Below are 51392 nucleotides of genomic sequence, written 5' to 3'. Positions count from 1 at the left end.
CCAGATCAGTCCGGATCAATCCGTATACGGCTAGATTTAAATAACCCAATAATATAATACTAATTGAACCCTAGTTGGAAGACAACTGGGAAAAATATTAAAGAACACAATATGATTGCATATGAAATACTGAAAGGATGAGATTTGCACTGACTTTGTGTAAAGTACAAACTAAGAGGTATAAATACATAGTGAGAAAAACTAACTAAAGTAAGTTAATGAATATGCATTCAAAAAGTGAACTTTTTATGGAAAAAGAAAAAGAAAAACAAGCTATTAGTAGCAAAGGCTTATATATGTAAATGATTGATCATGTGATATCATCCAATGAAATCATAAATTTTAGTTTTATCAACTGTTTGCATTTCCTAATATTTAATTATTGCTGTTATTATACAAATTAAATGTGAATACTGTATATATTTATAATTGAAGATATTTTAATACTTATTAATCATAATAAACTATTAATGAAGTTAAACAACTAAATATCATCAAGTATTATGATAGTAATATAGAATAATAACAAAATAATTAAAAAAAGTATATTAAAATTATAATTTGGTAAAACAATGATCATAAGTTATCATTAATGATTGATACTGTTGAAATTTAAAGATTTTTTTTGAATCTCTTTAATTCTAATAGATTTTAAAAACTATAAACAAATCTGTTTAGCTGAATAAAGAAATACTAGGTATATTTTATTATATCAAATAAATTATATCAAATAAGAAAAAAGATATTATACTACTAGAATTTATTATATATTTATATATATACTGTATATATTTAGCAATTTCAATTAAAATTTTATTGTTAATTGTTAAAATTTAATTAAATATATAGTGTTTTTAAATTAAATCTTTTATATTATAATTTTATTGAATTAAAATTCAAAATTTTTATTTTTCTTTTTAGTTTGCAAGTATTTACACAATTATTATAACTACTTTAACATAAATATAAAATTTATTTATAAAGAAAATTTTGTTAATTATAAATTATAAATATAAATATTGTACAAATTAATATTAAATAATAATGATTTAAGGTTTAAACTTTAATTATTTTATAGATTTTGTAATAAAGTTATATTATTTTATTTTATTGTTATAATATTTTATGATGAAATGTGATATTAATATAAAAAGAAAAAAATTATTGCAAATTAAAAATAATAACTTATTTTTTGCAATATTAAAAATTAATTAAAAAAAGGAATTTTTGCATTTTAAAATTAATAATTAAGTTAAAAATCTAAATTCTTAATAAACTAATAATAAGAGGGAAATTCTCATAATTTGAAATTAATAATTTGAGAAATTATGAGAAATTAAAGAAATATAAGAATTATAAATTAAATATAAGAATAATATGAATTTATGCAAATGGTTGTGATAAACAATTTAATATATTATTTGCAAATTAGAAATTATTTTTGCATAATTTTCTTTTATTTTATATAGTTAGTTGATTATAAAATTTCACAAAATTTATTGCAAATATATATAAAAGTATATATTTTTTTTTTGTTAATAAATAATATAGCTTAATTTTCCTATTTTCTATTTAATTTGTAAATGTATTAACATTTTTAGTTTTTTTAAAAAGGTTTACTAATTAATACAGATGGTAATTTAAATAATTTGGTCAGTTTATTTGCTAAATAAAATTATACTAATTATTACAGATTGATATAATATAAAAACATATAATTTTTATATTAATAATAGCAATAAATAAATTTTCATACTTTAATTCCTTTATATTATTTTAGAATTTTTTTAGAAATATGGAACTATTTACTGCATGAATTTTTTATAATTTATATAATAAAAAATTTATATAATTAAAAATATTGTAATTTAATCAATATCAATTAGATCATTATAATTTAAAATTGTTTAATAAGATAAATTTAATGAGTTAAAATTTATTATAATAAGATATTATAAAAAATATTTAAATTTAATGTTTAGGCTTTTTAAAATATAATTACATACCAAAAATTGAATTCTATAAATGCAAAATTATTATTATTCTAATTCTTTTAATGAGACTATAATAAATTTAAAATCATAAAAATTTAGTTACTGAATGATTTTAACTTAAATTATATAAACTTGTAAAACTTTAAAAAATTGTATAATAATTAAACCTATAATTATAAAAAATAATAAAACCAGTTTCTTTTTACTTTAACTTATCAACTATCATATTTTTTATTCATCTAACATTAAAAAATCATACTTTTTTTCCTTTTTTTCCCTTATTTATCAATTTTTTTTTTTGATATCATCATTTTTAATAAATTAACTGCAAATTAAATTATTAATTTATTACAAGTAAACACATTTTTTTTGCTAAATAATTTAATAATTTTATTTACAGTCAAATTAAAATCCCACTTATTTTTAATAAAAGTCTTCAGAAAGAATTTCACTAGTAATTTTACCAGTAATTCTATTAGTTAATTGATCTAAAAAAGAAAAAAATTATGATAACTTAGTGTAATATTTCCTTTTTTTAAGTGTAATTTATCTATATATAGTATAATCTGTGAAATTTTCAATCATTATGAATTTTACCTTATAATTTATCTTATAAGTAAATAGGATCCTGTCAAATTCCATTTTACAATTAATAAAAAACTCTCATTATTACTAATATTATATATAGTTAGTGTATAAAATTCAAGTCAAATACTTTTTACACAATGCACAACAAAAAGTTACATGCAATTTGCACAAAAGCAAATCCAATTTGTCCTAATACTGTATCAAGTTTTTAAATATGATAAAATTTTAAAATTATAAGTTGTGCTATGCACAAACTAGAATTATATATAATTTGCGAAAATTAAAAAGTAGGTTGCATTCTGCAAATTTCACAAATAGATTTTATATACTGTATTATAAGATGTACTGATACTTTAGGTTATACTGATATTAATTCGGGCTAACACTGTAACTTTGGCCGGAATTAACATAAAGGTGTTTGCATAATGCTGGCAAGAATTGGATTTTGGCCCGCATTATGATTTACTGATAACCTATAACTCTATAAGTAATGATTGTTTGATATAACGATATTTTCTTTAAAATAACAGTATCAGTACTCTGTGTTATAATCTTAATCAACATTTATGCTAAATGATAATTTTTTTATCAATCTTACAATTTTTTCTCTTTTTAGCAACTGAAATAACACTTAATGACATAAAAACTAAAAAAATGTAATGAGCCTCCTTGACTTTATTTCCAATTTTATGTAATAAACCTCATACAAATTAATGTTGTTCAGATTTCTATTTTTCTTCTTTATATAATTTTTTTATATGATGAGTAGAAACTGGAAGTTCAATTCTGCATCTATGTCACCATATATACGTTTTAGTCTTATCTTTGTTACATGATCTTTAAAACATGATTCCTTCACTTTGTGTTACCTACGCAATTTACAATATTAACTAAAGATCTAACATATGATCCCACCTTTCTGGTGTGTCTTAAAATTTTTTTTGGGATTGTGGAATTTTTTTTTGCTATTTTATAATACTCGTAACAAACCGCAAATATAGTGAATTTTTCCTTATTGTCAAAATATGTCATCAATGTTGATTTTAGTCTTAACATAATCTAAGAAAGATTCAATGTATTCTTTGTCTTCATTCAATTATATCATTCCTAAGTTTGCCCAATATATACCTGAGCTTTTCAGAACAGTACTTCTTTATAGTTAAAGTTAAATTTTCATATCCTCTCTATCATATGTGACATATTCATGATCTTTATAAGCCGAGCACTGTTCTTAGCAATGGAAATTTTCCATGATTTGGATATTTACGTTAATTTTACGTGAATATCCATTTGATAAAACTCTCAAGTTTACTGCAACGACTTCTCTATCTCTCGCTAGTATTGTTGCTAGATTGTAAGAAAATTTGTCCTCTCTCGGCAGATCAATTTCTTTTTCACTTTTTTCGTCAACGGCGGATTTGATACTTCCCCATTGCCTATTTTTTTTCTTTTTATTAACCTGCTTTTTATAAAAAAATATTAACATTTGCGTCATAGGAGTGTCATAGGTATCTCATGCTCATAGCAACGCTAATCTAATTAGTCAAAATCGCAACTAAAATATGTATCAAACAAATATCTCAATATCAGTGTTAACTGGTTCAGTACGAAAAAAAGAACGTGTTAATTATGTGTTATAGTGTAACATCCTTTGGAAGAATGAAATATAACTATACTTACGATATCTCCGTGAATAAGAGTTATCAACTTTCAACAAACCTACGATATCCCCCATGAGTTCATGACACTTGATGAAGTTTTGCATGAATCGGTTCATAGCTGTGATACATAGTTTCGTTTTACAAGTGAAATGGCGTTTCTATACTGATGCCAATAAATCACGTCAGTTTTCGTTCATCTAAATTATCTATATACTAACTCAACATTCCAACATTGACTTTCATTTGTAGATAATCTGTGGAATAAAATAAAACTCGTCAATCATACTTATACGAGAATGCAGTGTCAGAATAAATGAACATTAACTTTAGTAAAGCCCACCGAAATTTTATATTGCTTGTGTTCCGTGAGTGCTAGTAAGGTCTTCAGAAATCTGTATGAGAAAATACCATCCATTTGCAAGCCCTGTAGTATATTTCTTACACTGAAAAAATATATTTCTGACATACTTAATTTGTTATAAGGGAAATTTTCCAATTGAACAAATCGTGTCTCTTCTTTATATAAGAAAAATCTCCTCTTTTATTTTATTATAGAAATAATTTTCCAATTAGAATATTGGCACTCTTAAAGAGTCGCCCCATAAATCTCGTCTGGAACTTTAACAATTCTTTCGTCACCGCTTCTTCCAAACAGCGATACGTCAGTTCTTTCAAACACGGAGAAAATAATAATACGGCTTGGGTAAATAAGTCCAGAGAATGCGCTTTCTTTTTTGGATCGTTCTGTTGCTATGGATGACGCCGCGTTGCGGATTTCGGAGTTGAATTGCGTATAGTGGACCGCAATTCCGCAATTACGTGACATTTCTTAAAGAATTTACGAATTTCCTCTCTAAACCACACATACCGCGACCTGGTCATTCTAAGGCTATTCCCTACAAAAATAAAGAAAAAAGAAACGTTAGAACGTTTCTTTAAGTCAATTTCACAAAAACTCCTTCTATTGAGGTTCTGGTGTTTCCTACAAAAATAAAGAAAAAGAAACGTTGAACGTTTCTTTAATTTCCCACCTCCTCTTTAGAACTTACCCTAGAATCTAGGCATCCGTTTCCTAAAAAAAAAACCAAATAACACTTTTTGGTTTAAAGAGCCGAAATAAATAATTTGAAACTATATTTTTTTTTTAAAAAAAAAATATTCAGTTTAAACAAACCGAAAAAGTTTAATTTTTTAAAGAGAGATTGCGGATCTTCAAAATCCGCTAATTGCGGTGTACGGTGTCATCCTTATCTGTTGCACACAGCTAGATCGACAAAAATTTTATATAAATGGTGAAAAATTTTTGCTACTGCAAACGTGGCATAGTAGCATCGAACTTTGCATCGAACTTTACAAATTATACAAAAATAAAAGATAAAGCTATATAGTCTCCTAAAAAGAAATTATAGTAAAAAATTAATTTCAACAAGAGTTCGGAGGTGAGGAGTTAGATCACAACTTGGGAAATTACTGAATTATTCACAGCTACTCCTCCGAAGGAGCACATACACATAATTGTGCAACTGCCTCAGCCCGCCACCACTGGTAAGTGTCTCCCAATGGTTTACCTCTTGAACAAGAATTTTGATTGTATTGTTTACATCACATTTCTCTGTCTTTATTTTTTTTTAGAATCTTCGAAAAGCAGTAAGCGTGAATATCCTGCAATCCTTAAACTATATACCTATTGTCCTCTCTTAAATGACAAAGGATGCTCCATAGTATCCCTTGTTTACCCAATGAATTAAAAATGCCGTTGCAACAGCGCGATTTTGAACTAGCAATGATTAGGGTTAATTAAAATATAAGAAATAATGTTAAGGATGTAATAGGTAAAACGCCAAGAGGAGAAACGACAAGAAGAGAAACGCCAAAGAGAAACGACAAGAGGAGAAGTGTGACGTCAACCCATTCCGTTACAAGCGACAAGAAGAAAAACGCCAAGAAGAGAAACGACAAGAGGAGAAGCGTGACGCGAATTACCGGTGTCTTGTCAGTGGAGGAGCTCCCGGGATAGGTATTGCTATTGTGCTTGTATGGCTTATATTAGTTTGCTTATCCGTATCTGAAATCTCATAAATAGGCAAAACTCGGTTTGGCCGTGATTTTTTTTTATTATGTCCGAAAATGGTATGAGGCTCATTTTGAATACCTCTGCATGGATTTTGGAACCAGTATCAGACTTGATGAAACAGACTATAATTTAACTGCATCAGAATTGATAGAAAAAATGGTTTTCCTTTAGGAAGCTTCAGGGAATATCGACAACTATCAATTAGTGCAATCTGCTAAATTCGATATAATCTTGGTTAGGAAGAATGGTACAGATGTTCTGTTAATGATCCAATGCAAATGGGATTATAGCTCAAAAAAAATGACAGAGAAAAATGTCAATGATGAAGACATAAAAATTTAAATAGCCTTATTTCCAATATTAAAAGTATGTTTGATAATTACGAACTTATTATAATCATCTTCACTACTCAACCATATGATGGGTTAAAAGAAAAAAAAGGTGTTCTGATTATTTCAAAAGACAATTTTGATAAACACTTTGGCCCTGTTTTTTCATCACGAGCCACATTTTTCCTTACTAGAACGATTAATCCCAATTTTTGGGAAACAAATAGGTTGAAAAATACCCTTGATGGTATCGGTGATGTTTCCATTGCTAATGTTATTGAAAACGTCCATACATTAATGAGGATCATTTTATGAAGAGAAACACATACCAACATTGAAATTATGGGTAAATTTTCGCCATACACAACGTCAACCTGCTTCTTTGCATCAAAATATGTGGCAGATAGATGCTTAGAACAATTACAATTAAATCATAAAATGGAACTATTTAATTTTATCAATAATTCAAAGGACATAACACAATTGGGACCAAGAGCGAAGAAGTAAAAATTGGATTTTTTCCCATTCGATGTACAAGGAATGCACACATCTTATAATATTCTAATCTTTAATAAGAATAATCATATTTTTCCAAAAATAAAGGCTGACATTACTATACTAATATAAAAATAGTTAATTTTACAATGCACTATAATTTAATATAGCGTGCAAAATTTAATATATATATTAGTAATATAATCAATTTTTAATGTTTTAATCGAACTAAATTTTATTAGTTGAATTAATAATATTCTTGTAAATTGTAAATGGTACCATATAATATAATATATTAACATGTACTGTAGAATTTTCTGTCGCAACTTTGCTTAATAGTAAAGAAAAAGCTAAACAGAAAAATTTTTTTACTTTAATACGATGCGGTAATTTCGTGCAGTATTTCACTTTCATTCATAATTATGACAAACAACTATCTAACACGATTTTAGTGAGGATTTCTACGCGTAGAATTTTTTTAGTAAATTATTCGGTATAAACTATTTTTAAAGATATTTTATGTAATGTCAGGTGTTAAAATGACGAAAATAAACGCAATAAAATTAATTATTGCCCTTTTCGGTAGTAGCAAAAAAACAGGTCATGTAAAGTTGCACAGATTTACAAAAAAACGGTCAACGTACCAATATATCTTAATATGGGTAGTCTGTCATATAACTTTAAAATATGTAACAATCAAAGTACGTTATGTTTACCGAGAGGTTCTCAATTTCTCTTAATCTTCTGTGTGGCTTTGAAGTTATTAGAAAAGTAACTGCTAGTCGATCCAAATTTGGTTAATCATTCGGTCTCGACTTTGTTTAAACGTGGTAGAAGACCGGAGGTTTTAACTATTTAAACAAAAAGTAATAAAAATTATTTTTTTTGAAAAAAAAAAATTTTAGAATTTCTTTCTTTTTATCACCTAATTATTTATAATATCTTTTTTCCAGATGATTGATGAAAGTGAAGATCTTAAACAGGATCTTAAGCCTAATCCTCAAGCCATTAAAGTTGCAGCTGCTTGTGAGCAAATTGCTCCACCGAATGTTAATGAAAAAACATTTCGTAATCGTTCAAAATCCGTCTCTTATACGTCTATATGGCCACGCCAAAATTCTCAAGCGTTAAATTTTCCTGTCAAAGTACATTCTTGGGAACCTACTCTGGAAAAAGCTATAAAAGCTATTGTATCTATCAAAGCAAATCATGTAAGAAGTTTTGATACCGAAACATCCGGTTAGTCTAATTTCTTTGTTAAACTAACACGCATATAACATGAAATCTGTCGAACTTTAAAAAGAAAAAAGGTAATAATAATTGATTGGTTATCACATTATAGGCGCGTATTCAGCTACGGGGTTTGTTGTTGATAAGGAGAGAGGAATTATTTTATCGAATCGTCACGTTGTATCGCCAGCACCCATTGTAGCTCAAGCTATCTTTACAAACTATGAAGAAGTAGAATTACATCCAATTTATCGTGATCCAGTTCATGATTTTGGGTTTATGAAATTTGATCCATCCAAAATTAAGTTTATGGATTTAGTTCAAATTCCTCTTAGTCCAGAAAAAGCAAAGGTCGGATTGGAAATAAGAGTTGTCGGAAACGATGCTGGTGAAAAATTGTCAATTTTGGCTGGCACATTAGCAAGACTTGATAGAAGGCAAATTATAAAAAAATTCTTTTTTTTATATTAATATTCATCGAGTACTAATTATTTTAATTATTTAATTAGAGCTCCAGAATATGGTATTGGAGAATATAATGATTTCAATACCTTTTATTTACAAGCAGCATCTGGAACTAGTGGTGGATCATCAGGTAGTCCTGTGCTTGATATTGAAGGTCATGCGGTTGCCCTTAATGCAGGTGGTGCAAGTTCAGCATCATCCAGTTATTATCTTCCCTTGGATAGAGTAAAAAGAGCTCTCAAATATCTTCAAAAAGGGGAAGAAGTTCCACGTGGAACTCTTCAAACGGAATTTGAATATTTACCTTATGATGAACTTCGACGTTTGGGTCTTAAATCAAGCATTGAACAAGAAATTCGTGAAAATTTTCCAGATGATACTGGGTTATTGGTTGTTCGTACTGTTTTACCAAAAGGGCCAGCTGATGGTTTACTTGTACCTGGTGATATTGTCATTCGTGCAAATAAAAAGATGATAACCAATTTCACGCATTTATTCTCAATAATTGATGATTCAATTGGTGAAGATATAGAACTAACCATATGTCGAGGAAAAGTTCAAATGGATGTTAAGATAAAAATTCAAGATCTTCATTCAATAACACCAAATCGTTTTGTCGAAATTGGTGGTGGAATAGTTAACGAGCTTTCATATCAGCTTGCTCATTCTTATTCGCAACCTGTTGGAGGTTCATTTGTTGCTACTAGTGGTCATATGCTTGCTAGCGCGTCAGCTTGGCGTAAATGTGTAATCGTTAGTGTTAACAATATTCCTACTCCAAACTTGGATGCATTTATTGAAGCTATGAAAACTTTGCCTGATGGTGCTAGAGTACCATTGAGATTTTATTCTTTATCCAAAGTTTATAAGGAAAAAGTTATGATTATGCATGTGGATCGACATTGGCACAAATTCCAAGTAGCTACCCGAGATGGTGTGTATTCTGTATTCACTTTTATAGATAGTTTTTTGACTGACAGCTTATTTATTTATGTTATTTAACATTATCGTTATGTAGACATGACTGGATTATGGAATTATGAAGTCATGCCCCCCCCTCCAGCCATTCATTCATACGAACCTGCTACAGCACAAATTCAAATTTTGGATGGATCATTACATCCTGCTGGAAAAATTTGGCCTTCATTTGTTGCACTGGATTTTCATTTACCATATCTTGTTGATGGAATGAAAAGTACACAGGTAAATATTTTTCTTTTATCTAGATGCATATGACTAAAGATTTTACTTAATTTTAATCTTTTTTTTCTTTTCTTTCCTTTTTACTATAATGTGATAGTTTTACGGAGCAGGAGTGGTATTATCTACTGAACCGCCATTGATTATATGTGATCGAGACACAATTCCCATAAATGTTGGAGATATTTTTATTACTTTTGCTAATAGTATTATTATACCTGGAAAATTACTTTATCTTCACCCAATGTATAATTATGCTATTCTCACTTATGAAAAAAGATTATTGGGAGAAACTCCTGTTAAAGCAATTGAGTTGAGCGATAAAGAATTAGTACAAGGTGATTCTGTTTATTTGGTTGGAATTGGAGGAGATCATTCACCCGTAATGAAAAAAACTATTGTTACAAGTATTGGTAATGTTGGTACGAAAGAATGTAGTCCTCCAAGATGGAGAGCTATGAATGTCGAGGGAATTAGGGTGGATGACCCTGTAGGTTCACAAGGTATTTATAAGAATAATGATTAAGAACAATTATATTATGGTAACTAATCATAATATTTATGATGTTATAGGTGGTGTATTATGTGATGCCGATGGAAAGGTGCAAGGACTGTGGTTAAATTACTCTTCTCAAAATGAAAAAAACAAGGACATTACATTCATGAGTGGGCTACCAATATCTTTGGTAAAACCAGTTTTAGAACCACTTAAGCGTGGAGAATTTCCCAAATTACGTGGTCTTGATGTTGAATTTTGGACAATGAGAATTGCAGCAGCAAGAGCCCTTGGTTTATCTGATGAATGGGTTAAAAAAGTTGAATCAACACCAAATTCAAAACACACTTTATTATATATTTTAAATATACTTGATTCAACAAGTTCTGCAGGAAAATTATTAGAAGTAGGAGATCTTGTTTTAATGATGAATGGTCGTATGGTAACAAGGATGTCAGATTTATCTGCAGCTTTTCATTATTCTGAAGAAGTCGATATGGTAAGCATGTTATATTTTTAAAAATAGAGAAATTTTTTTTTTCAATTACCATTTATAATAAATTTATTTGTTATTATATATAGGTAATATTACGCGATGGTAAAGAGATGAATATCAAAGTAGCAACAACACCTTATTATGGAAAAGAAACAGCACGGATTATAGGGTGGTCAGGTGCTCTTGTGCAAGCACCATATAGAGCAGTATTGGAACAAGTTAGAAATGTACCAACAGGTGTATATGTGTCATGTACATTATATGGTTCACCGGCATCAGTTTCATTAAGGCCAGGAATTTGGATTGTTGAAATACAAGGAAGGAAAGTAAGTGATTTAGATTCATTTTTAGAAGCAATACACGCACATGAAAAGGAGATGAAAGAAAAGTCCGATGATGATAGAAGTGATTATGTGCGAATTAAAACCATAAGTCGTACAGAAGTCACGAAAGTTGTAGCAATGAAGTTGGATCCACATTATTGGAGTACTTGGCAATTAATTGAAGATGATAATGCAATAACAGGATGGAAATGTGTTGGAGCCTAATTTTTAGTTATAGAATATTTATTAGACATTTTTTTTTCATTTAATATTAAAATAAATTAGATTTTTTTTATTATTATTATTATTATTATTATTTATAATATTTATAATAATTGTGTTAATTTTAAGATTTGATCCCCCATTTATCTATTATTTAATCATAGATTGTAAATTTACATCTCATTCTTATTATTTATTATAAATATAATATATATACAAATGAAAAATAATTTAGATGCATGACACGTAACACATAACGTAATTGACTAGTATATATTTAGTTGGAACTTTAAAAAAAATTAGAAGTTGAACGATTTAACCAAGGAATTAGGCAATTGGCTAAATTAATTATTTGATTGGTTAGTCACGATCTGGCGCAACTGCATCATTTTTTATTTATGATTTTACCAAAGGCGACGTTTATAATAAACATTGCCAACATCTTTAAAAAGTAATATTTCTTTTCTAGTATTTAAAATCTCAAAAAAATTTTATAAGTATATACAAAAATACGTCCATTCATCTACGGAAAATACGAAACTTTAAAAAGAGAAAATGGAATCTGTATATATATATGTATATATGTATATATGATTGTACGACTAATTAGAAAGAGGATTGATTATACGGAAATCATCGTGGTAAAAAAAAACTGTAAAATTTTGCACTTTTATTTGTGGGGAGACAAATTTATTAAATGAGCTCAATTTAGAAAGAAAAAAATATTTATCACTAACCAATTTTATAATATATATATCATACATTTATTTATATATATTAAGAGGAGAACAAACCGTAAAATGAGATGATTTTTAACATTTCAAATGAATCCCAAATAAATTCAAGCAAAAATACCATATTAGTAATTATTTAAAAGTTAAAAGAGAGAATCACAATGAAAAAAAAAGAAAAAAATTCTTTAGAGAATGAATAAAAAATTTCTTATCAGAAGTAAAATTGTTATCTTTTCCACTTAAAGTTAGAAAAAATCTAAATAAAAAACTTAACGTTTATAACTCGTGTGAAAAATCAATATTATTAAAAAAGATTTACCACAAACATAATTTACGCCCATATGTACATATGTATGAATGAAAAATTTTATAGTTGGCTAATTTTCTTTTTTTTAAAATGTTTCAGATTTTCTTTATATTTTTCTTTTCTTTTCTTTATTACGATCATAATTCGCGCAAAAATATTTTAGATATTGTTTTCCATATGGAACATTATATATCCATATTATATGTCCGCATTTGAGTTTCTTACGTGTCCAACATTTATTGAAATATTTCAATGAGAATATTTTCTAAAAAAAAAAGTAAAAAATAATAAATAAAATTAAAATTTAAATTGATACATCAACGATATCACGTCCGTGAAGAATATATGATAACTTTCTTTTGTTACACGATTAAAAAAGTCAAAATCAACAACAAAGCCTATGCATTAACTATAATATTGATAAACCAAATTCGTAATAATAAATGATAGATTCGGAGAAATAATATTCACCATATTTTTGCAAATAATATAAAAATAAAAACACAACATTATCAGGAACATATGAATTTGTTGAGCACGAAATCCGCAGTATGATATCATTAAATTTTTTTCTCAATGAAAAAAATTTTTTCTTATTACATGCAAAAAGGCGCATTACGCATTATTTTTTTTTTAAGATTTTCAATTTTAGCCTATTGATTTCTTATTTATTATTTAAAGGGTTTATAGAAAATATATTATTAATATAAAATGAAACAGGAAAAAACCGTAAAATTTTATTTTAGTTAAGCATCATAAATATTTGATTTTTGACTGTATTTACTGTATTTTTAATTATTTTATTACATAAACTGAGTAATAATCCTACAAGATAATCTGAGGTTGAACAAATTAGTATCTGAAGCACCAGTTACTTTTTATATATCGGATGTATGAATAAGGAAATGCCCGTTTTTGTTACTATTAAACGTCACATCTATTAAGCTTGTCATTGTCATCACCAATAAAAAAATTCTCTGATATATCTACTTTCTCATTTATATACCGGTCTTTTCGAATTGATCAAAATAACAAATTCCTCTTTTTTTTCAAAAAAAAAAAAAAGTGAAAAAAAAAAATAATAAAAAAAATATTTTTTTTTCAAAAATGTCTAGTAATAGTAGTAATAGTACCGACGCCTCACCTATAAATATCCCAACAATTCGTCAGAGAAGAGGTGGAACAGGAACTAACAATTTAACAAACCTTGCAACTTCTCTAGCTGATACATTACAATCATGGACAGGAAATTATAGCCTCACCGCTAGGTAAAATTCATTTCGGTTCGTTATAACCAATTAACGCGTTTTTTTCAATCTAACTTCTCTTTTTTATTTATAAAATAAATAGTACATATATGAGCAACAATATAGCGGTACCAGCTTCATTCGTAGGAGATAACCTTGAACCAACTGGAACATTCGGACAAGCTAATTTTAGACAAGGAAGATTTAATCAACATCTAGGATCTCTTTCTACAAATCAAAGTTATCATACGGCATACCTTTCACCTATCCCCTCAAACTATGGATCAATTGCACGAAATTCTCATTATTCAAACTTAAACCCAATTAGTGGAAGTATAACGGAAGGTGGTGACTTCTTAGGAACTTCATTTACTAGTAATCGTTATAGTTCTATGTGGAGAAATACTGCTATTGAAGAATATAAGAATCGACCAACGAAAATTCAAGAACATTCTCCTTTAATCCAAACCGATTCAAAGTATATAATTTTGATAAATTTTTTGATTTATTCATTTTTCCGTGAAATTAACGATATTTTATTATTGTTGTTGTTGTTGTCCATAGCAATTCGTATGTTCCATTATCAAAAGTTGCAGAAATTGAAATTCCTGAGCGGATTGGATCAAATTTTCGACAATCAATTTTCAATTCCTGCAATGTTTTAATTGGTAATTGTTGATCGCTTTCTTTGCCGGATTTTATTTCGAATTAATCCACGGTCATTTTAAAAACCATATTTTTTTTTTTAGGTATTGGAATTTTAGCATTGCCACTTGGATTTAAATATGCTGGATGGGTTCTTGGAATTACAATTTTCTTTTTTTGCTTGATAATAACGAACTATACTGCAAAGGTCATTAAAAAATGTCTGGATTACGATGAAGGATTATACACTTATGCAGATATGGGTAATTAACTGTCATGTGATTATTAATTTTTTTTTTTCGCGTAAATTTTAACAAATTATTATTATTATTATTAGGTGCTGTCGCGTTCGGTGAAAAATCACGAATGTATATCGCAGCATTATTTTGCCTTGAACTTATTGCTTCTGGAGTAGCACTTGTCATCTTGATTGGAGACTCTTTACATACAATTTTTCCGGATGTATCGAAAGTTTTATTGAAAGTTATCGCATGGTTGATTATGACTCCATTAACCACGATTGCTATAAGATATCTTTCATACTTCTCATTACTTGGTATAATAAGTGCCATGTGTTTAGTAAATGTTATGGTAATTGATGGATTTGCCAAACGTGAAATGCCTGGCAGTTTAGTTGATCCCATGGAAACTGACTGGTTACCTTTCCAATGGTATAATGTTCCAATGAGTTTCGGTCTAATCATGGCTGGATTCACAGGTAAAGATACAAACTTTGACACATATATAATTTTATTTAAGCGGAAATTTTTTTTAAATAGTTTTTTTTTAATTTATTTAATAGGTCATGCTGTATTTCCAAGTGTATATCGAGACATGCAAAATCCAAAACAATATCCAAAGATGGTCAATTATACTTATATGTTAACAACTGTTATTTATTTCCTTATGGCTGCATGCGGTTATTTGATGTTTGGACGTAGTGTTATGCAAGAGGTAAAGTTTTTTCACTTATAACAAAATTTTAATTCTCGATACATCATATAAATAATTTATTTCTTCATAATCATATTAGATCACACAAAACATAATGGTAACAAAAGGCTATAATCGTATACTTAATCAATTTATGATTTGGCTAGTAGCAGCTTATCCGATACCAAAATATGCATTAATTATGAATCCGATTAATTTAACATGCGAAATTTATTATCATTCGATTCCTCGAATAGAAGATTGGTGTAAAAACGGTAGGGGACGTCGTACGACACTTAAAGTACTTTCTCGCGTGTTGACATCAACTATCGTATTGTTAATTGCATTAAAAGTTCCTGATTTTGATAGAGTTATGGGAATATTAGGAAGTTTTTTCTCATATTTCATTTCAGCTATATTTCCTTGTATTGTTAATTTGAAATTATTCGGTAGAAGAATGAGTTTGAAAGAAAAGACTTTGAACATTTGCATTATTATTAGTTGTTGTATCCTGAGCACGTTGGGTACCATCTGGGCCTTCTTACCTACCAAGATACATCATGAAAGTGTTTAGACGGAAGAGGGGAAAGTTAGTAAAAAGATTAGAATATAGTTAAATATATTACAAACATTGGACGGGTTTCAATTTTCATAAAAAAATATATCATATACTTCATAGACATTGCTAAAAAGGACAATTTCTTTCAAAAAAATTACATATATATACATATACATATTTATTTTCTTAAAACAAAAAAAAAGTAGTAGATTTTTCTTAAAACAAAAAAAAGTAGTAGATTTTCTTTTTTTCAAAAAAAAACAAAAGTAGATTTATTTTTAATAAAAAATCCTGATTGGGCTACACGTTCTTGAACATTAATTTACTCACGTGATAGTCAGTGAATTGCTTGATGTGCTAAATTGTTAAATCGCTTTTCCAATGTTTATTTTTTTTTTGTTTGTAAAAATATTATATAAATTATATAAATTAAAAAATAAACAAAGTTTTAATCTAACTCTAAATAAATATATATATGTAACAAAAGAATAATTATTATGGTTTCATTCTTAAGAGAGGATGAGCTTCAGTGTTAAATACATAATCATCTAGTGAAATTACATCAGGTGTACTAAATAATAAATATAAATATTTTAATGTTTCTGCGAGGAAGAAACTAAATTAAAAAAAAAAAAAGAAATAGTTAGTAATAATAATTTACACGGTAGTAAATGTCAAAAATTAGAAAGTTTGTTGCTATACCTTTCCATATTGTTATTTTGTACAATTTCTTTATTTGATGCCACATTATATAATCCAGAATAAGCAGATTCAGTTTTGCACCATTTTTCAATTGCCTTTTTAAATAATAAAAAAGAAAGAAATTAACAATAAATTTATATATAATCATATAATCTCAATTTTAAATTCTTTTAACTGTTAAAAATAAAAAAAAATTTCGTTATTTGTTTAATTACCTTCCATATTTTCCAACCTTTTTCTTGATATGACTTATCTCCAGTAACTCTATACAATATAAACAGACTTTCAACAGTTTCTATATAATGAAAAGAAAACGTGTGTCAAAATTCATTCTTCCTTTTTCTTAAAACCTTTTTCACTTTAAAAGCTTGCCCCTCCTTTCTTAAAATTTGATACATACCAGGTCTAAGCAAATAATTTCCATTAAGTTTATAAATACCATCAGGCAAAACAGTATCTTTTTGATTTTTTTGCATCCAACGCGTTTTTTCGTCTACTGTAACATTTTTTTGTAGAAAATAAAAATCTTCTGGACCAATTCCTGTTGTAGTAGAATTATATGCCCAATAACATGTTTCTCCCAATTTTATTGCTACTTCTAGATCTTTTGGTCTATTTAATGTTTTTGATCCAATTGCTAACATTCCTGGTACAAAACAACTCTAACAAAAAAAAAAAAAAGTCTTGAGGTGAGATTTTTAATGTGAATTTTTTCTTTTTCTGTAAGAAAAAAACAAAAGATTTACCAAATGTTCCATTCTAGGAAGAAAACCATGATAGATTTCTCCAAGGAATAACAAATCCGGACGATTTTTTACTTGACCTTCTTTTATCAGGTATTCATGCATGCTATCAATTGATTCCTCATCTATTATAGAAAAAATTATTTTTTTTTTGAACTACAAACTTTAATCCTATTTAAAAAAAGATTCTTAACTTAAAATAAACTTACACATTCTTCTATATTGATCAATTGCCCCTCCAACAAATAAATATTGTTTGATCAGGTACTATTTTAACAAAACGGAAAATATTAATAAGTGATTAAGTATGTCAATAATTAATAAATTATTTAAAAATTTTTCTAATATACCTCATAAAAACTGTCAGCATTAGCTCCAAAACTTACTACATCATCTTTTAAAAAAAAAAAGGAAATTATTTATAAGCTAACGATGTTGAACTTTTTACGAAATGAATCAAATATTTACAGTTAAGGAATCTTCCAGTTTCTTGACTAATGAACGTAGGATAAAGGCCGGGAATTTTTTTTACTGCTTTATCAAGAACATCCGTTACATTTTGTACCTACAAATAAGATTATGTCAAATTTAAAAAGCTTCCCAAATAGTAAAATTTTATTAACTTACTTACTTTATAGAAGAAAGTGCTATTTCCAGTTAATTGGGCCAATTTCATATATTCCAAATGCAATGTACCAACTTGAGCTAATATTCCCGTACTATATGGCTTATAAGTACTATCTATAAGTCCTCTAGTGAGATTCCAATTATTATAAGGTAATCCAGTTGGAGAATTAAAACATGGAATCATGGCTTCTCCTAATTGTTTTGCTTTTTCTAATAACATTTCATCACCAGATAATTCATAAGCACTTAACATTCCACCCAAATATCTGATAGTAGTTTCAAATATACTAATTGGTATAACAGAACTATTAAAATTAATATGAGATATATGTTCTGTAGCATTCTTAAACTCTTCTTTGAGATCCATGATCCACATAGTATCTAATGCATCAACTATACTAGCTCCCCATCCATTATAACTATTCCTTGGTAAGTTTGATATAGGTAAAATTTCGTCAGCTCCCCACGCATATTTGACATATCCATTCCAGGCATGTAAAAATCCTTGTTTGATTGATTCTCTACGAGATTCTCGTAACTCTCTTTCTTCTGGTGTTTCAATGAATTCTCTTCTGAAACTTGAATATGGAAAATCATACTGAATTTTTTTGAGTGATGTTACATTTTTTAGAACTACATCATTGCCTAATCTGTTTAAACGAGAAGGATAAGCATGGTTCCACCATTCTTTCGGTTTATTTAATATGTCAGGATATTGGTTTACTATGAAAAATACTTGATAGGTTACTAGTAGGATAACGACAATAAGGAATATTGAAATGAATAATCGATTTAATTTCCATGGAGCTTTACTCAAAGAATTCATACTTTTATAAAAATATAAATATATATGTATATGTGGTAAACGATTCAGTGATGAAACCAAAAAAAAAAATTATAATTTAAAAAATTTGAGGTAAAAGAAAAATAACTCCTTAAATCATTTTTTTTTCTTTTCCTTATTTTTTTTTTTTTTTTGTTTATTTTATATATATATATATATTTTTTTTTTTTGTGTTTCATTTTGGAACTGTTTCACGATATTTATATAAAATTATAAATGTCAGCAATAATATAAATAAACTGTTTATGTAACGTATTTAACGTATTTAACGTTTTTAACGTACTATACTAGGGTAAACGTGTATAATTCGTAGTGTTTACAAATAAATAGTTAAACGCCTCATCGAATTCAGAAATAACCTGTTGTTTTTATTTATGCATTTTTATGCTTTTTTATTAAGCTATTGCATACTGCTGCATATTTATAACAGACTATTTTATTTACAACAGACTTTAGAATCCCCGAAAAAAAAAAATTATTCTAAATAAGTTGTTGATTTAAAACTTTGTTTACTTAAAAAACTTGTACGATGGTTTTATAGATGTCCATGTATCATTAAACCTGTTCTTCGGAGTTCGGTTGATCGCAAAATCCGTTATCCAATCCAAAACATGTGATCTGCTTAACTGCTTTTACTTAAATCGGATGGCTGAACGGGTTACACATTTCCGTCATATCAACTGCAAAAAATCCGAAATACTCTTACTAGAAATTGGGATACCATTTTATATCCGATTTTTCAATTAGATAAATAGTTTTACGACCATCATAAGTGATCATTATTTATATTACTCGTTTACTTGAAACAATATAATATTAAATAAATAATTTATTTTATTTTCTTTATAATTCTAATTTGTATATAAATATACTCTCATTTATAAACACCCAAATCCTTCAAGGATGTAGGTGCTTATAAATGAAAATTCATTATTTAATTAATCTAATTATAATTTGGTAGCATTCTTAAGAAGGGATGAGATTCAGTATTAAATACATAATTATCTAATGAAATTACGTCGGGCTCACTGAATAGTAAATATAAATACTTTAATGTTTCTGCAAAAAAGAAACTATAATGATAATAGTTAGTAATTCGCTTTTTATAATAAAAATATATAACTATATCAATTAAAATAAAATACGTTACCTTTCCATATTATCATTTTGTACAATATTTGGTCCTGCCACATTACGTAATCCAGAATATGCTGTCTGTGTTTTGCACCACGTTTCGATTGCCTTTTAAAGTAAAAAAATGGATCGAGAAATTGATATCATCAATATTAATATGCATAGATGTATGTATATATATATATACTTTATCGTCATTACCTGCCATATTTCCCAACCTTTTTCTTGATACGATTTATCTCCAGTAACTCGATATAATATAAACAGACTTTCAATAGTTTCTAAAAAAATGTCAGCGATAAAGTATTATTTATCACACATTCTTCTTCCTGATCACCCAAATTTGATACATACCAGGTCTGAGTAAATAGTTTCCATTCATTTGATAAACTCCATAAAGTAAAAGTTTATTATTCCATTGTGTAGCGAGCATCTTTAATTTATTTTTGTCTATGGGATCACCTTTTACAAAAAAGCTGAAAGATTCAGGGCCAATTCCCGTTGTAGTTGAATTGTATGCCCAAAAACACGTTTCCGCTAATTCTATTGCCAATTCTAAATCTTTTGGTCGATCCAACGTTTTCGATCCAATTGCTAACATTCCTGGTACGAAACAAGCCTATTAGAGCGAAAGAATGTGAGATAAACAAATTTAATTGTTTCAATAATTTCCAAAACATAAGAATGTTTCAGGTGGAATATTACCAAATGTTCCATTCTAGCAACAAATGAACCATGAGAGTAAGATCCAAGAAATAATAAATCCGGGTAAGCTTTAACCTGACCCTTTTTTATCAAGTATTTACTCATACTATCAATTGATTCCTCGTCTATTATTAAAAAATATATATATATATTTATATATTTTTTTTAGTCAAACTGTCCAATCCTACTTAATAATAATTACTATATACACTTACACATCCTTCTATATTGATCAATTGCACCTCCGATGTATATATATTCTTTGATCAAGTACTATTTAAGTTAAATGTTATTAATGTTAATATGATAACCAGTTGCATAATTGATATAATTAATAAATTTTGCTATACATAAATAAAATACCTCATAAAAACTATCACCCATACCTCCAAAATTTATTTCATCTATAATGCATAATAAATTATAATGATTATTTATATTTTAAAAAATGACTCTAATTGATTTAACTAGAATACCATTAGTGAATTGTCCCGATGTTTGACTAACGAAGAGAGGGTAAAATCCGGGAATCGATTTCTTTGCTTTATCTAGGACATCCGTTACTAGTTGTACCTACAAATAAAAGACAATATTAATTCAAATAATAAAAAAAGGTTCCCTCTATCTTTCGAATAAACTTACTTTATCGAAATAAGAGCTAATTCCAGTTAATTGAGCCAATTTCGTATATTCTAATAATAAAGTTCCAGCTTGAGATAAAATTCCCATACTATAATATGGTTGATAACCATTTGCTGTAAGTCCTTTTGTGAGATTCCAAGTGTTATAAGGTATTCCAGTTGGAGAATTAAAAGCAGGAATCATAGCTTCACCCAAATCTTTAGCTTTTTGTAATAACATTTCATCACCAGACAATTCATAAGCACTCAATAATCCTCCCAAATACCTAATAGTGGTTTCAAATATGCTGATATCATTTTTAGACCAAGTAAAATCAACGTTGGCTATATAATTTGTAGCATTTTTGAACTCATCTTTAAGATCCATGATCCACATAGTATCTAAAGCATCAACCATGGTAGCACCCCAACCATTATAATTATTACTAGAAGAATTAGTTATAGGCAAAAGTTCATCTGATCCCCATGCATAATTGACATAACCATTCCATGCATGTAAAAATCCTTGCTTAACTGACTCTCTACGAGATTCTCGTAATGCTTTTTCTTCAGGGGTTTCAAAAAAATTTATTGGATCAGATTGAATTTTTGGTAAATAAGAAACCTTATTAATTACATCTAAGAAGTCTATTTTATTAGTTGATTGAGTATTATTAAGATCACCAGTATCAACAGCTTTACCGGTTTCAGTAATATCGTTATTAGTTTCTACAATTTTACCTATATAATTATTATTTATAGTGTCAGTAATGTCATTAGTGTCAGTAGTGTCATTAACGTCCGTAAGTTCTGTAAAGTTTGTAATGTCAGTGTCTATAGATTCTAGAGAATTACTGGTGTTACTCCACCATTGTTCTGGTTTATCAAGGTCATCATTATCTACTGTAAATATTTGATAAGTTAATAATAGAAAGATGGATAAGAGAAAAATTGTTATCCTTAAACGCGTATTTAACCTCCATGAAAATTGATTATTATGGCTCATCATGAATTTTTATAAACAAAAATGAGCTTTTTTTTTCAAAAAAAAAAAAAAAAATTTTTAAAGAAAAGGATTTAATTTCGAAATTCAAATCAATTTTTATTATTTTCCAAATAAAATGGACGCACTTATCTAATTAAAGCAATACAAAAAAATTAAACAAACAAATTTAGTAAATATAAGTATGTGTGGTGAAACTCAAATGCATTTGGTGAATGAATCAATTATAGAGAGGAGTTCTGAAAAAAATTTGTGCAACTTTCGCAATTCAAGTAAAACCATAATGACTTTTTTATTCGATGATTTTAAGGTTTAAAAGTTTCAAATGAGCAATCATAATTTAATACAAGCGTGATCATTCCTTTTCAGGTAAGTCATTTATGATATAATTTACAAAATAAGATTAGGAAGTAATCAGATACCAAATTTACTATTATTTAAGCTTAAAACCATTTTTCTTGTGAAAAAATATTTGTAACCATGTTTCTCTAGGGACTTGGGGTATCGTTTTATTAACATTTCTAATTTATGTGACAATTAAATTTGATATGAAATATTACAAATTTTTTATTGACGTGAATATCATAATTCGCTTTTAATTTGGTATCAATATTTATTAATATCTAATTTAGATTTACAAATTCGATTTCATTACTGATTACTGTGATGACTGGATCTATCCGACTATCCCATTCTCATTAGGAACCCTAGCCTCATATATTACTGTATTATTTGAATATCCAGCGAAATTACATCAACCGTGATGTAATGTATTTTTTTCATACATGAATACCAACAGGTAATGATTCAAAACGGATTAATAAAATCTAAAACTTTTTTCCCAACCAGCAAAAATTGATTTTCGTGCAACACTGTTCATATTTCAAGTGGGAAATATATCCCTTTATTGAGGTTCATAATGTAGTATAATAATTAATTTATTGTTTCATTTTTATGTATTGTTCATTACAACAATCTTTTTTTTTTACACCTTTAAACATGCATTTTTTTAGCTAATTCATAATGCCTTTTGACTTTGTCAGTTCCATCGTCCAAACTTTTTCTCTGAATTAAGTTATTGTGGTACGTTAAACAATCTTATTCCTCTGTGTGTGGCGTTTTTTTCTAAAAATCCGGATTGGGAACTATTGCATGTGACATCGTTGTTTTAATATTTATATCATTAAATTTTTTTAAAAAAAAGTGCGATTGCAAATTTCTCCCTTTTTTTTCTTCATGCATTTTTTTTCTCATGGATTCCGCAGCAATGAACGTTCATAGAGAAAGTGGAAAGGAGACTTTTGATTACAAAAAACAATTTAATATTCAAACTCAGTTAATTTATTCTTTGAGAGCCCGTATTGAAGAATTGGAAACGGATTCTTTAATTAAAGACCAAAGTATTAATAAACTCCAACGAGAAATTTTTGATTTAAAAAAAAGTATTCAAACAATTTATGATAATATTAATACCCTTTCCGGAAACTTATTTGGTAATAAATCAAACTAAAAATCATTAATTTGTGATTATTGTTGTTATTAAAGTTTATTAAAATATACTTAAAATTAATTTTAGTTCCAGGAGAACTTCAACCACTCGCTCAATCGTCTGCACAAAAATATGCTTCAATTTCAGAGGAATCAGAAATAAGAAAGTTAAACAATTTGATGGAGGAGTACTTCTCAATATTAAATGTTGAAGTATATAACATAATTTTATTTTTTGATAAATATTTATTATATTTTGCAAGATTTCTTAATATTAATGTGATTGATCATACCATCTTTTTTTTTTCAGGAGGCTATCATAAGCTTTAAGGAGTTTAAATCAGAACATCATGCGAAAGCAATAGAATTATTTGCAAATAAAGCAATCGAATCAAATCAGAAAGATGTGGATGATGTTATGAAATTGTTTAAAAATATTGCATCTTCTAAGATTTGTAATAATAATACTTTTAAAAATGGTTTTGAAGGAACTATAAGTTTTTTGATGGATATTGGCGTAGATAAACCGTTGGCTTATTCTTTTACTGGACAATTATTATTTAGTGCTGAACTTGATTTCCAGGATATTACAAAACTTCTTAAACCTTTGGATGATGACAAGTTAATAGGAAAAATAATAAAAGGATATGCAAATGCTTTAAAAAATGATGTGGTAAATTTGAAAAAGTTCAAATGATTGTTTATGTATCGAATTTTGAATTTTTTTTTTTGACATTTTTTTTTCTTTTTTTCTCGCATATAAATTAGGATGAACCAACATATATACAAAAGTTAAACGAATTTAATTTCAAATCACTATTTTCAATGGCAAATGAAAACGATTTGAATAAATTTCTTCAAAATCTTGTAGGATGAAGAAACAATTTTTTTTTTGTATTTTTTTTTTTCTTGCATTTTTTTTTTATTAATTTTTCAATCTCTTTTTTAACTCAGGGACTCGGATCTTTCTTTAGTCATGAAAGGAATGATAACAGGAGCAGGAACTATAATTATGATAGGAATGAGTACAAGAATATTAACTATAATTATAATAACAAGAGCAATGAGAGTGAGAACAGAAGCCACAACTATGTAAATAAAGATGTGAATAAGGGCTATTCCTATTCATCCTATCTATATAATGGGAACCCATACCCTGATCCTTATAACGGGAGTGAGAATAGAGACAATCTTAATCCAACTTCTTATGTTAAGGAAGGTGCTTATAACGAAAATCCCTATCCCAATGCTTATAACGAGGATAAAGATAAGGGTCTTTATGGTGAAAATCCATATCCTGATCCATATAGTGAACATGAAAGCAAGGATCTTTATAGCGGAATTTCATATTCTGGCGGAAATGAAACTTATGGGAATCCTGAAAATAAAAGTAAAGACCCCTATACAGATTCTTATAATAAGAATCGTCCTTATGGTGGGAATCCTTTCCCCGAATCATTTTCGGGGAATGAAAGCAAGGATAATTCTGGTGGGAATCCTTTCCCCGAATCATATTCGGGGAATGAAAGCAAGGATAATTCTGGTGGGAATCCTTTCCCCGAATCATATTCGGAGAATGAGAGCAAGGATCTGTATGGTGGAAATGATCTTTATAATGAGAAAGAAAGCAAGGATCTTTATAATAGTTCGTATACTATTCCTTATGATAGGGATGGGAATAAAGATTCTTACAACAACAGAAATTTATATTCCAATCCTTATATTGAAAATGAGAGCAAGGGTCCTTATGGTAAAAATCCTTACCCTGATTCTCATAGTAAGAATGATAAAAATTCCTATTCTAATCCTTACAATGAAAATAAGAATAGGATCAACTATGATGGTTCCAATTCTCTCTATAAAGATGAAAGGAAAGAATCTTATAATAAAAATTCCTATTCTGATTTATATAGTAAAAATGATGATAAAAATTTTTATGGTGGAAATTATAAAAATGGTAGTGAGAATGTAAATAAAAACTATTCTAATTCTTATGATGAAGTTAGAAGTAAAGATTCTCATGATGGAAACTCTTATAACAAGAATTTAAATAATAATAAAAATCCATATCCTGATTCATATGGTGAGAATAGGTCTTATAGTGAAAATTATAATAAGAATTATAATGATGATTTTTATAATAATGAAGACAAAACTTATAATGGAAATTCAAAATATAATAAGAATATAAACAATTATAATAATTTTTATGATGAAAATAGAAGTCATAATTCCAGTGAAAATTCATATAGTAGAAATAAGAACAATTATACTTATAATGAAAATAAAAGCAAAAATCCTTATAATAGAAATAATTATAATGAATATAATAATAGAAATTTCAATACTACCAATAATAATAGAACGTATGATGACACATGGTAAAAAAAATATTTGTTTTAGTAAATTTTTTAAAAATTTAAAAATAATATAATTTTTTTTGATAAAAATAGTTTTTATTAAATATTTTTTGTATATCTTGTAATTATAAAATTAAAAACTGATTTTTATTTTCAAAATATTTTAATATTTATAATTATAAAGTAAAGTTTGAAATATATATAAAAGATATAAAAGAAAAATAATTTAAAAAGAAATATTCTAATAAATAAATGTGTATTTTAGTAATTTTACCCATTATATAATGTTTAAATCTCACAAAAATTTGTAAAAAAGAAATTCTTAATATACAAACTTTTTAAAAAATATACAATATATGTATTTTTACCTATATAATTACTTTATAAGTTTATTTAAAATACTTAAAACATCAAAAATAGGTTTGAATATTATTTTTAATTTATTTGATTCATTAAATCATATAATGTATTTAATGTTAAACAGAATTAAATAATTGACATAAAAAGTATTTTTTTTTAAAAAAAAATCAAGATTTAAGTATTATATATAGAGGTAAAATTTAAATTTACCTATTATTTTAATTATTAAAATTAAATTTTAAAATATTAAAAAATATTTTAATTACTAAAATTTATATTATTAAAATTTAAAATAATTTTTTCTATAAAATAAACAATTTATAAATTTACAATATAATTTTAAAATTACATATAATATTATAGAAATAAATTAAATATAATTCATTAATAATATTTTTATATTATCAAAGCAATTATTGGAATTTAGTAATTTATTAAAAAAGAAAAAAAAATGGTATGAAATTTTAAAATATAATATTTGAAATTTCATATTTATTACATATATAATCCAAAAATAACTATTATAAAAATCATTTTTATTTTTATATTTTTATTGAATTAAAAATATTTTATAAATTAATTTAATAAATATATCTACTAAATTAGATTTTTTTTTATTAATTATTAAACAAAATTTTTAAAAAAACTTGCTGCATTTTTTTATATTAAAAAAATTTTTAATAATATTAAATATTATTACAGATTTTAAGTTAAATTTATAATAATATATAAATTATTGGTATAGTATAATCTTAAAATCTATAATATACAGTTAACCCTTGTTATAACGAACCTTAGAATCCAGATCTCAACTTCACTATAAGACTATAATGAAGATTTTAAAAGATTTGATTGGTTAATTCGTTATAGCAAGGGGAAATTTATTATAATTGTCTAAAAAATTCACTATATCAAGAGTTCGCTATATCAAGGTTTGACTGTATATATATAATCTAAAGTTGATCAAAGTTAGTATAAATGGTTATTTTAAAACTACAATTCTGTTCAAATTTTTCTTAATTTCAGCCAAATTATAATGTAAAATTAACATTGCATTTACATAATGTAACATTTTTTTTAATAATTATGAATATATTTACCTAATTTTTAAGAACATACTTATAAATTTTAAACTTCATTTTATTTAGTTTAATCTGGCTAAAAAAAGTTATTTATTATAAATTTTAAAAAAAACTTTTTCAATCTTTTTTCTTTTGCTTATTTATTTTTTTAAAATATTTAAAATGAAGTTATTTTAATAAAATTTTTTTTTGCAAAGAGCTTAAATCATAATTTATATAACAATAATTATTATTTATTAATTTCATTTTATAAGATTAAAGATTAATTATTGGTCAAAAGTTGTATTTTTTAGATGACAAAAAATTTTGAAAAATTTTACAATAGAATATATAGATTTTGCTATGGGCAATATCTTTTATTATTATGATTTTTAATGTTTAAAAGTGGTAATTTAACTTTATATAGAACTCTAAAAAAAGAATTATTTTTGTGAATTTATAAAAAAAATGCATAAAGTTAAATTTAATCATTTTTATTTTGTTCATTAAGATTAGTGAAAAATATTGAACAGATAAGTTAGTAAAAGAGTTAAAATAAAAAAAATAATGTATTTTGAACTATATTCTGAACATTTGTATTTATTTTTTGCATATATCAATAAAAAATTTTTCTTGGCATTTTCCAAAATAGTGAATATTAATAAATTTCACATGAATTTTTTTCATGTGGTCACATGATTTTTATTTTTATTTTTTATTATTTAATATTAGAAAATAAAAAATTTAAGGGCTTTTTTTTTAATATATAATGTTATTATTTAGTACAATAAAATTGTAAAGCAAATCTTACATATACAGAAATTTACTATATATAATAATATTTAGCAAAAAAAATTTTAAAACAATAAAAGGTAAAAAATCATGTAATAATAATTAGAAGAATATGGACTTTGATATAAAAAATCCTGAAGATTATACTAATTAAAAAGACCAATAGCAAAATATATATTTTTTATAGTGAAACGCTTTACTTTTGCTTTTCTTCTGCCAACCTTTTTAACCTTTTTTCTTCTACCAACCTTTTTTTCTTTACCAACCTTTTTTCCCTATTTTTTTCCCTATTTTTTTCCATTAATTTTTCCTTTATCAACTTTTCCTCTGCTCTCTCTTTCTCTATGTGACATACAAGTTCCACTCTAGTTACTAGCTTACCATCATTCATAATGACATATACCTTTTTTGGATGGTAAAGGTAGTTCGCAATACCTTCCATTTTATTAATTCCCCAGATATCCATTTCTCTTGTCATTTCACACCATGCAAATAAAATATCACGATCATCTAAAAAAAAACAACCATTTCAAAATGATCTACAAACAGTGGGTAAATATTGGTAATACCATACTTTTCATTGAAGTGTTTCTTATTTTCTTGATCAATTAGCCATCCATCTGTAGATTCATAAAAATCACGAAACTTATAATCATTCTTTAATGTAGCAACCAATTCTAAATAACTCTGCAATTTTCTCATTGCTTTATTTCTTTCTTAGCTGATCGATATTGTTTGAGTTCCCCGAAGATCTAATTTCTATTGGAATAAAGAAATCCAGACATTTATTTCCATACAGTTTCCAAACTTTTAAATCTCTTATTTTAGGATTACATTTCCATGCTGATTCTAAAGAAGAAGATGATGATTGTTCTTTCTCTAAAGTATATATAAATTTTGTTTGTCTTTCAGATTGCAAGCTGTAACTGATACATCAAATGCAAAATTGATGATCCTTTTCTGATTTGATTTTCAGGAAATGTTGATTGCTACTAATTAACTGTTGTATTTGCATTCTATTACAGTCATCTATCAACAGATTTAGTCTTGGTGCTGATAAAGAAATTTTACCTGTTTCTAATGATATTTTTTGTGATTTTTTTTTGTCTTTTTTTTTGAGTTTTCTTTGAGAAATATAGATTGATCATGTACAAATAATAGATAATATAGGGTTACTATAATAATTGTGGTTTCATTCACTCCTAATATTATTGAGCTCAGTAAAGAAATCTATTGATAAGAAATTAAGTAAAATATAAAAATAAAAATATATTATTTATATTTTATTTAATTTGTTATTAACAATTAATTTAAAAAGATAATATAGGATTCTTATAATAATTGTGGTTTAAATTCATTTCCATAATATTATTGAAATTTCGGTAAAATACATTGATAAGAAATTAAGTAAAAAATATAAAAATAAAAATATATTATTTATATTTTATTTAATTAACTTTATTAAATTAATTCTAAAAATGCAATTTTACTACTATTAGATTTGGCTTGTTGAGATGATTCCAATGAGCTATATGTTATCCTTTTCTGATTACTAGATCAAAAGTAGCAAACTGTCTGATTGGTAATGATATTTAGCAAAAATGCCAATTAGTCACCAATTGATCACCAACCAATTACCTAATTAATGACCGATTGGTGATTGATTGATATCTGATTTTTCACTTTTTAACCTGTACAGTCAACTTTGTTATAACGAACCCTAAGGTCCAAACCTCAACTTCATTATAAAACTATAGTGAAGATTTTAAGAGATTTGATTGGTTAATTCGTTATAATGAGGGGAAATTTATTATAATTGTCGGAAAAATTCATTATATTAAGGGTTCGCTATATCAATGTTTGACTGTATAAAGTAGTGAGAAATGAATTTTTGTTATTTTAAATTTAAGAAATAAATTAATGTTTCTTTTTATTATTTTTTTTTATAGTATATGTACTAGAAGAATATCAATTTAAATATTATAAAACTGGACTTAAAGGTAATAAAAAATAAGAAAAAGAAAGATTTTTTATTATTTTAAATTTAAGAAATGAATTAACATTTCTTTTTATTATTTGTTTTGTAAGACACGTACTAGAAGGATACTAACTTAAATATGAAACTATACTCTAAGGTAAGAAATAAGGAAAAGGAAAATTTTTTTTATTTTAAATATAAAAAATGAACTAATATTTCTTTTTATATTTTTTTGTAAAGTATAGCTTGAACTATAAAGAAGGAAATTCAGTACTAAAGTTTATAAAAAAAAAGTTTGGCTGAGGGAATTTTTGACTTTTTATTTGTAAATAATTCTTTTAACGAAATATATAATATTTTATTTTTTTTATAGGTTGCTGATTCTTTAGAATCTTTTTTATTTTTTTTAATTTGATTTTTCTTTTTTTTTTGTAGATATCAGTTCTTTTGGCTTTAGAATTTTGATCTGGTAAATTTTGATTTTGATTCAAAACTTATATTTTTTTTAATTTATTTTTTTTTTCAATTTTTCTTGTTTTTTTATAAATGTCAGTTTCTTCAACTTTAGAATTTGAGTCTAGTAAATTTCAATTTGAAAATTTGAAATATGTTTTTTTTCAATTTATTTTTTTTAATTTTTCTCCTTTTTTTTGCAGATATTGATTCTTTTAACTAAAATTAACTAATATTTCGTTCACATAATTTTGAACATAGATTTCAATATTCTTTTTTTTATTTCTTTTAACAATACCTTCATTGGACATATATGGATTTCAGTCAGTAAGTAGATTTTTTTTTTTAACATTATTTATTTAATAAAATATTACTAACTACTTCAGTTTCATTTTTTTCTTTTTTATAGACAACTGGTTTTTTAGTTATTAGATATAAGTTGTTAGATATATTGGAGTTCTATATAGGATTTTTTTTGAATTATTTCTTTAATAAAATAATTACTTCTATTTCATTTTTGCAGAGCAATTTTTATCATTAAAAACTTTAGTAGTGATTAAATAAAAAATGTAAGCTTTTTTATATTAGTAAAATAGCGTGATAATAGATCATCAGGAAGTTACGAAAAAAATATACATTACATATACATTTATGCAAATCATGTACATTGCAATATTCATTCTTTTTAATGTACAAGTAATATTTAACATTAATGAACATCATCAATGAAATTTTTATCATGATGTGCAGCATTTAATAATAAATATTCAATGTACATATCTTTGCTATAATAAAAATATAATTACTAACTAGTAAATTTCAGTTAGTATTGATCGGTATCATGTGATCAGTTTGCCGATCGATCTTTTTTTTCGATAAAAAAAAGTCTAATAAAAAACTTTAAACTTTTTTTTTCCCTTTTTTTCACTTCCCTTCGTCCCCTTGTCCTTTCGTCCTTCTCCTATATCCTTCCCTTTTCTTTCGTCCTTCACTTCCCTTTCGTTCTCTTCTTTTTCTCACACCTGTAAGTTTCGTTACTTTTTTTTAATTTATTTTTTTTTTATTTTTTTTTAATTTTATCTTTTTTTTCATTTCTTTTCATTATTTTATTTTTTGTAGGACGTTTACTAGGGGGACGCCAGCTTGAATACTATGAAACCGGACTTTAAGGTAGTAAGAAACTGAAAAGGGGAAGATTTTTTGTTATTTTTAATTTAAGAAACGAACTAACGTTTCTCTTTATTATTTTATTTTTTGTAGGACATTTACTAGGGGGACGCTGGCTTGAATACTATGAAACCGGACTTTAAGGTAGTAAGAAACTGGAAAGTAGAAGATTTTTTGTTATTTTTAATTTAAGAAACGATCTAACGTTTCTTTTTCATTGTTTTTTTTTGTAGGACGCCAGCTTGTTCACGAAACCAGACTTTAAGGTAAAAAACTGGGAAAGGGGAATGGTGGAAAGGGATTTCGCAAAGAGGAACCAAGATTCGTAAGAATCTTGGTTTTTTTTTATTTTTTTTATTATTATGAAACGGTTTACTAACTGTTCCTTTCTTTTTTTTATAGGTTCGGTGTCTCAGAGGGCTTCCGAAGAATGGAAAATGGAGAACTAAGGTTCGTAAGTATTATATTCAGTTACGAACCTTAGATTTATTTCTTTAATACTATGGACGGTTCTAACCATTCTTTTTATTTTATTTTTTATAGGTTCTGTCGGGTGATCTTCCGAAGAACGGAAAACGGAGAACTAAGGTTCATAAGTATTATATTACGAACCTTAGATTTATTTTTTTTAATACTATGAACGGTTCTAACCGTTCTTTTTATTTTATTTTTTATAGGTTCCGTCGGGTGGTCTTTCGAAGAACGGAAAATAGAGAACTAAGGTTCGTAAGTATTATATTATGAACCTTAGATTTATTTTTTTTAATACTATGAACGGTTCTAACCGTTCTTTTTATTTTATTTTTTATAGGTTCCGTCGGGTGGTCTTCCGAAGAACAGAAAACAAAAAACTAAAGTTCGTAAGTATTATATTACGAACCTTAGATTTATTTTTTTTAATACTATGAACGGTTCTAACTGTTCTTTTTATTTTATTTTTTATAGGTTCCGTCGGGTGGTCTTCCGAAGAACGGAAAATGGAGAACTAAGGTTCGTAAGTATTATATTACGAACCTTAGATTTATTTTTTTAATACTATGAATGGTTCTAACCGTTCTTTTTATTTTATTTTTAGGTTTTGGGTTTCTCGGGTGTCTTCTGAAAAATGGAAAAAACCAAAATTCGTAAGTACGAATCTTTGGTTTATTTTTATTTATTTTATTATTATGAACGGTTTCTAACCGTTCTTTTCTTTGATTTTTAGGTTTTGGGTGGGCTTCTGAAGAACAGAAAACCCAAAGATTCGTAAGGACAATACGAATCTTTAATTTTTTTAATTTTTTTTGTTATTTCTAATTCTTTTTCCTTTTAGATCTTGGGTGGGTTTCTGAAGAACGGAAAAAGAAGACGAATCTTAACGGATTGGTAAGTTTCGAAGATTTCAATTCACTTCGAAACTTGGATTTTTTTATTTTTCTTTTAGAAACGTAAACTAATGTTTCTTGTTTGCTTTTTTTTGTAGGATCTGGGATCACTCAGTTATATGGAATTTCGAAGGTATATACAGTACCTTCAAATTTTTATTTTTTCTAACGAAACGTTTTTACTAACGGTTTCATTTTTTTTCTTTTGTAGGTCCAAGACGCGACTGGATCCTATTTCGAAGGTATATATATCCCTTCGAATTTTACTTTTTTTTATTTTTAACGAAAAGTTTTATTAACATTTTCATTTTTTTCTTTATAGGTTTATTTTGGAAATCAATTTTTATCTAGTATTTAACATATTATATAGATTTAAAATAGCCATAGATATTATATTAATTAGTTAATAATACATTTGTATAGTATAATGATAGTATAATAATAAATAACGCATGTATTTTAATATCATTAATAAATGTGTTAATTAATCGTAATGTACAGGTGATGAACATCTTTAATTTGGCGATGAACATCAAATGTTGTGACATCAGTAATACATTGCAGGGTCCGATGTTCAGCGTTTCTTTATGATGTACATCAAGTGACCGATGTACATTTGATGAATATTTTTCCCGTGACTTCCTGATGATATATTTTTTTATATATTTTAATTAATATATAAATGAAAATACTATTATCAGTTATTATAATAATAATAAATAAATATTAGTATAATGTTTATTAAATTTAAAATAATATACATCGTAATGTATAAGCAATAAACATTTTGATTTTGGTAATAAACATCAAATGTTGTGATATCAGTAATACTTCTTTATAATGTACATCAAGTAACCGATGTACATTTGATGACCATTTTTCCTGTAACTTTCTGATGTACATCATTCTGGAATCATGTGATCGGTCATTTTATCACCTGCATAATTTTTGCTACAAATTATTTGCTATCCCATTGGTATTATCCTATAAATAAGCAGAATCTTAAATTTCACTTTTATTCTAAAAAAGGATATTTTGTATGCTAATTATTTAATTCTAATTAGAATTAATACATCATGTGATTTAATGAAAAAAATTTTGAAAAAAAAGTTTTGTTAAAATTATTTTTGGTATTTTAAGTAAATTTGCAGAGTAGGGAAAAATACATATAATAAATATTTTTTAAAAAGTTTGTATATTAAAAATTTCTTTTTTTGTTACAAAATGTGAGATTTTAACATCATACAGGAAGGATAATATATACATTTTTCCATATTTAAATTTTGTAATAGTTTCTATATAGTAAAAATTTCTAACAATTTATTTAAATTATAAAATATATGAAATCAATCCTAAATATATATTTTGAAGTTATATTTAAAAAGTATAATAAAGTTTATAAACTAAACTGAAAGTAAATGCAAAAAATATAATTTTATTTATAATAAAATTTTAAAACTAAAAAAAAATATATAATAAATTTTATATTAATTTATACTATATTATATATATGAGTTATTTTATATGATACTTTTAATGGGATTATTATAATAATATAGTTAATTTAAAAGGGGTTATTACAAAATTCTACCAGAATAAATCTTAATACTTTAATGTTGATTAAATAAATTATACTATGATTCTGTATAATTCTGCATAATATAAGCCATTTGTTAGAATTTTAACATATATATTAAATTATTGATTAAATAAAAATAATAAATAATAGCAAAAATAAGTAAATATAATGAATGAAGAATAAATGCAATTAAAAACTAATAAAATAACTAAACAAGTACTAAAACCTTAATTTAAACCTTAATTTTAGCTTTTAACATGAATTTTAAACTCAGTATATTTTAAAATAATAAAGAGCCTGTAATAATCACTAGCTATTAATATTGTCAAATTTAAAGATATTATAGTATTTTATAAAAGAAGTTGTAATAATACCTATCGATATAGCAAAAATAAAAGATTAAAAATAAATATTTAAAATCTGTATTATTTAAAATGCTAAAATATAGTTATAATAAGAACATAAAAAAAATAAAAAGTTTTTTATTATCTGATTATCTACACGTGATTACTTGATTCTACATATTTTAGTTTGTATCCGCTTTATCTTTTTTTCCTTTAAATATAAAATATATTCATGTAATTTGATAATTAAAAAAATCATAGCATGAAGAATTTCAGAAATTCGGCTTAATTTCAAATTTCGTTAGTTTGTGGAATTTCAGATTTCAGATTTAACTAAATCAATTTGGGCTGGGATTACAAATTTTCAAACTAATAAAATGATTTAGCAAATCAAAGCAAAAATCAGACTCATCAACTTTATTATTTGCGAATATATTATGCAAAAAATTTTTTTGATATATAATATAGACTTACATGCACTAATATCATCTATAATTGTTTTTTAAACCGATTTGTTGTAATCTATATAAATCAATATCAAATTAATAGCGGTAACTGTACCAGGGAGTGTCACAGTATACCCAGTTAAATTTGGATCTCCTGCAACGATAGGAGGATCCCAGAAGACGTCTGACGCTGGAATAGTAACCACGTAGTTAGCATATCCATCCGGCGAACTATTTATATACATACCTCTTTAATAATTTACTAAAGAGTCTGCCTGCAGTATTACAAACTGTAGGTAGTTGACTATTAAGTTGTAAAGTTCCGAAATCCCACTACAATATTGCAAGTCATTTTAAAACTCCAAGATGCTTAATCACAGGAAATACTAACAGTAGATAAACCTTACTTTTAGATAGAGACTCCTGCCAAGTTTGGGTTTGAATTTTTCTGGAAAAGTTTGGATCGCTTTTGTGACTTATGTCTTATGAAGGGTTTTGGAAAATTTTAATGCCCTACTATTCCATACTGAATGGAGTACATACAGAATTTATTGTATAGTTGAAATTGGGCTAGGCGGGTTAGAAGGGTAGGAATTATAAAATGGGAATTCCTTTTTGGAGAGCGTTTTTGAGGTAGGAGAGTATCCAGTACCTAATACGAATTTGCAAATAAGTACGGTACGGATGATCAAAAATTCCAAAAATTCCGTACTTGTCCCCTCGATATATCGGAATTCTAAATATAACGGATTTTTGACAAATTTTACTAATAACTAATGGAACGGATGATTCCATTATTCCGAATTTCACTGTGTAACTATTATATTAAACGTGGTAATTTGGACATCACATAAAAAAAAAAATTACCTTACTGACAAATCACAAAATCTAATAAAAATTATACTAGTGCGTACAAAAGTTTAAAAACAACTTTAAATTTTGTACAACTTTGAATTTTTGTACCACAACATCATGCTTTTAGAAGGCTGCTCAGTTAATTGTTCATTTGTCTCTTGATTAGTCGAATTGGCAAAAGTTATTTCTTCCATGAGGAATTATTTTTTTGAAGACTTATAAAAAACAGTGGAGCTTGCTTTATGTTTATATACATAATTCGTCTTTTTTAAAGTTTACAATCATAAATTATTAAATTATTAATGATAATAGATATCGAAGTTTTCATCATTTTCAGATAAAGTTTTATTAAATTTGGCGTTAAACTCTAACTGTAATATTAGTCATTTTTAAATTTTGTAATACTGTATGTTCTGGATATAGAAAATATTTATCGGCTATTTTAAAATTTACTGTTTTTTTTACTTATAACTCGTTTGTATACTTGTTAAACCTGATAAAATTGGATGTTATTAAACTTTAAATCTTTAATCATACCTGTTTTTAGCTTCAGTCGAAAGACCATAGTGCAAGCTACAATTCTATTTGTACAATGAGTTTAACAACTCATTGTTCGTTAATGGTGCGATCATCATTTTATATATAAACATATTTGGATGCTTCATTTACATCAATAAAAAAAGCGATTACGCGTTCAAGTTCCTTTTGTTTCCATTAATGGTAATTAATTGTAAAACTTTATTATAAAAAAATTTAAAGTTGACAAATAAAAATTATATCTACGCCGTAATGGCCAATTTTAGGAGTTACAAAGGAACTTTCCGTTTATTTTTTCACATGACCAATGATAATAAATAGTGTTTATGAGAAAAAGAATATAACACTTAAATAAAAAATGTCTGAATTAGCACTTGTTGCCGCAGCTCTTTCTTCCATAATTAATTGTCCTGTAAAAACATATTATGAATGTGTAGCTAATGAGCTAGAGATTTTACCTAACCAAATTTTAGACCTTGATTTAGTTCATAAATATTCCTTTGTCAAAGAAGGTGATGATAAAGCTGTTCCAAAACCCTCTTTCAGACAAGACGATGAAAAAGATGAAAAAGAAAAAATTGTTAATAGACGTTCCAGACAAGGTGATAAAAAAGATGAAAAAAAAGTAATTCATAGACGTTCCAGACAAGGTAATGAAAAAGATGAAAAAGTTGTTCAAAGACGTTCCATTGTTAGACAAGAAAATTTAGCCCAAGTTAACCCTGATACCAGTAATTTACCTTTACCTCCACAACCTATTCAAATTTTTTTCAAAACTTCTTTTGGGAGAAGTCATTCAATATTTGTACTTCCGAATAGCAGTGTCCTCGAATTAAAACAAGCAATTCAAAAAAAGCTTTACATTGATAGACCGATACGTCTTGGATTTTCTAGCAAATTATTGAATGATCGTAGAACTCTAGAATCTTACAATATCAAACGAGGTGATACTATACATATTTTATTTCGAATGCTCGGAGGTTCTGAATACTATGTTATAAATGATGATTTTATAAGCCCCCAATATAATTTCGACTTTACGAATTTAAGAGATGATGGAGTAGTTTATACCCGTGGAAAGGAATTATACAAACGACCTTATGGATGGAGAAGAATAGCTCTTAATATTAATAAGTATGGTGACAATGAGTGGTTGGGTTCCGCTGGTAATAGTTCCAGCGAATGGCCAGTCACTTATCATGGCACCAAGAAAGAATTTGCTAATAACATTTCTGAAAAAGGTTATCTGCTTGGTGAATGTAAAAGATTTGCTTATGGGAGAGGAATTTATTCAACTCCTGAAGTTGATATAGCTGAAGAATATGCTACTAAATTTACTCACGAAAATGTTAATTATAAGGTGGTTTTTCAGAATAGGGTTAACCCTGTAGGCTTGAAAAAGGCTGATATTGGTGATGGTAAATATTCGTATTGGATTACACCGGAAGAAGATGATATTAGACCATATGGATTGTGCATAAAAGTAGTTTAATAAGTGATAATAATTGTATCTAAGAGAACAGAAGCCACTAAATTCATAGCTTTGTTTATTGAAATTTAATTTAATAATACGTTAAGCTCCGGATGTATTTCTTATTTTTCAAAAATTCGATTCTCATTATAATCATGAAAAAAGACATCCGTATTGAATAGTTATATTGTATGACTATTTATTAAATAAACATAAACAATAATTTTTTAAAATTTTATGATGGACCTTTAGCATTTATATTCTAGGGATACTAAAGAAACGATGGTAAAAAGCAATACGTATGTTAATTTATTTCAAAAAAAATGACATGAATATCAGAAATTTACATTCTCTTATTACTTTGCACTCCTTTAATAACTAGCTCATTTAAGAAGCTACCACTTGAAAAAATGTTTGTTTCTTCTACATTTTTGGGGATTGTATTAGTTACATGTTAATCATTAAGATTCGCATGCATTAAAAAATATGTATCCCGCAATAACTTAGCCTTCAAATGCTTAAACATACATTAAAATAAAATATATTTAAAATGCATAGAGAATTCTAGAAAATTTCGTTCTACATTACAAGAGATCGATAATCTAATAAAATAAAAGGGTAAATATTTAACCATTATTTTCTAATGCTCGTAAAACACTGCGATATATTTTGTCTTGCTACCGAAATAAACGAAAGGTTCATTTTTGACAGTTCGATTCATTCAATTTTCGCCAAAAAAATTTCACTTGCAGGTCAATCAATTATGGATATGGAGTTTGAGGACGCGAAACCTCAAATCAAATGACTACATCACAAAACGCCAATCAAAATTATCCAGTATACAGGATGAAAATAAGATTTTCTTATCATTATTACTTACATTGTGTTTACCACGGTTGACGGTCAAAAAGTAAATAATAAAACACCTTGGTCTCATTTGAGAAAACAGGATTGAATCATGCTGCTAAATGCTAATCTGCTATATCAACTTTACATTATCCTATTTTATATCAATTACCAACCCATTTATCCTGTAGTCCCGTATATTGGGCATAAATATCGATCATAATTTCTACTGCTACTGTAAAAATGTGCCGGAATGGCTTAAATCAAATGTATAATAGTATCAGAAAAATCCATTTATATTCTTAAATCTTATTTCTGCAATTTTAAATTACGAAAATATTTGATATTTTCAATAATGGAAATTTCTATTTGTATACGGGTGTTCAAGCACGGCATGATATGTGTAATATATAATTGGTGACAGTAATGGCATTTGCTAGCCAAAAATTGACCAAAATATATATATATTTAATAAAGTAACCAATTTATAATATATAATCATTTTAAGTATTTATTGATTTTTAATTAATTTGTTAAAACTCGTATTTTTTAACATCAAATAAAAAATTTTTAGCTGCGGCCAATTCCATATAGCGCTAATTTTGGCCGTGGCCGATCGGCCAAATTGTATTATATACCACGTGACCGTACTTGTTATCTAGTTTTTTTATTTTTTTGGGTTATTTTCCAAGTGATAAATATGTTTGACAAAAAAAACCTCCACCTGAATATGTTTTAAATAACATTTTTAATAATTATAATTAATTATTAATTGTTAATAGTTATAACATAACAGAATTTCCACTATAATTATTTTTCAAAATACTTTTTATATTAAATAAAAAAATAATGCTTCTTATTAATTAAAAAAAAATTATATAATTTAATAATTTATTACTAAATTTAAAAAAGTTTGAAAAGTTCAAAATCTAAAATTCTAATTTTTTTTTTCAAAAATAATAATAATAATAATAATTATGATATCTTAAAATCAAGGTTTTATTCAATGTATTGATCCTATGATAATAATAATTATTGAATATTGGAAAATTCTTTCATTTTTTTCAGAAACAAATGTTATTTTTTTGAATATTTACTAAAAAACTAATAGTTCAGTATTAAGATAAAAGTGTTCTTTTATAAAAAAGACATACTTTTTATTATTATTCTTTTAAGGTTTAACAAAAATTGTATAAAACTTTTGCTTCTTTACAGAAGTTTTTGCAGGACTTTTTTCTCATAAAAAAGTAAAAATATGATGACCAATTAAATATAAGATGTTTTAAAAAGAAAATCATTACTAATTATACATTTTTTTAGACAAGAAATATAAAATAACATTCAGAAGCTAATATGTTACACTTTATCAGAAAAGAAAATTTATGTATTTTTTTTCATATAGACTTATTGCAAAAAAAAAAGATATACTGATAGTTTTCACCAATAATGATTATATTACTAAAAAATATGATAACAAACTCTTTATAATCAATTCAGATAGAATTTTGATAAATATTAAATACAGAATTTTAAAATATCTTATTAGTATATTTTGTAGGTTACCAATAAATTTAAAAATTAAAAGTAAATATTATTTTAAAATTCATTAACTTTTATTAAGCAAACTGGTAGTAATAAAATCAAAACTTAAGAAATAAGAAAAAAGCAGATAGATTACAATATATATTAAATTTTAATTATAAAAAAAGCTATAGTATTTAAGCTTTTATATTTTGTATTCATACTGTAGTGAATATTTGTACTTTATATAATGTTATATTATTATTTATTATAAAATATATTAGAATTATTAATTAAAAATGATAGATATATATTAGCATCTCTATTAATAAATAAGGATAAAGATTACAATAATAAAAAATTAATTATAGTAAATGTATTGGAATTATTTATACTAAAATAGGTTTAATTAATTATAAAGATAATTATATAATTACAATATGGAAATTAGAATATACTAGACAATTCAAATTACTGAAGAAATAAAAAAAGTATAAAAAAAAGATCCTTTTATAGTTTAAAAAATAATAGATATAAATAAAATGAAGCAGGTAATAATACCGTAATATATTTAAAGTAAAAGAAATAATATCAATATACTGCAAGTTAATAAAAAATTAATACTAAAGAAAGAATATATATCAAAAAGAAAAATAGAATTTTTAATAAATCAAGTTTTAAAAGATTTTTATAAAACATTATTTTGATAAAATACACTTTCTTTAATATAGTAAAATAAAGAAAAGGAATTAAAAATTTAGATAAATGAAAAGATGTAAATGTAATTTAAATGTAAAATATTACAGTTATAAATATATTGAACAAAAATTGGAAAATATGCAGATATAAGATTTAATAAAAAACTTCCATCTATGAAAAAAGTTTTTAATAAATAAATCAGTTGTCTTATATATAGGGATTTTTTCAAAAAAAACTTCAAAGTATTAATAATTTACAGATATTATAATATTATCAAATTGAAAATAATATGTAATTATTTAATAAAAAAACTTCTTTCTTTACTATTTGATAATTTGTTTTTCTAAAACTAGTTATATTATAAAAAAAAAACAAAAATAATTAGTTAACTAATTATTTATCTATTTTTCAGTTACTTTTTAATTATATTTTAATTTATACTTTTTTTTCTATTTGATAAATCTATTAGGAAATATCTTATTTTTTCTTATCTATTTATAGTATATATCGATATATAAGACTATTTAGTTAAAAAAAAAAATATAGATGATTTATCTAATTGAATTATTTTATTAATTTATACTATTTTATATTTAATAATATTTACATAGCATTTTTTAAAAAAATATATATAAACTTCATTTTATGTACCATATATATAATAAGTTATAATATCCTTCTATATAGTATTCCTTAAAAAAATTACTTTTTTTATTGATTTTATTATTTAGAGAATTAAAATTTACCCAGAAATTATATATAAATAATTTTCTAATTATTATAAAAAATTTTTAATTAAATAATTAAAAAATTTATATTATTCTTTTATAAAAAGATTAATTTATTATTATTATTATTAACAAAAATACTATTAAAATTAAAATACAAAAATTATATTTTACATTATAGCATTTAATATTACAGTTATAAAATTTATATAATTTTTTTTATTTATTACTTTAACTTTTATTTTATATTATTAATAATTTAACTAAACTAATTTATTAATTTAATAATTATATTTTACATTAAAGTATTTAATATTACAAGTATTATTCAAATTTTTTTTCTAATCATTTTCAAAAGTGCTAAGCAATTTTAATTAATACAACTTGTTTAATTTAAGCTATAATTTTTATAAAATTATATACAGTATTATGATGTTAAATACTATCATTAAAATAACCATTATTATAAATTTATTTTAATAGGAAAAGTTTAAAATATATTTTTTTTTAATTAAAATTTATTTTATTAAATATTTTTAATATAAATTTTTTTTATTAGTAACTTTATATTTTAAATTTTAAAAACAATTTTTTTATATTAATATATTAATTTTTAATTTATAAGAAAAATATTTTTTAAACTACTTTTTTAAAAATCAATTAATTATCAAAGTTAATTTTTTGGTTAATTTACAATTTTAATTAATTAAAATTTTAAAGTTTATTTTAAATAATTTAATTAAAATTAATAAATTTTACTATATAATTTACATTTCAATTTACTAATTATTTTTTATTTAAATAGTAAATTAATAATTAATAAAAGGGTTACTATACCAATTTTTCTTTTTAATCCAACTATATTTATATTTTTTGTATTAGTTAACCAATAGAACTAAAAAATAATAAAAAAATTATTACTGATTATTAAAATACTATTTTTTAATTTATTAATAAATAATTTATTAATTAATTTTATTAAAAAAAAATTTCAAAAAAATAATTATATATTATAAGATTAAAAAGTAACTATTGGTTAGAAGAGTGTCAAAAGTTGTATTTTTTAAATAACAAAAAATTTCAAAAAATTTTGCATTTAACTTTAATGATTTCATTGGGATTTTGATTATGATTATATTAAAATTTAAAAGAATATGTAGAATTTACTATAAAAATCAACTTTTATTATTGTAATTTTTAATGTTTAGAAGTAGTATTTTGATTTTTACATAGAACCTAAAAAAATATTATTTTTATAAATCTGTAAAAAATGCAAAAATTAAATTTTATTAAAACTTTACATTTTAATGAACAAAAATATTATTTTTTAAAAATTAATTTATATCTACTAAAAATATAGACTAATATAGCTGCAAAATTATAGGATAATTTAAATCACATTGACAAATTTTATATTTAGATATAATTTATTTTAAAAAATTGTAGGCAAATTTATCTGTAAAACTATTTAGGAATAAATTTTAATATTAAAAATTTAATTTAAAAAAAGTAAAAAATATAATATTAATTATTAATAACTATTTTGGTATACTATTAAAAAATTTATCCCTTAAATCATATTACAGTCGCAATTTTATTTTTTAAAGATACTTTTAATATTTTATTAAAAAGTCAGTTCCGAAATTAAGTCCGAAATTAACACTTAATTCTGGCCAAAATTAAAGTTTGGCCGAAATTACGATTAAATGTTACGAAATATCACGTGACTCAACACCAATTTCCTAAAAAGGAAATTTTATTTCCCAGTAAAATTGGCGAAGTCCGTTACACAAAGATTACACAAATATCCAAATAAGGAAGGAAATTTTTTAATGTTGATCATTTTCCGGCCAGAATTACGTCCAATAATTTCGGTCAAATTTCGAACTTTCGGGCAATAATCGGCATTATAAATTTCGGCAAATTTATTTTTAATTACCTAAACTTTCGGCCTAAATTACTTAATTTCGGCAAGCAACCTTAATTTGATTAATGATTTTTTAAAAGTAAATGATTAACAAATTATAGCTAAATTTTTTAAATTAAAATATATCTCTTAATTTATTAACCATTATTTAATAATCTGATAAAATGAAAATTATCCTTTTATAAACATTGTGTAATAGGATATCTTTTTAAAAATTTAAAAATTAATATAATTTTTAATTTCAGAGATATTATTTACTATTGTTAGATGCGCCTTGATGATTTCATCTTTTTATGATCACCAGATCTTAAGATTTCAAAAATTTTTAAAATTAATTTTAATCCTTACAGTTTAAGGTATACCTTAATAACAATTATAAGATATAAGATATGCATTTTATGTGTTTATTTTTGATTTTTTTTTTGTACTTATATTATTATTATACAATTTATATAAAGTATTAAAAAAACTGATTATTATTACTTTATTAAAGTTTAAACTAATAATTTTTACTAAATATTATAATATAATTGAATATATTTTATACTTCAATTATAGTTTATATAATTATAACCAAATAAAAAAATTTGATTACATGATTAACGTTTTTTATTCGCCATTGCATTCTACTGCGGGCTAAAATTCACGTGATCATGAAATTTTTTTGTTGATGCTTCTCCTTTTAATTCATGAAAAAAAGGACGCGCAAAAAGAAAAACTTTTTCTTCTCAAAAAAAAAAAAATTGTATAAAGCTTTTCACTTTTTATATAAATTAATATAATGTATAGATAAATATTATATGCTACAATAATAAATGATTATGAAAAAATAATGTGATAAAATTTACAATATAATTTATGAATCTCATTAAAAATAATTTTTTTAAAAATACTTAATACGTAAAAAGAACACAATCACAAGTATTGCATAATTTCGTAAATCTCAGCTGCTATTTCAGTATTATCAGCTTGTATCGCTTCATATTTAGCATTATAAGCTTCAGTTTCAGCAGTTAAATATTCTTGTAAAGCTAAATGCTCCCTTGCATGATACGTTCTGGTAAATATTATAGTTGGTTCCTGTAAACTCTCAAATTTTAAGTAACGACTTTTAAAAGCCGCTTCAGAATGAACATTTTCACCAATATTATTAAATGAAGAGTAAGTAGTAGGAGAGTGGACTGGTGATTCAATTTGTTCTGGAGTAGATGAAGATTTTGTTCCTTGTTTAATAGATTCTAATCTACGTTGTTCAGCTTCCGAAAACTGCATCGCAATTTCTGAATTTGGTACATTATGAGCTTTACATAGCCAATCGCCTAAAATACCATATAATTTTTCAGCAGAAGGCCTCATAAAAGGATCCGAATCCCAACAACTCTTCATTAATTTTAAATAACATTCGGGTATTTCTTCAATAATTTCAGGACGTAATCCATTAATAATATCTGTCGCTAATTCTAAATTATGAGCTCTGTCGTTAAACGGTTTACGTCCGAAAGCCAATTCCCACATTATTGTACCAAAACTATATATGTCAGCAGCTGTAGTTAATGGTTTCCCTCTCAATAATTCTGGAGAAACATAAGGTAAAACACCAAAAGTTCCATCCATTTCATGATTATCAGCTCTATTATATATACCTAAATCACTTATTAATGTCATATATGAATTTATTAAGACATTTCCACTATGTAAATTTCGATGTACAATATTTTCACGATGTATACGATATAAAGCTGTCGCTGCACCAAATAAAATGTCTAATTTACGTTTCCATATTATTCCTGTTGGATTTTTCTTCATATATTTTCTTAAATTACCGTTACGTGCGTATTGTACGACGATCATATAGTCTTTTGTTTCGGTGTCTTGTGTTATCCCATAATATCGAATAATATAATTTCCGCTATTATTTTCGCAACAAAGATGAGCTTTTAACTAAATAGAAGAAAAAATAAAAGTTAAAAATCGGTTAAATAACTAAATAAAATGAATGAATAAAACAAATAAAAAATATATATATACTTCATCAAAGAAGCCCAAAGCGACATTTTCAGAATTATCTATACTTCTTAGAGCAACCCTCCATTCACCGCAACGTATATATTGTCTAGATTTATTATCCCATTTTTCCCTAGGACCATCTAACCAAATTGCTTGATAAACACTACCTATACCACCCGAACCTATTAATTGAACATCTTTAAATCTATTAAAAGGTATCCATTCTAAATAATCAAAACGACTTTTAGCGCCCAATTGACTTTCTAAAATTAAAGTATCAATAACATCACTTCCACTTGTCCAAGTTCCAAATTTTCTTTCAAATTTTCGACTTTCACAAGGTTGACACCATTGTGTACAATAACCTCCTTCAGCGATTTTTCCTCTACATGTTAAACAAGTTCCAGGAACTTTGCTTTCTCGAAATCTTGAAGATGATTTTTTAGGAAGAGGAGGTTTATTAGAAATAGAAATTAAAGAAGAAGTATCAGTTTCTTCATGTTCTGGTGTTGAGGGTAATATATTTTGAAAACGTTCGACATTTGTTTCTTGATGAGAAGCCCTGCTATCTCTTCTAAAAGATTGTTGACTTTCTCGGCGAGAAGTTCTGTTATCTTGTATTACAGGTTGTTGACTTTCATGAAGACTATCTTGTCTCATGGATTGTAGACTTTCACGACGAGAAGTTCTACTATCTTGTCTCATGGATTGTAGACTTTCTCGGCGAGACCTTATGATTCCTTTATTAGTAGTTTCACCAACTGAATCGGTAGAATTAGTAGAATTAACACTTTTAATACTACTATCGACTGATTCTCTTTGTTTCCTCTTTTCTTCTTCTTTTTGTATTTCTTGAGCGAAATAAGAAGCAAAATCCAAAGCACTATTATCCATTGTAAAATTTTTACCAGAAAAAGTAAAAGGATCGACCATACCAAATCTTCTTGGATCCACTACAATTTCCCTTTGTCTTGGTTTTTCTTCAACTTTTTTCTTAGAAGGTACAGGTAAACTATGATGCTTTTTATTAGAATCATTATAACTATCTTTACGATGTCTTGCTGATTGATAATTTTTTCCAAGTGTATTATTCTTCCATAATTCTCTTGAAACCGTTTCATGTGGTTTTTGCCATTGTATTTTATATGGACGACCATCCGTACTTTTCACATAATAATCTTCTTGGTCTTCACCATTCTTTAGAAATTCAAGTTTAAATTTTTTCATTGTTAAAAAAAAAAAAAAAAAAAAAAAGAAAGAAAAATTAACGAATGAAAAGGGAAAAAAAGGGAAAAAGGAAAAAGAAGAGGGAAAAAAAAAATTTAAATACCTTTCCGTTAAACCATCGCAATACTTTTTTTTGAGCCATGATAATGATGAATAATTTTTTTATCTAAAAAAAATTATCTTGTAATAAAAAAAAAAAGGTTTCATAAATAGAATAAATTTATCTATTTTGAATAATATTTATAAAATATTTGGATTAATTTCGGAAAAAGTATTGGAATTTCCACTATTTCATTATTTTTTTTTTAAAAAAAAAAGAATCCTGAACATTAATAATTCGAAATATTTAGGGGTTTTTGTTTGAGAATGAATTTTTTTTTTGAAACGAGATTATTTTTGAAACTAAACGTCTATTTATAATTTTAAAAGAATTGAATTTTAAAAAAGAATGCGCCAATCTAACATATTTACTCTCCGTGGAATAGCCGAAAATAATTTGTTATGTTTATCTTTTATTAGTGTAAGGTTTTTTGATGCAAGTTTTATGTAAAACGAAGCATTACAAGTGTCACTATTCTTAATTTTGTTACACTCTTCGAAAATCATTTCCGTGATATTTTGTGATTGATCCCAAAAAGATTCGATAGTTATGCAGCGGAACAAAGCTAAATCAAGTAAAGAATTTTCATAATGTATATTGTATTTTCAATCAAACATATTCCCTTTTTATCCAAATTTAGAAGAAACACAATTCTCTGCGAAAGTTGCATATTATTAATCTCATTTAAAATGCTCTGTATATTTTTTCGCACGTGTTAACATACAATAAAGAAAAAATTTGTAAGATTTAAGAGTGAAAAAATTACAAAATTTTTTTTACCATAGAAACATTTCAATTATCGATTAGATTATAGTTGAAATAATTAGATTGATAAAGATGACTGATAAAAGAAAATATATATATACATGTATACTGTATATACTGTATATGCGCTTGAACTCGGTAATTATACATAGAAGGCGTATAATCATAAATTATTGATAATGAACGATACGTATATGTATTAAGGCTGTGTAACCATTTAATTACTCACTTAATGTTTATCAAAAGCAATAATCTTATTTAACCTCCAATCGCTAAGGTCTCGATTATGAATTCTGACCTATGACATAATATCCTGTGATATTTTAGATTAATTTAGTATTATGAATAAATTTTCCATTTTCCTAATATAATTTTGGAGTTCATTTCTTTGAGAAGAAATTTCCTAAAACTTGATTTTTTTATTTACACAAAAAAAAATATTTTTATAAAACTAAATTCGTAGAACAGTTCCGGATTAAGAATCAAGAATAATATTCCCTTTTAATATACAAATCATCTATTGTGCACACAAAAATGTTTAGTTGGCTTGTTGCCTGTGATACAATTATAAAATTAAATAATACGCCTTTTTTTATTAAAAATATATTTTTCAAACATATTATTAAAATTATCTTTTTAAACGACCAATCCAAATTCATTATAGAATAAAATTCTAAATTAAAAATAAAATATTATTGATGTAGTGTAAAATATTTAATTATAGGATTTGGCAACACAAAAAAAAATTTGGAACATCGGAAATTTCATTGGTTTTTTAACCATTATACCATTTTATTTTTTTCCCAGGATTCCCGGCAAGTAAAATATTACGTAAAATATGCCAACTCCGCAAAAAAAAACAAGGTTCCTTAATTGCATAAAACGAATTTGAACTAAAACTTTTGATCGTTTTCTGCTTACAAAATCATTTACTCCTGCAAGATGGCATATGCTGTGTTCTATTTTTTTTCTAATTTAGATAATATTATGCTGACTTTATACTTTTTGTACTTCCAAAATAACATAATTGTTATGGCGTAGCATTCTTTTAATACTGCAAAATATCAAAATAGTGACATAATTCTTCTCTTACATACTTTCCTTTTTTGATGAATTTTTATTCATATTTGTGAGTCAGATGTCAATTAGAAATTCACATACACATACATTCACATACCAATCATAAGCATCGAAATTTTTTTTTTTTGGGTATTTTAACGGACAAAAAAAAACTTAAACATTATTTAACTATTTAAAGTAATTAAGACCATAATTCATTCCTTTATATATTAATTCTACTAAAACCCGAAAATCGCTGCGCTGATCATATAATATAAAATATGCCAAGCAACAATTTAAACTACTTCTTTGTTTACTAATTTTTTTCATGTTTTCATAATTGATCAAGTTTGAATTCATCTCTTATAACATAATATCGTAATTATTATTTTTGAATATTCCATTGAAATTTAGTTTTCGATCGAACCATTTCTTGTATAGATTAAGGCAAACAAAAATAAATTTTAATAATAATAAAATCTAAACAAATGTAATCTTTAATAATTTTTTCACGTGTAATCATTTTTTATCCCCAAAGTAAATAAAATAAATGCCATTTATTATTGTTACCCTTTTTTTTTATATAAATTCGCAAAGAGTTGACAAAATTTTTACGATTCAAACCAAATAAAGATCCACATGCTTTTTTTTAAAAAAGGAAGTTACATTGTTTAAAGGCTTTTTTATGTAATACATAATTTATAGATTCTAGATTCTTTTAATTTCGTATTACATATATGTTATTATATGTTATTAGTTTTTAAATGATTTTTAACCAATCAACCTTTGGAAATTTTTATTAATCACGTTATATATTTACACTTCAGTTCGTTTCATAATAAAAAAAAATAAATAAATAAAAATTCTTTTTACTCTAATTTGTTTTGAATATCGTTCATATATAATAAATTCTTGTGAATGTAAAGTTCAGAAATCAAATAAACATTAATTTATGTGGCGTAAATCGGATAAATATTCATTTCTTCGGCGCTTACAAAAATAGATGCCGCGGCTTATATATAAAAATTGCAACATATAAATAAATAAATAATTTTCTATTTATATCATATATATTGTGTCTCCTTGAGTATATGAACCAATAATGTTGATTATTAAACTGTGCATGCTCAACACTCAACGTTCCCCAACAGGATCCATTAGAGCCGGAAATGGTGAAAGTTACAGCGATCCAATGATGATGGACTCTGGTCTCGGCTGGTCCCATTATGGCAGAACAAGAAGAATAAACCAAATTGCAACCATAATCGTTACGGTCAATATGATTGTGACTCGTATGTTTGTTTACTGTGTCACAATTAATAATGTGGCCAAAAGTCAGATTACCTTGCGAACGAATGTCACCGGTATTTATGAAAAAAAAAATTAATTTCTACGCAAAAAGGTTTTAATTATAAATTAGCAACTACCATTATCACAATCACAGTAAGTCACCCAAATTATCATTAAACCTTTCCTGAGAAATCAGTGAGATCCATTGATCGATAATACACTGCAAAATGTATCGGTCATAATAATATGATATGTACTCAAAGCAAAGTATTCAGAAACGCACTAGGATTGTAAATTTAAATATCTGATTTTACAGATTTTAAATACTACAATAATTAGAGTCACATGATTTATAGTGCCATCAGTTACTAATTATAATTCTGCCCAGCATTATGTTTTTTCTGGCGCGGATCTTAACACTCTTAACAAAAATTACTTGTTCTGTGACAATAAACTAATATAAAGTTTAGAATATACAGTCAACCCCCTATATAGTAGTCACACTGAAAAAAATGGGATGATTATAAAAATACTATATGGTGTAGCTAAAGAAGTGTTTTTTAATAAGTTTATTAGTAGTTTGGACCAATGT

General features: G+C 25.4%; 10 protein-coding genes across 10 annotated transcripts; 5 read left to right on the top strand and 5 right to left on the bottom strand.

Annotated features, from left to right (window-relative positions):
- Nucleotides 1-5532: 5532 nt before the first annotated feature.
- OCT59_010471 (uncharacterized protein) lies at nt 5533-6659 on the top strand (the record flags this gene model as incomplete). Its single annotated transcript, XM_066133032.1, has 6 exons — nt 5533-5535; nt 5695-5788; nt 5876-5964; nt 6089-6260; nt 6327-6373; nt 6489-6659. The coding sequence occupies 6 exons, from the start codon at nt 5533-5535 to the stop codon at nt 6657-6659; spliced, it is 576 nt and encodes a 191-aa protein (XP_066000619.1).
- Nucleotides 6660-8033: 1374 nt separating this feature from the next.
- On the top strand, nt 8034-12022 carry OCT59_010470 (uncharacterized protein). The gene is made up of 7 exons (XM_025316793.2): nt 8034-8380; nt 8484-8808; nt 8881-9770; nt 9855-10039; nt 10137-10539; nt 10610-11031; nt 11115-12022. The coding sequence occupies exons 1-7, from the start codon at nt 8095-8097 to the stop codon at nt 11574-11576; spliced, it is 2973 nt and encodes a 990-aa protein (XP_025179771.1). The 5' UTR covers nt 8034-8094; the 3' UTR covers nt 11577-12022.
- Nucleotides 12023-13721: 1699 nt separating this feature from the next.
- Nucleotides 13722-16013, top strand: OCT59_010469 (uncharacterized protein; the record flags this gene model as incomplete). The annotated part of the gene is made up of 7 exons (XM_025316795.2): nt 13722-13882; nt 13965-14339; nt 14426-14529; nt 14611-14769; nt 14844-15224; nt 15309-15460; nt 15540-16013. 7 exons carry the CDS (start codon nt 13722-13724, stop codon nt 16011-16013), a joined length of 1806 nt encoding a protein of 601 aa, XP_025179773.1.
- Nucleotides 16014-16349: 336 nt separating this feature from the next.
- Nucleotides 16350-18896, bottom strand: OCT59_010468 (uncharacterized protein; the record flags this gene model as incomplete). Its single annotated transcript, XM_025316796.2, has 9 exons — nt 16350-16614; nt 16701-16795; nt 16916-16995; nt 17101-17362; nt 17447-17568; nt 17653-17710; nt 17794-17837; nt 17912-18008; nt 18075-18896. The coding sequence occupies 9 exons, from the start codon at nt 18894-18896 to the stop codon at nt 16494-16496; spliced, it is 1701 nt and encodes a 566-aa protein (XP_025179774.1). The 3' UTR covers nt 16350-16493.
- Nucleotides 18897-19857: 961 nt separating this feature from the next.
- Nucleotides 19858-22379, bottom strand: OCT59_010467 (uncharacterized protein; the record flags this gene model as incomplete). The annotated part of the gene is made up of 9 exons (XM_025330318.2): nt 19858-19987; nt 20065-20156; nt 20250-20329; nt 20403-20667; nt 20754-20878; nt 20969-21026; nt 21117-21157; nt 21230-21326; nt 21396-22379. The coding sequence occupies 9 exons, from the start codon at nt 22377-22379 to the stop codon at nt 19858-19860; spliced, it is 1872 nt and encodes a 623-aa protein (XP_025179775.2).
- A 1208-nt stretch (nt 22380-23587) lies between these two features.
- Nucleotides 23588-26379, top strand: OCT59_010466 (uncharacterized protein). Its single transcript, XM_066133031.1, has 5 exons — nt 23588-23869; nt 23953-24077; nt 24175-24537; nt 24633-24731; nt 24819-26379. The coding sequence occupies exons 1-5, from the start codon at nt 23629-23631 to the stop codon at nt 26247-26249; spliced, it is 2259 nt and encodes a 752-aa protein (XP_066000618.1). The 5' UTR covers nt 23588-23628; the 3' UTR covers nt 26250-26379.
- A 2254-nt stretch (nt 26380-28633) lies between these two features.
- OCT59_010465 (uncharacterized protein) lies at nt 28634-29139 on the bottom strand (the record flags this gene model as incomplete). The annotated part of the gene is made up of 2 exons (XM_066133029.1): nt 28634-28947; nt 29007-29139. 2 exons carry the CDS (start codon nt 29137-29139, stop codon nt 28634-28636), a joined length of 447 nt encoding a protein of 148 aa, XP_066000617.1.
- A 6685-nt stretch (nt 29140-35824) lies between these two features.
- On the bottom strand, nt 35825-36817 carry OCT59_010464 (uncharacterized protein; the record flags this gene model as incomplete). Its single annotated transcript, XM_066133028.1, has 6 exons — nt 35825-35958; nt 36032-36101; nt 36176-36243; nt 36312-36420; nt 36641-36671; nt 36732-36817. The coding sequence occupies 6 exons, from the start codon at nt 36815-36817 to the stop codon at nt 35825-35827; spliced, it is 498 nt and encodes a 165-aa protein (XP_066000616.1).
- A 701-nt stretch (nt 36818-37518) lies between these two features.
- Nucleotides 37519-39202, top strand: OCT59_010463 (uncharacterized protein; the record flags this gene model as incomplete). The annotated part of the gene is made up of 1 exon (XM_066133027.1): nt 37519-39202. One exon carries the CDS (start codon nt 37519-37521, stop codon nt 38650-38652), a length of 1134 nt encoding a protein of 377 aa, XP_066000615.1. The 3' UTR covers nt 38653-39202.
- Nucleotides 39203-44938: 5736 nt separating this feature from the next.
- Nucleotides 44939-47728, bottom strand: OCT59_010462 (uncharacterized protein; the record flags this gene model as incomplete). Its single annotated transcript, XM_066133026.1, has 3 exons — nt 44939-46293; nt 46381-47556; nt 47690-47728. The coding sequence occupies 3 exons, from the start codon at nt 47726-47728 to the stop codon at nt 45268-45270; spliced, it is 2241 nt and encodes a 746-aa protein (XP_066000614.1). The 3' UTR covers nt 44939-45267.
- Between the last annotated feature and the right edge of the window lie 3664 nt (nt 47729-51392).

This window comes from Rhizophagus irregularis, chromosome 18, assembly GCF_026210795.1.
Source record: "Rhizophagus irregularis chromosome 18, complete sequence".
Taxonomy (NCBI): Eukaryota; Fungi; Glomeromycota; class Glomeromycetes; order Glomerales; family Glomeraceae; genus Rhizophagus; species Rhizophagus irregularis.
The sequence above is the reverse complement of the archived record's forward strand: the minus strand, read 5'-3'. Positions and strand labels throughout refer to the sequence as shown.

Coding starts and splice junctions, on each gene's coding strand:
- OCT59_010470 (XM_025316793.2), top strand. CDS start 8,095: ATGATTGATGAAAGTGAAGATCTTAAACAGGATCTTAAGCCTAATCCT. Junction 8,809..8,880: donor TTAGCAAGACTTGATAGAAG/GCAAATTATAAA, acceptor TTATTTAATTAG/AGCTCCAGAATATGGTATTG. Junction 9,771..9,854: donor CCAAGTAGCTACCCGAGATG/GTGTGTATTCTG, acceptor ATCGTTATGTAG/ACATGACTGGATTATGGAAT.
- OCT59_010466 (XM_066133031.1), top strand. CDS start 23,629: ATGGATTCCGCAGCAATGAACGTTCATAGAGAAAGTGGAAAGGAGACT. Junction 24,078..24,174: donor TCTCAATATTAAATGTTGAA/GTATATAACATA, acceptor TTTTTTTTTCAG/GAGGCTATCATAAGCTTTAA. Junction 24,538..24,632: donor ATGCTTTAAAAAATGATGTG/GTAAATTTGAAA, acceptor CATATAAATTAG/GATGAACCAACATATATACA.